This window comes from Rhinolophus sinicus, chromosome 13 (assembly GCF_057876585.1).
Source record: "Rhinolophus sinicus isolate RSI-liver-muscle chromosome 13, RSI-T2T, whole genome shotgun sequence".
Classification (NCBI taxonomy): domain Eukaryota; kingdom Metazoa; phylum Chordata; class Mammalia; order Chiroptera; family Rhinolophidae; genus Rhinolophus; species Rhinolophus sinicus.
The window spans coordinates 1,202,500-1,263,437 of record NC_142513.1 but is presented as its reverse complement, the minus strand read 5'-3'; the positions used below and the strand labels follow the sequence as shown (position 1 = coordinate 1,263,437).

General features: G+C 61.5%; 2 protein-coding genes and 1 long non-coding RNA gene across 5 annotated transcripts; 1 reads left to right on the top strand and 2 right to left on the bottom strand.

Annotated features, from left to right (window-relative positions):
- Positions 1 to 2,683: 2,683 nt before the first annotated feature.
- On the bottom strand, positions 2,684 to 5,874 carry LOC141568196 (uncharacterized). The gene is made up of 2 exons (XR_012491242.2): positions 5,741 to 5,874; positions 2,684 to 5,185 (listed from the first exon to the last, which is right to left on the bottom strand). It is a non-coding gene; the product is annotated as an uncharacterized LOC141568196 (long non-coding RNA).
- A 139-nt stretch (positions 5,875 to 6,013) lies between these two features.
- Positions 6,014 to 11,856, top strand: ADRM1 (ADRM1 26S proteasome ubiquitin receptor). 3 transcript variants are annotated; one of them, XM_074317673.2, is made up of 10 exons: positions 6,014 to 6,161; positions 7,027 to 7,240; positions 7,905 to 8,021; positions 9,389 to 9,512; positions 9,749 to 9,835; positions 10,387 to 10,468; positions 10,642 to 10,763; positions 11,096 to 11,253; positions 11,400 to 11,502; positions 11,630 to 11,856. In XM_074317673.2, the coding sequence occupies exons 2-10, from the start codon at positions 7,028 to 7,030 to the stop codon at positions 11,734 to 11,736; spliced, it is 1,113 nt and encodes a 370-aa protein (XP_074173774.2). In that variant the 5' UTR covers positions 6,014 to 6,161; position 7,027; the 3' UTR covers positions 11,737 to 11,856. The 3 variants fall into 3 exon arrangements, with proteins under 3 accessions (XP_074173774.2, XP_074173772.2, XP_074173773.2); XM_074317671.2 differs by having other exon boundaries at positions 6,015 to 6,161; positions 10,642 to 10,874; XM_074317672.2 differs by having other exon boundaries at positions 6,093 to 6,161; positions 6,659 to 7,240; positions 10,642 to 10,874.
- Positions 11,857 to 12,065: 209 nt separating this feature from the next.
- LAMA5 (laminin subunit alpha 5) lies at positions 12,066 to 60,039 on the bottom strand. Its single transcript, XM_074317667.2, has 80 exons — positions 59,311 to 60,039; positions 54,672 to 54,824; positions 46,354 to 46,471; positions 45,534 to 45,652; positions 45,251 to 45,421; positions 44,937 to 45,034; positions 41,818 to 41,933; positions 41,331 to 41,449; positions 41,118 to 41,208; positions 40,784 to 40,918; positions 40,642 to 40,698; positions 36,609 to 36,749; positions 36,383 to 36,520; positions 36,155 to 36,289; positions 35,947 to 36,081; positions 35,737 to 35,874; positions 35,201 to 35,253; positions 34,863 to 34,968; positions 34,678 to 34,730; positions 34,481 to 34,586; positions 33,900 to 33,999; positions 33,626 to 33,782; positions 33,338 to 33,476; positions 33,002 to 33,144; positions 32,814 to 32,920; positions 32,570 to 32,723; positions 31,992 to 32,152; positions 31,802 to 31,910; positions 30,293 to 30,390; positions 30,014 to 30,215; positions 29,728 to 29,854; positions 29,009 to 29,148; positions 28,366 to 28,481; positions 28,073 to 28,284; positions 27,502 to 27,706; positions 27,133 to 27,277; positions 26,812 to 26,952; positions 26,544 to 26,705; positions 26,287 to 26,388; positions 26,109 to 26,192; positions 25,234 to 25,464; positions 24,748 to 24,861; positions 24,408 to 24,535; positions 24,170 to 24,250; positions 23,844 to 24,058; positions 23,304 to 23,404; positions 22,959 to 23,139; positions 22,723 to 22,872; positions 22,227 to 22,378; positions 22,049 to 22,159; positions 21,740 to 21,851; positions 20,954 to 21,124; positions 20,583 to 20,779; positions 20,247 to 20,363; positions 19,949 to 20,103; positions 19,478 to 19,619; positions 19,272 to 19,374; positions 18,624 to 18,734; positions 17,631 to 17,810; positions 17,390 to 17,538; positions 17,141 to 17,311; positions 16,906 to 17,042; positions 16,663 to 16,816; positions 16,375 to 16,508; positions 16,140 to 16,302; positions 15,937 to 16,059; positions 15,708 to 15,856; positions 15,486 to 15,618; positions 15,264 to 15,407; positions 14,954 to 15,084; positions 14,719 to 14,880; positions 14,502 to 14,640; positions 14,270 to 14,415; positions 14,008 to 14,200; positions 13,770 to 13,934; positions 13,495 to 13,657; positions 13,239 to 13,372; positions 13,066 to 13,159; positions 12,758 to 12,877; positions 12,066 to 12,592 (listed from the first exon to the last, which is right to left on the bottom strand). The coding sequence occupies exons 1-80, from the start codon at positions 59,560 to 59,562 to the stop codon at positions 12,429 to 12,431; spliced, it is 11,058 nt and encodes a 3,685-aa protein (XP_074173768.2). The 5' UTR covers positions 59,563 to 60,039; the 3' UTR covers positions 12,066 to 12,428.
- Between the last annotated feature and the right edge of the window lie 899 nt (positions 60,040 to 60,938).

Below are 60,938 nucleotides of genomic sequence, written 5' to 3'. Positions count from 1 at the left end.
TGAAGTCGGGCTGGCTACGTGTCCATTGATTCAGTGCCAGTTTTGGAGAGTCAGTTGCAACTAGATGCTGACGTCTCGGAGCGTGCTTTATGTGGAGTGTAAGTGAATGTGAGGGGGCCCACTGGTGCCGACTGGATTTAAGAGGCACCCAGTGTCGCGGCAGGTGGTCTGTCCCAGGAGTGGTGCTGCCCTCCCAGGTGGGGTCAGGGGTCAGGGCTCCTCTCCAGTGTAGACCTGCTCATGAGAAGGTCACTGAGAAGCAGGCCCTGGACCCTCACAGGTGTCACAGCATATGTCACTCCAGGCCACGGCAAATGCCAGATCCCCCAAATCCTTGTCTCCGTCGTGATGGAAATGAGACGAAAGTGCTCAGATGCCCCTCGACTTCTCTGTAGACACACGTGCTCTGAGCGGGGAAGTGTGCCATCCCGGCTCTCCCCACGGATGGAAGTGGCTTGGGCAGGACCCCTCTGAGTGGTGCCATGGTTGTCCTGGTCATTCAGACTGTCCCCAAAGCTCGTGCTGCTTGTGCCTGAGGTAGGGTCGGCCTGCAGACCTGCCAGACACACGATCTAGTGCTGGGAAATGGATGTCAGACCCCCGGGCCAGCACTGGGGAAGGCAGGGCCAAGCACAGTCCCCATGGCCTCCAATGGCCCCGGCAGCCCCCTTGTGCCGAGGGACTCGGAGCTGTCCAGCTGGGGAGGCGCCTCGTTCACCGCCGTCATGCCATCTGCCTGCTAGGTTCTTACTGGATCACAAGGTCAGGGAATCGGAACAGGATGCCCAGATGCTCCCCATGAACCCGCCAGCCCTCTGGGCGGCCCCGGCAAGAAGCTTCCTCTCGGGATACCTGCTCTTTGGGAAAAGAGCTCCCAGCAGATGGTGCTTTACAAGTCTCACGTATGCATGAGGAACAGTGAAATGAAGACATAGTTAAAAATGCCAACAAGCTTCCAAAATTCAGAAGCACCGACAGCCCTATCCTTAGGGGGTGGAGGGGCGGCAAAGAGCTGTACTCTGCGTGGCACAGTTGGGCCTGGGGCAGAGGAATCAACAGAATGTTTTTACTGGTCCTGGTTTGTCCTGTCTCAACGGTTGGACTTTCAAACATTTCCCAGAGGACATTTCTCTGTCCACTGTGGGTATGAAAGCTGGGGCCCCTGATGGGCAAGTGTGTCACCAGACATACGGCACATGTCCTGGTGGTTCCCCCGATGTGTGTCATTTACGGGCCTCACTGCTCCTGCATTCTCAGGGTGAAGGTTCTGCAAAGTGAAGACTGTATTTGGCCATCTCTCTATCTTTTATTTTTTTAATGTTTATTGGGGTGACAATTGTTAGTAAAGTTATATAGATTTGGTACGAGCTTATTGGACAGTCAGTCTTTCACTGGACACACTGGTCCTTTGCCTCTGAGAACCACACTGTCCTGGTCACGTGTTTAATAAAGGGCTGCTTGGTCTCTGCAGAGGGTGACAACATACAGTCGGGTCCTCCCTCACTGTGCGTGTGTGTGGCTGGTCTTCACCACTGTTCATCCTGTCCGTGTAGCACGAAAATATCAGGCAAGAAAATACGTTAGTGACGGCTTGTTTTATACTATGTGACAGCTGTCAGTACCCATCTGTGTAAAGAGAGTCACCCAGGAGGACTGCTACAGACCTGTGAAGGTAAATGTTCACCGTCTCAGTTGGCTTCTTGGAAAGGACTGCAGGCCGCCTGCAGACGAGCCTCACGGCTGGTCAGAGGCTCGGACTGTGTGTTCTGTAGGATCGGCCAGCGCGTGGATTGTTTCAGAAAACTGTGGGTCATGGCAGAGAAGGCATTCAGGGACACTTGTGACATCACTGGGTGGGCACACTTAATGGACGGAGGGGTGCAGCTTCTCTGAGCACCGGAAGCTCTGAGTGACTGCCTCTCCTCTCCAGGGGATTGGAGCCTGTTGCTGGAAGCAACGAAATGCCTGGAACACAGTGTTAGTTTGACTCGAGGGTCCCTGCTGTCTGGCCACTGTCCTGGGTGCCCTGCAGCTGTGTGCTTTCCGAGGGTGAGCGGAGTGGAGGCAGTCAGCCCGACAGCCATGGTGGCTCCGGGCAGGGGACAGACGGTCCCCACGGTCAGAATGCTCTGGGCAGGTGCACAGATGCAGGGTGCCACCCATCCGATGACAGGACCACAGAGCACTCAGCTCTGCCGGAGCCCAGGCCTGGTGCGTGGCTGCCCAACCCCACGATTACCATCCAGTCCAACCTGCGGAGGAGGAAAAATAGGTGCAGGGAGGGGCGCTTGCAGGAGATTTCACAGCAGGTGACTGGAGGAAGCAGGATTCTACATGCAGTGACACCATTGTCTGCAGTTAACAAATTCATGACATCTTGTAACCACCACCGTATCAACATATATAGTCAAATGACAAGGTGTCAAGCTATTCAAGGGGAAAGAACTATCTTTTCAGCAAATGGTGGAAAACTGGACAACCACCTGCAGAAGAATGAAGCTGACCCGTACCTCACACCATATACAAAAACTAACTCGAAATGGATCAAGGAGCTAAATGCAGGACCTAGAACAATAAAACTCAGGAGAAAACGGCACAAGCTTCACAACATTGGATTTGGCAATGACTTTGTGGGTATGACAGCAAAGGCCCAGGCAACAGAAGAAAAAATAGACAAATTGGATTTTGTGAAAACTTAAAAATTTTTTGTACATCAGACACTATCAGAGTAAAAAGGCAAGCCACAGAGTGGGAGAAAATATTTGCAAATCACATATCTGATAACAGGTTAATACCCAGAATATATAGAGAACTAAAACTCAACAACAAAAAAACCAAAAACCTGATTCAAAAATGGGCAAAGGACTTGAATAGACATTTAACCAAAGAAGATTATGCAAATGGCCCACAAGCCCATGAAAAGATGCTCACCATCACTGATCACCAGGGAAATGCAAATCAAAGCTACAGTGAGATCCCACCTCACACCCATCAGGACGGCCGCTATCCAAAGAAACCACAAGCACCGACGAGGATGGGGAGAAATCAGCACTTTTTATACACTGTGGGTGGGAATGTAAAATGTTGCAGCTGCTGTGGAAAACAGTATGGTGGTTCCTCAAAAAATTAAAAATAGAACTACCACATGACCCAGCAGTTCCACCTCTCTCTATACATCCCCGAAAGAGTTGAAAGGGGGTCTCGAAGAGATATTTGTACACCCTTGTTCACAGCAGCAGGATTCGCAACAGCTAACGGTGGAAGCGACCTGCGTGTCCATGGATGGATGATGGATAAATACAGGGCGCCCATCCACACACTGGAGTATCTATCACTCAGCCTTTTAAGCAGGAAGGAAATCCTGACACACACTGCAACATGGATGGACCTTGAGGACACGATGCTCAGTGAAATAAGCCAGTCACAAAAGGACAAACCCTGTGTGATTCCACTTATATGAGTTCCCTAGAGTGAAAATCGTAGAGACAGAAAGTAGGTGGTGGGTGCTGGGCTCGGGGAGGGGTGCACAGGGAGCTGTGTTTAATGGGTGTAGCATTTGTTTTACCAAATGAAGAGTCTGGAAATGGATGGCGGTGATGTTTTCATAACATGAATGTATTTACTACCACTTAATTGAACTCTACACTTAAAAGTGGTTAAGATGGTAAACTTTATGTGATGTGTATTTTACCACAATAAAAAACTTGAAAAATTAATTATCAGTGGCTGCTGGGGTAAAGGAAGAGGGAAGGCGGGATAGGGGAAGCCGAGAGGACTTTGGGGGCAGTGGAAATGCTCTGAATGACACTATAATGACAACCCATGTCATTATACGTGTCCAGTCACACACAGTGTACGCAGTAACTCGAATGTTAGCTATGGACTTGGCTGATAGGACGTGTCACTGTAGGTTCATGGGTTGTCACAATGTGCCATCCCGTGGGGGTGCTGACAGTGGGCAGGCCGTACGTGTGTGTGGAGGGGTATGTGGCAACTCTTTGGACTCAGTATGAACCTAAAACTGCTCTAAAAAAGAAAGTCTAGCATTAAGAAAAGACAACAAAAACAACTGCAGAAACCACCTGCCAAACCCGCTTCCGAATGGCTGTGCCATTTTGTGTTCCCCCTGCACCAACACTGCCCAAGCACTGGGTCTTGTCAAGTTGTCTTTTCTTTGTAGCCATTCCAATACGTGTGCTCTAACTTGCGTTTCCCTTTTGAATAATGGTGTCCACCATCTTTTCCTGTGCATCGTGCACCATGCACACCCTCTTTTGTAAAATGTCTGGGCGTCTCTTTTGCCCACTTTCGGGCTGTGTCCTCAGGCACCTGCTGCCTTCCCTTCCCCCCGGCCGGCGGCCAGGCAGGACGAGCTGCTGTCAGCTTGTTTTGCTGGGGCAGGTGGTGAGCGGGCTGTGGCTGAGGTGTGGCAGGTCCCACGCGGGGCAGTGAGGGCTGGCAGGCCCACCCTCAGAGGCCTTATGGCAGCCACTGGGAAGCATTCAGATTCACACAGCCCAGGGGCGGGAGTGGGAGCACAGAGGGTCTCCACAATGCTTCTCTCCCATAGCGTGTTTCCTTATTAGGTGTTTCATGGAATGTATTGAGTCTATAAACCTTCCTTATTCTGAGCCATCCCAGGACACGGGCTCCCGGGGGTTAGGAGAGGACGTTATCTGTTTAGGACCCTTCTGAAGTCACCGCCTGGAGGGGAAGCGCTGACTTCAGGTTCTGGAAAGTTGGTTTCCCGCGGCCTCTGGTGGCAGCTTTTTAACTTTTCATGCCTTTAACAAGTGACACCTGCCGCTGGCCCTTCTCAGGGAGGCCCACTGGATTGTCCCAGTGTCCCTCCTGGTTGCACAGAGCAGGGCGGTGCCAGGGGCGGGGCTGTGGACCCAGCACTTCCCGCTACCCTCCCCCCTCTGCGCAGAAATGACCAAGGCCCCCCACAGAGCTTTGGTGTACGTGGGTTTGATCTACCAATATTTACCATATTAGAAATTAAGCTGAAGACATTTACAAATCTTTAACTAATTAAAAGTTAACAAATCCATTACTTATTAACATTTTAAATGCAAAACAGCTACATTTTCAAAAACAAAAATTCGTGAATCTTGAGATCATCAGACGGTGGGCACTGAAGTTGTGCTTGAGGCACCCAAGTTCTGCAGAAGTCAGACACATCCTGAAACCGGTGAATAAAAAATACTTTTCACTCTTACGCTTTTAGTAAGAAGGCTGAAAACCCATTTCATGGACGTAGTCGCCGAGCAGCACGGGGTGGCCCCAGGGCTCAGATGGCCTTGTCCTTGGGGAGGGCAGGAGCCAGTCCGGCCGCGCGGGCACAGGGCTCCCGGCACCAGGGCTGTGGGACTTCCGCGGTCACACATGGCCGCGTGGGTGCAGCAACGGGAGTGGGTGGCGTCCTCTTCTGCTCTTGGGCCAACCATCGGCCTTAATGGAGGACAAACTTCACTCGGGAAACTCCACGCGTAGACGGGGAGGAAGGGGGAGGCGCATGTCAGTCAGCGCTGCTATCGGGCGGGGCCGCCGTTCAAGGCCCCGCGTGTACGCCACACGCGCCGCCGCGCCGCCCGACTGGTCCCGCGGGCGCCGGGGCCCACGCACGGAGTCCCGCGGAGGAGCGCGAAGCCAGCCCAGCCCTGGCGTCCTAACATACCCTCCCCCCAACCCCGTGACTACTGCCCCCACGTCTCGGGACCCAGCGTGCCGCACTGACAGTGACCCTGAGAGACCCCGTCTCACGCCCTCCAGTGTCCCAGCCGGCCGGCCGGCCGAGGTCCAACGCCCACCTCTCGGCCCGCGCCTGCCCCGCCGACCCCGGCGCCGCCGCCAGGGGCCGCCGCCGCGCCCCTATGACACAGCAACAATAGGGGCCGCTCTGGCCCGCGCGCTGCCGGCTCACGCTTCCGCCGGAAGGGGTCCGCCGGCGTGGGGGCGGGCCACAGCAGGACGATGGACGGCCGCTCTCGCCAATCGCTCGCGGGCTAGTGTCGTCCCCGCGCGTGACGGGGCCCAATTGGCGGCGAGAGCGGCGGGCTGGGCGGGGCGAGCGGGGCTTCCGGCGGGGCCCGGCAGGCGCCGAGGAGGAAGACCGAACAGGACGGCAGCTCTCTCGTCCGAACCTCGGCGCGGGCCAGGTACGGGGGGCGCCGGGGGCGTGGACGGCAACGGAGGGAGGCGGGGGGCGGGGCCTGCGCCGTCAGCGGCCCCCGAGCCGGGCGCCGGGTTTGTGGAGGCGGAGGCCTGGGACTGAGGGGCCCGCGGGCTGAGTGCGCCTGGGGCCTGGGGGCCGGGGGCCGTGAGCGGGGCCGACGCTCTCGGGGGGCGGGGAGCGGGGGACCGTGCACGGGCGAGGGCTCGCGGGGACCGCGGAGGGGGCTGTCGGGGGCCGTCGGACTCTGGGGCCAGCCCGGGCCGCCGCCCCGCTGCGCGCTGCCTTGGCCCCTCCGCCCAGCGCGGAGCCAAGGGCGTTGGGCTGCGAGGGCTGCGGGTTGGGGGCGGGCCGTTCGCCCCACCGGACAGTCTGCGCTGTGTTTCCCCCAGGGGCGCAGTGTTTGTTTTCTCGGGGCGCAGACCTGCAGTTTAACGGGCCTGTGTCCAGCGGTAGATACTAGGTCAGCCTTGTCTCCCGCAGACGTGGTACAGGGGTTCCCGCCCGCGTCAAGTTTTTACATTCTTCGGACCCCAGACTAGGTGCAGAAAGGGGTGTTGCGGAGGGTCCCCAGCCTCAGGCAGTGATGTCGCCTAGACGCAGAGGTTACTCTCATTCTTTGAGAAACCTGAGAAGCTGCAGCGCTGGCCTCCTGGCACCGGGCTCCATTGGCTCGGCCGCTGTCAGGCTCTGTGGCCCTGCACGTGGCGTTGGGCAGCTTCCCCGTGCCCAGCACAGGGCCCGCGGGCGCAGAGGGGCGCTTTCACTCCGCGGGTGCCGGTGCCGCGTTTGAGTAAGAAGTTAGGACTTCCGTGCCGGTGACTGGGTGTGCGTGCTGCTCCCTCTTTCAGGATGACGACTTCAGGCGCGCTGTTTCCAAGCCTGGTGCCAGGCTCCCGTGGGTCCTCCAACAAGTATTTGGTGGAGTTTCGGGCAGGCAAAATGTCATTAAAAGGAACTACCGTCACCCCAGATAAAAGGAAAGGGCTGGTGTATATTCAGCAGACGGATGATTCCCTCATTCACTTCTGCTGGAAAGACAGGACATCGGGGAACGTGGAAGACGTAAGTGTCTCGTCCTGCACGGCCTCTGGTTGTCAGATCAGAGGGACCTGGGGCTGCGCTCACGACACTCTCTCTGGTTTACTGTTTGGAGGGCGTTGGTGGGGCCTGGGGCTTGTTGCTTTGCTGTCTCAGGAGCTGTTTTGTTTGCTTATGGGTCTTCCCAGTCTTGGTGATTAGATAGGTTTCTCCTGTCTGTATAAACTTTAAACTTTGAAGATTAGGTGCCTGGAATTGGAGAAGCTGTGTAAAAACCTTGATCTTTCTCACAGCCCTCCACAAAGCTTTCTCCGTGGTCGTCTTTTTCAGTGTTCTTTGTCCTTCTGTATCAGGTTTGAGAGCAGGTCAGAGTTGATTTTTTTAACTCATCTTGGAATGTTGTTCTCAAAATGTCTATTAAAAAATCCTTCAAGGGTCGAAAGCCTCCCTTCCCTGTTTAGCACTCAGCCCGGCTCCTGGCCGTCACGCCCTTCGTGGGGTGCCCCTGACCCTGGCTTATCTGCCCTGCAGATACTCTGCTGGTGAGGGCTTGGCTTGTTCTTCTGGTCTGTATCCTGTCCTCCCCACCCCACACATAGATGCAGGATCCTGCGTGTTTCCCTGGGAGGTTCTGGGGCTCAGCGATGCGTGTTTCCGGGATGCTGACTCTGACCTTCCTTTTCTGTAGGATTTGATCATCTTCCCTGATGACTGTGAGTTCAAGCGTGTGCCGCAGTGCCCCAGCGGGAGGGTCTACGTGCTCAAGTTCAAGGCAGGCTCCAAACGGCTCTTCTTCTGGATGCAGGTATGTAGGAGGTTTTATTGGCACTCAGTTTTTTCTCGCTGTTGTAAAACTAGGTTAGAAGCTTGCTCACTGGCTGGTAGAATTAGCTTTCACAAACTGGCTCATTGACCAGACATGCTTGCCATGGAACCTCAGAATTCCAGTGCATCACCTTGCATGGGGGTGTGTGTGAAGGGGGCCTCTTCCAGAGTCCCAGCACTTGTGTCTGGGCCCCAAGTGCCCTTTCAAGGTATGGTGTTTCCTGGCAGACACACAAGTGATTGTCAGGCTGGGCCCTGTCCTGATGCATCGATGGGCATATGGCCTCTGGTTTGCTTGTCGCCGTCATGAGGACCCCAGGGCAAAAGCCAGGGTGACCGTGTGTGACCCCCCTCCTCCCCAGTGGTGTGCTCTGGGGTCTCGGGGGCCAGCGCTCCAGGGCCGCCTGGCCCCGCAGCTGCCGGCAGTGTTCCTTCTCCCCTGGTAGCCATTGGTCCATCTCTGTTTCTTTCTGTTATGGGCAGTGTGCCAGGTGACTTCCGTGTGAGGAAATCCTCCGTGTTCCGTGTAGTTGTGGACTAGCTCGTGCAGTGAGTGTACGAGTGCGTTTGTAGTTTTGACAGACGTCACCTCGTTCCATCCCGGAGGTTGAGCCCCCAGCTCCCGAGAGCCCAGCAGGAAAGGTTTTCCTCGGGGTGGGCCTGGTGGTCTGTGGTGCGGCTGCTCACTTGTGCTGAAGTCGTGTGCAAGTGGCCGTGGACAATAAGGAATGTGTGGATGCGGCCATGTTCAGTAAAACTTTATTTGCAAACACAGATGAGGCCGTGGTTTGACAGCTGCTGGTGTAGAGCTTGTTTCTCCAGTTTTGCCAAGAAATGTTATCAGACTTCAGCACATACTGCCTTTGTTCTTCCCCGTTTTGCTCCTTTGCTGGCTCTTCCGTCTGTCCTGAGGGTGGGGACTGTGTCTGTGTCCCTGGCTCCCTGCAGGCCCATAGCACATGCGCAGTGACTGTTGGATAGATGAGTCTGGGGCACTGGCAGGGCGGCACTGCCTGATGACCCCCAACACACACGGGCTCGTTGCCCCCATTGACCTGAGAGCTGCGGGCCGTGCTGCTGCTTGGGCAGCCCTGTGATAAGAGGGTTGTTTCATTGTGCACGTGCTGGGAGGAGGGGTTGTGACCAGTGGCCTTGCAGGGTGTGCTGAGTACTCTTAATGCTTTTGTGTCCTGTCTGTCAAATGGGCGAGCGGGTGGGGGCTGGGTCCTCTCCCTGATGCTGGGTGACTGTGGACAGGTGACATCAAGTGTCTGAGCCTCAGGTGCCTCCTCTGAGCAGGGCCATGGTGGGCGGGCCGCTCACCTGCGGCTTGTGTCCTCCCGGCAGGAGCCCAAGACCGACCAGGACGAGGAGCATTGCCGCAAAGTCAACGAGTACCTGAACAACCCCCCGATGCCGGGCGCGCTGGGGGCCAGCGGGAGTGGCGGCCACGAGCTGTCTGCGCTGGGCGGTATGTCGCCTCCCGGGGTGCTGTGAGCGCCGTGTGGCTCTCAGCTGCCATGGCCCCGTGGTGCGGGCGGTGTTCAAGGTGGAAACGGAGCAGTTCAAGTTGGGAGGCCCTCGTACCCGTCCAGGACAGCCCCACGCCCACCCGACACAGTGGAGTGGGGTCTGAGTGCCAGCGGGGGGCTCCCGGAGGGCCAGGCTGGCGCGGGCAGCGTGGCCTGAGTGCCGTCTGTCTTCCAGGCGAGGGCGGCCTGCAGAGCCTGCTTGGGAGCATGAGTCACAGCCAGCTCATGCAGCTCATCGGACCCGCCGGCCTCGGAGGACTGGGTAACGCCCGCCCCCGGCCTCTGCCGGACAGACGGACGGCTGGCCTTCGCTGTGCTTGCCTCGTGTTCCACTGTTGCCTTTCCGCTCCTCCCTGGCTCTGAGTGGTGTCTGAGTGCTCCCTGGGGGGCGGGTGAAGCCTTCCAGGGCCCCCAGTGAGGACCCCGCTGTGTGCATCGCGCCCACTGCCGGTGGGGGTGGGGGTGGGGGTGGGGCTGAGGACGTGCGCTCAGGACTGTGCCTGTGTCCCCCCATGCCTGCTGCCCGTTGGATTTGGGGCGGGGGTGTATTTCTTGGACGGGGGAGAGTTTGCTGCATTGTACCTGATCTGCACTGCGGTCACCTGGAACCCAGGTGTCACGGGGGGAGGAATATAGGGCTCTGACTCAAAGCCATCAGCTTCCAGGGGCTGCGGTCAGAGCAGCCGCCATCCCTCGGTCCCCTGTGGCCACCGCCTTCCCCCGCTGTCCCTTGGCTGCAGTGCAGGGCGTTTCTGCTCCGTGGGCAGGGCGGGTGGGCGTGACGTCTGAGCTCAAGCCGCCTTCGTTTTGCAGGTGGGCTGGGGGCCCTGACAGGGCCGGGCCTGGCCAGCTTACTGGGGAGCGGAGGGCCTCCTGCGAGCAGCTCTTCGTCCAGGTGAGCCTCGCACCCTGCCCCCTCGCATAGGCAGGTGCCACCAGCTGTCCCTTCTGCCCGAGATGGTTCGGGTTCTCCGAGCACCTGGCAGTGCAGGGGCCTTCGGGGCAGGACCCACGTGCTGTGGCGCCTTTGGGTGTGTGGTTGTTCAAGTGCTGCCCTGCCCTTCCCAGCTCCCGGAGCCAGTCGGCAGCGGTCACCCCGTCCTCCACAACCTCTTCCGCCCGTGCCACCCCGGCCCCTTCTGCTCCAGCAGCTGCCTCGGCGACCAGCCCGAGCCCCGCGCCCAGTTCAGGTAATGGAACCAGCACGGCGGCCAGCCCAACCCAGCCCATCCAGCTGAGCGACCTCCAGAGCATTCTGGCCACCATGAACGTGCCGGCCGGGCCCGGAGGCGGCCAGCAAGGTAACGGTGCTCCTCGGCCCCAGGCTGGGGGGTGAAGGTGCCTGCTGCCCCTGCCCGCTGGCTCGCTGGTCTCCGAGGCATGGCCGCGCTGCCGCCTGCACGCGCTGCCTCTGCTCCCTCATCGCCTCGCCACACTCAGAACACCACGCCTCCGAGTGTCGCTCTCCTCGGTGTGTCCAGACTGGCCTCAAGCCGCTGATGGCTCTGTACTTGTGCCCTAGTTGACCTGGCCAGTGTTCTCACGCCTGAGATCATGGCACCCATCCTCGCCCACGCGGACGTGCAGGAGCGCCTGCTGCCCTACCTGCCCTCTGGGGAGTCGCTGCCGCAGACCGCGGAGGAGATCCAGGGCACACTGACCTCCCCGCAGTTCCAGCAGGTAGGCGTGAGGCCTGCTGCCTGCCATGTGCTTCTAGCCTGGCACCAAGAGTCCCCGTTACCCGCGCTGGCCTGGGCCCTGCCCAAGTGTGTGCGTCCCCCACAGCCCCGCGTGCTCGCTCACAGGAGACTGGCTCTTCCTTGCAGGCCTTGGGCATGTTCAGCGCGGCCCTGGCCTCGGGGCAGCTGGGCCCCCTCATGTGCCAGTTTGGCCTGCCCGCGGAGGCCGTGGAGGCTGCCAACAAGGGCGGTAAGTACGTGCTGCTGCTCCTGCGGCCACGGCGCTTTGTTCTCCTGGAGCTAAAGGGCAAAGCCGCCCTGGTGGGTAGCGCAGGGTTGGCCGTCCCCGCCGCCTCACGCTTCTGCATGCGTTTCAGACGTGGAGGCGTTTGCCAAAGCGATGCAGAACAGTGCTGGATCGGAGCAGAAGGAGGGCGACGGGAAGGACCAGAAGGACGAGGAGGAGGACATGAGCTTGGATTAAGTTATTTCTGTCTTTCGGGGGCGGGGTTCTCGGCTGTGCGATAGTGTAGCGCGTGTGTGGTCTGTCGCACACCTCACACCTCTGTTCCCACTCGCTCGTAAATAAAAGTCTTTTCTTTTATCTGCCAACTCTGGTTTTTCTGTGCCCAGGAGGCATTGCAATGGCCCCGTGCCCTTGTTGTCTGGACGGGAGCTGGCATGACAAGCGCCTCCGGCTCTGCAGTGTCACTCACGCTGGCGTTCTGAGAGCCCTGCCCCCTACGTGAGCCTCCACAGCCAGGCTTTCCCCATCGCTCGGCTGCTCTCTCTTCAAATTCAGTCAACACTCAGTTAAACAAGTTTCTTTTTAATTTTTGTTCTAAGCAGGGACCAGTGATTTACGGACTTCTCAAACTATTAAGAGTTGGGGAAAGGGATAAAAGGTATAAAAACCCCATTTCATAGTGTTTTACCCTTTAAATAAAAAGACAGACAGAACTTAGACCGTTTCCAGAAACAAGGTCACCTGTAGAACCTAGAGCCTAGGTAGATCGACGCAGACTTCACCTGCGGAGCCGGCTGAGGGTGGCAGCAAGCGGCAGAGGGCTTGGGGCTCTGAGAGGTGGGACCCTGTTTGCCTGGGGTGGCCGGCCATGGGGACTGGGGGCCCCTGAAGGCCCTCCTGCATGGCTAGGGTCCCGGGGGACAGCTGTGCTATGTAGCTGGGCAGCCGCTGGCCCCCACTACCCCTTGGACGCCTGCAGAGTGAGACATGGTGACGGGGGACCAGTTCACCACCAGATTCCTCATGCAGCCACGGTAGACTGGAGGCCAGGGGTGCCTCGGAGTGCGGGGTCCAGCACGTGTGTCCGTGGGTTCTGGGGTGTGGGGAGAAATGGAGGGAGACAGGCTGGAGCAGAGACTGGCTTCCAGCTGGTCCCCCCCCAGCCTTGGTCTCCCCAGCTGTGCCACCACAGGAGCGGGGGAGAGCAGGGTGACTCCAGTGCCTGGTCCCCGAGGGGCAGTGCTGAGGCCACACTCACCAGGCAGGCCCCCTAGGTGCAAAGGCACCGGGGTGTAGGCTGAGGCCGCCGGCACGGGGCCCAGGGTCTGGTTGCTCTGTGAGTCCACCTCCAGCCGGAGAACGTTGCCACCTTTGGTCACTGTAGGGCACAGGCTCTGGCTGGGCTGGGAGGGGCCGCACACCGCCCCCAGGGCTGGGGTTGTTTGCCACATGTTCCCCTGCCTGGGAGTCCCAAGTCCCTCCTAGGCTGTCTGCTCTGCAGAAGCGGGGTGGGGGGGAGGGTGTCAGGAGTGGGTGTCTGACCATGGCCGAGGGGCCCCAGCTCACCTGCCAGTTGGTGCCACTGACCATCACATAGCGCCCTGGACAGTGTTACCAGCGTGGAGAACTGGCCTGCACCATCGTCAGCCCACAGCAGGACCTGGGCGGGGTGCGTGGGCATCAGGAGGGCCCTGCCAACCCCGATCCTGCCCTGTGGTCACAGACCCCACCCAGCTTACCTGCTGCTCCAGCACCTGCAGCTGCAAATAGGGGGGCACCTGAGGCCTGCCCAGGTGCAAGACGAGGCCAGTGGCTGTCTGGGGCCGCACCTCCAGCTCTAGGCTCACATCGGGCAGCGTAGCCCCCAGGGTGTCTGCAGGGAAGGGGCTGTGAGGGGAGGAGGGCCCCCCCTGCCCCAGGCCCCTCCCTCCCTGGGTATCGCTCCCATCCCACCCAGCCTGAGGCACACTTGGGGAGTGGGGACAGCAGGCAGACCTAGAGTGACGGCTCCCCCACTGCCTGCAAAGAACAGGCCCTTCTCCAGGTGGCCTGACAAGCAGGGTGTGACCCCCACCACTCGAGTGGGGTCCCTCAGGGGCTGCCCGTCCAACCTCAGATTCTTCACACAACCGCCGAACCATGAGCTGCTGACAGCCACCTGTGGGTGCGCAGAAGGATGGACATAGGGTCAGGTGCCCAGGGGTGCTAAGGAGGGTAGACTGCGTCTGGCTGGGCTGGGGACAGGGTAGGGGAGGCTGGGCAGTTCTCACTGGGAGTTTGGGCCTGTGGCCGCTGACAGGGAGGCCCCCCACAAACAGAGTGTGGGCCTGGGGGCCCTCTGCCCCTTCGTGCAGCTGGCCAGGCTCCTTGTGACCCTGGACCTGGACCCCGTCTATCACCAACTGGATCCGAGTCTTCTCCCATCGCACGGACACCTGGGGGGGCGGGAAAGCACGTCAGGGTGGGGGCTCTCAGGGCCCCCCCATTTCCCTTCTCCTCGTCCCTTACCTTGTGCCACTGACCAGCCCGTGAACGCTGGTGGCTCTGGACACGGAACTGGGGCCCAGGGCCTTCCATCTGAGCGACAAAGTGTCGGTGACTCAGAAAGAGAGCCAGGGAGGGGCTGCCGGCTGCCAGGGGCACAGCGTAGACCACGAGTCCTCGGGGGGTGCGAGGGCGGACCAGCAGCGAGAGTTGGGACCTGTAATTCGAGTGGGGGCGTCAGCCTGGGTGGCCCCTCCACACACCCCCACACCTGGCCCAGCCTTACCAGTCCCCAGGAGGAGCCGGGACGCCTGCAAACTCCAGATAACTGGACAGGGGACCCCCAAATTGGTAGGCGTCTCCTATGGTCCTGAGGGGCCGGAGCAGCGTGCAGGCAGGGTCCTGGCTGGGCTGCCGGCTGCGCCGGGAGGCCTGTGGGTTCAGATGGGGATGCTGGGAGGCTTGGGGGCTGCCTTCTGCCCACCCTGCCTCCGTCAGCACACCACCCCGGTGCCCACCTTCCGAGCCACTGTGGGCCGCAGCCCTCGTGGTGCTGGCGGTGTCTGGGTGCCTGGGACTGGAGCACAGCCTGAGCTCACGCCGACGCTGCCCACATTCTGCTGAAGGTCAAACACGCGCTGTGGCCCTGGGGGGAGCCTGCAGAGGGACGTCAGCAATGGGAAGTGGGCGGGTGGGGCCACCCCCCACTCCCACTCCCACTCCCACTCTGCTCACCGCTGCACAAAAACGTTGCTGATGCAGCCGCTGAAGTTCTGGAGCGTGCTGGTCTCTGGCAGGCCCCCCAGGATGAGCTTGTCCGGCTGGGGCTGAGGCCTGGGGCGTGGCCCCCGGTGGGGCGTCATCTCCTGATACTGGTCGTCCACATAGAGCCAGACCCTGTGGGGAAGAGCAGCAGTTGCTTGCCCTGCCCCCACCCAGCTGCATGCCCCCTACCCAGTCCCTGCCTTACCCTGTGGCGTTGCTGTAGAAGGCGACATAGTGGGGGGTGCCATCGGCAAAGACCCCTTTGGTTTTCACCTCAGTCCCCATAAACCGGAGTATCACATGGCCCTGCTGCAGGAACACCTCGCAAGGCCCATCCTAGGGACAGTGGCCAGGTCAGTGGACCAAGCCAGGGGCCCAGACTCACTCCCTCCAGCCACTGGAGCCCCCACTGCTGCTCCAGGAGGTCGTGGGGCAGCAGGCAGTCAGACTCGGGGGTGGCTGGACAGAGGTCAGACGGGGGAGGCGCGATGGGGGACGGGGGTGGGCGGACGCACCGGGAACTCTTGGTGGTACAGCAGGCCGCTGTCCTGGGTGCTGCGGAAACCCAACCCGGAGTAGAGGTTGCCGTTGAGAGGCATGACGTCGGCGAGCGCCAGGAGCAGGAAGCCATGGCCGTGGAAAGTCATGGCCCGTTCCACCTACAGGGAGGACCACTTTGAGGGCCCCAGGCGCTGGCTGGGGAGCGGGTTGCTGGCTGGGGCGGCGCGCGGGCTCACCAGCAGGTCCGTGGTGCAGCCGGCGCTGATGCCCGTGGTGTTCAGCCGCTTGAGATCCACGTACTTGCCCAGAGCTTTGATGCCCTTGATACAGCCGCGCACTGAGCCTCCGGAGGGGAAGAGCCGCAGCAAACTGCGTGACAAGTGAGTGTGGGAGGGGACTGGCACAGGGGAGGGAGGATGGGCGTAGGGGGAAGTGTGCTCCGCCCTGCACATGCTCACCTGGAGGGCAGCTGGTCTACTGGCGCGCCACCCAGGTAGTAGGCATCGGCCCCATCCAGCACGTTCTCCTGCTCCACGCTGAACACGGTGACCCTCTCCACCCGCACCAGCACGCGCTTGCGGCTGCTTCCCAGCAGGAATACCTGGATCTGGACGGCCAGACACGGGGCTTCAGGGCCAGCTGGTCCCTGCCACCGGGCTCTGCCCGCCCTCCCAGCCCAGGCCTTACCGCCTTGCTGGCCGCGGTCAAGGGCGGTGGGGTGTGCAGTGGGACAGCCTCTTTCAGGCCCTCGCCAAAGTCGTAGAGGAGCTGCAGGCGACCGTCCAGTACCACCAGGCACAGGAACTGGCCCTGTGGAGTGGGTGGGGTCAGCATGGGGCGGGGCCTGCGTGGGGCGGGCCTGCGTGGGTGGGGCGGGGCGGCTGGCCTGCCTGGTGCTGCAGGAAGAAGATGATCCCACTGGAGGACACCAGCCGCAGCTCCTGGTCAAAGCGCTTGGTGGTGCTGATCTGACTCTCCACGGTGATACGAGCAAAGCCGGAACCATCCAGATAGGAGCCGTCTGTGAGCCACGGGTCTCCAGTCGACTTGGAGCTGCGGGTCAGAGGTCACGGGGTCAGCAGAGGGTGGGCCATGTCTGGGTGAGGGGCCCCAGGCTGTACATACCGGGCACAAGGCTTGTCCACGGCTGTGTTGAGCAGGAAGGTCTTCTCAAAGTTGTAGAGACTGACCACCGCCTCGTTGAGCGTGTCCATCTCAATGCAGCCCCGATAGCAGGAGAAGTTGAGGGGCTCCGGTGGCTGTGGGCACAGCACGTGATCAGGGCGCCGCCCCCGCCCCCAGACAGACCCAAAAGGAGGAGCTCAGTGCACTGGGACGGACTGAAGCCAGACACCCAGCAGGATTTGCTGGGATAAGAGCACGGGGTCGGCTGCAGGCCCAAGCCAGGCTCACCTTGAAGTTGCTGGGGTAGCCCCCGACGTAGAAGACAAAGTCATCGGGCTGCAGATTGAGCAGCCCCTCGGCCCCAGGGGCCACCGTGTCACCCTTGGTCTCGTGGACCATCTGCTTCTCCACTGTGACAGACATGTGGCCAAACTGGAGGGTCCTGAGGGCACAGGCAGAGGAGTTTGGAGTGGACATGCAGCCCTGCCTGGTGGTGGGGGAAGCATGGCAGGGCGGGGGCAGGCCTCCCACCTGTCGATGCTGACGGCTGCAAACTGCTCCCCTATGTCCTCATCGATGCTGAGGGTGGTATGGCCCGCCTTCCCCAGGCGGTACACCCAGTGTACCTTCTGGTTACGCAGAGCCACACCCATGTAGTCACCATTGGCCTGTGATGGCGGGAGACTCCGTGGGACAGGGACCCAGCATGGCCTGCTCACTCCAACCCGGTACCCGTCTCCACCCGGCCACCCAGCTCTCCCAGTACCTTGCGGCTGCCCATGTACAGCACAAACTGGTCCCCGGTGACCTGGTTGGACGCTGGCTTTGGGCTCTGCAGGTAGAACTTGAGAGCGGTGTAGGCAGCGAGGTCAGAGAGGTCCCGAGGCGCACGCAGCTGCACTCCCGAACGCCCGTTGAACTTCATGGGTACCTTAACCTGTGTGGAGGGTGCAGGGCCCCTCAGCATCCATCACGCCGTCTCCCAGACACCCCACAGCCCAGCACTCTGGCCCACCTGGCTGGCGGCTCCTCGGGCCTGGGCAATGAGCTCCCGCACACGGCTGATACTGGCAGACAGCGCCAGGCTGGCGTTGCGCCCCCCGCGGTTCTCCAGGAGGCTCAGCTTGGCCAGTAACTGTGGCAGTGTCTTCTCCAGGCTAGACACTGTGGGGACGGGCGACGGGAGTGAGCACCCTGAGCCTCGCCTGCCCCGCCCCTGGCCCACCCGCTGTTAGGCGCCCCGAGCGGCAGCCCACCTGAGCGGCCGGCGTCAAGCACTGCCTGGCCCAGGTCGTGGCTCTTTAGATCCCCGTACTGGCCCTGCCACTGCTCCAGAGTCTTCTGCATGTCCTGAAGCTGGGACTGCACGCGGGCGGCTGTGTTCTGTGCTTCCGTGGCCACGGCCTTGGCATGCGCGATCTTCTTGCTTGTCTCATCTGTGGTGGGCGGTGGGCAGGCTCAGTGGGAGTCGAACGCAGACCAACAAGTGCCCTCCAGTAGGACCAGCAACAGGGATGCTGACCCCCACGGATCTCGTGAGAACCTCAGAGCCGTGGAAACCCACCCTCCGTCCCTCTAGATGGCTTCGCCCATGCCAGCCTGTTGGGCCAGAGCAGGGTCACCCTGATGCCTCCCTGAGGCAGCTCAGCTTCATCTCCCCATAGCCACCATCATCTCTCCCAGGGCCCTGCCAGAGCCCCCACGGCCCCCACAGACATGCTTGGGGCGATGTTCTACTCTCGAGTGGGCCGCCACAGGGATGCCTGCAAACCTGGGTAAGATGCCTCGCTCCTCAGCTCCGAGCCCGCTGGGCTCCCCCGAGGCCTCCCCCTGCTCTCGGCTCCAGCCACACCAGCCCCCTTGCTCCCACGTCCACCTCTGTGCTGCCTACTGACTGCACCCCCCTCGACGCCCCTGTGACCCCAGCCCCCAGCCACTCCCCCAACCCGCCACCCTGCATTATTTCTCTCCGAAGCACTTCCTGTTCCTTCCAGTTTTCAACTGCTCCTTGGGGCTATTTTGTTTGCTGTTTGTCTCCTGACCAGAGGCAGGTCCCCAAGGCCAGAGCCACCCGTTATTGGATTCCCATCAGCTGCCCTGGCAGCCATTCTGGACGGCACAGTTGTGAATGTGTCCCCATCAGAGTCCTGCTGGACAGCACTGGCCGCAGCGATGCCTGCGCAGGGCGGGTGGCTGTTCCGCTCTAGGACGAGCAGTGAGGGTGGGGGTCGGGAGGGGGCCCCACCTACCTGTGTCCATGGCCAGCATGGCCTGCACCTCCTGGATTCGGGCTGCCAGCTGCTCCTTCTTGGCCCAGGCATCATGGAGCTGGGTCCCAGTGCTCTGGAGCGTGGCCCACACTGCGGGGGAGGTAGCCTCAGCACAGGGAGCCCCCGCCCCCAGTGTACCAGGAAGGACCAAGGCTGACATGCACACTGACAGATGGAGATGTCGACACGAGGGCCCTCGGCTGGGGGAGGCGCTGGAGCACCCCCGTCTTGGGGCCCCCTCCGATCCCACAGCAAAACGCAATCATCCCCATTTTATGGATGAAACCACTGAGGGCTCAGAAAAGCCAAGCCATTGTCCAGGGTTCTAGCAGCAGGGGGAATCCTCCACTCCCCGTCTTCACTTTCTCATCTGATAGCTCTCCAGCCAGGACACAAGGAAGACCCGTCAGCTAGTCCTGTGTCCTCTCAGACACCTCCACAATCCCACAGCCCCGTCACGGAGTCAGCGCTCCCAGGGATGGACATGCAGAGCCACTGGGGAGCAGGGTTCCCACACAAGGCAGCCGCCACCCTGACTCTCACCATAACAACCCACAAACCCCCACATGTGCCCAGAGCCTGAGGGTCCCCGCGAGCCTGGACCCCCAGACAGATGCTGGCACTCACCACGGCCCAGCCGCTGCTGCTCCCTGCGGAGGGCTCCGCCCAGGGCACTGCTGTTGGCCCGTAGCTCCCGGGCTCGGAGTGCCAGGCCCTGCTTCACCACCGTCTGAACACATGGGGACAGGACGCAGTTCATACCCACCCAGCAGGAACTGCGGGGGGCAAGGGCTCCTTTGGGGGTCAAGGACTGAGGGGAGGGTGGGCCTCACCGTCCATGTGTGGCCTGCCTGCTGCAGGGCTTGGTCCGCGGCGCCCTCGGCCGCCTGCACGGCTCGCAGGATGCTGCCATAGGCGTTGGCGGCCTCAATAGCCCTCTGGATGAAGCGGTCCTGATTGACGCCACGGATGATGCTGGGAGCAAGGTGGGGGGTCCGAGGGAATGAGGGGAGATCCAGAGGGCCTCAGCCCAGCACGCGGGGCCATCACAGCTACCTCCCACAGCACCGAGGGCCTCCTGCCGTCACAGCTGCCAGGCCAGCCTGGGCCAGGCTGGGCCCCCAACCTCTGCCCGTACCCTTCCACTGCCAGGCGTGCCTTTCCTGCTCCCGCCTGCCCTGGCCCTGTGGGGACGATGGCTTCTCCCTCTAGGACCTCCCAAACCAGTTGTGCTCCCTCAAAGCCTGGACTGCCCAGCAGGAACCTGGGCTGTGTCCCAAGGGCACCCTCTTCAGGCCCTGCACCTGGAGAGATTGCGTGCCAGCTGGTCCAGCCGCCATGCGTGTGCCTCTGCGGCCTCCACCAGGTCCACCTTGCTGCTTGCCGGGAAGAAGGCCCGCATCTTCTCCAGCAACGGCGTCTGGGCACCGTCCAGGCTGGCAGCGAGGTGCTCGTATTCCTGGGGGTGGGGGGATTAGCTAGGTGGGGCCCTCATCTGACCCCCTCCTCACTGGCCCAGGGCTGGGACCCCAGGGCCATGCTCTGCATGCAGACGAGCGTCCAGGCCGCCTGGTGTGCAGCCCTGGGAGGGGCGGTGCTCACCTCCTTGGCCCGGTCAATGTCGTGTAGAATCTTAGAGACCGAGGCCAGGGTGTCGCTGGCCACCTGCAGAGTGGCCCTCAGGGTGGCATTGTCCCGGGACAGCTCCTGCTTCCGATGCTGGAGGCAATGAGGGGTGAGGTGGGGTGATGGTAAGGAGGGGTGACGGGGTGAGAAGTGATGGGGTGAGGAGGGGTGACAGGGTGACGCGGGGTGACACGGTGAGGTGGGGTGACAGGATGAGGTGAGGCACAGGGTAAGCGGGAGAAGGGGAGGAAGAGAGGACAAGGGGAGGGGAGAAGCAGGGAGGGGCAGGCAGGGCAGGCGAGGGGCCCTCACCAGGGCCTCCTCCAGGCGCTCCTGGTTGCTGCTGTTCAGCTCCTCCGCCTCCCGCGTGGTGCTCACCGCCCGGTTCAGCGCCTCACGCAGGTCCATGAGGCCAGCCTCGTGCTGGGCCAGCTGGTCTCGGGTGCGGGCAGCTAGCGCCTGGTTCCCCTCCCAGCGGCTGGTCAGCTGCTCCTGCACACGGGCCAGCACTGGCCGAGACCCAGTGTGGGATGGTCACTTGGGCAGTGACTGCTGGTGCCCACCCGGCCCCCATCTGTCCCCACAAGTTGATGTGATGCCACTCCATGCAGACCTCAGCTCTGGGGCTCCTGGCTGTGTCCTTGCCCCGCCCTCTCCTGCCCTGCGGGGCCCACACCACTCACGTCTCTGGGCCTCGCCCAGCTCAGCGTCAGCCAATGCTCGCGGGGCCCCCAGGTCACGGGCCCGCATCTCCCTGAGCAGTCGGTCCACTTTGGCCAGTGTCCGGCGCAGCTGCTCGCCCGACGGGACCGAGGCATTAGCTGGTGACAGACGGTCTGTCTGGGACTTGAGCTCTGTGGGGTTTGAGGAGGGCTGTCAAGCCCAGAGCAGACCTTGGCCCCCTCCCAGGCCGACCCCTCCTGAGCTGCTTCAGCACCCCCGGCAGCCCCCAGAGCTCCTGGCTCAAGGCCATGGCTGTGCTCTGCCTCCAGGCCCAACTGACCGTCTGGCCCACAGCCCCCACCCCGACACCCCCGCTGCTCATCTGCCCAGCCAACAACCTTGGCGGCCTCGCCTGGCCAACCCCTCCTCCACTCCAGTGCTTAGCTGAAACTGTACTTCTTCCCAGACCCCTGGGCTGGGCCAGGTCCCCCCGCCTTCTTAGTGACACATTTCAGTTCATAATTAAGGTATTCACTAGCAAGCTTTCCCAGGGAGGCAGGATGCCCACGAGGAGGGCACTGCCCATCTTGCAGGGTCCACCCGCCCTCTCACTCTGGCCACACTGGCCACCTCTCCCACCTTCGAACTGCCCTGCTGTTTACTTGGCCAAGGCACCCTCTCCCGGTCGAAACCCCAAACCCTGCCAGCTCTTCAAGGCCAAGGCCCCTGGAGGCAGCCCCTGGCTCAGCCCAGAGCACCATTCTGCTCAACCCCTGCCCCACCCCCCCCTCTGGGCCAGCCCCTACCGCTTAGGGTTCGGTCCACAGCCTGAATGGCCACCAGCAGTGTCTGTGCCCGGCCCAGTGTGGCCTCTGTGCTGTCCAGCAGCCGGCCAGCCTGGGCTCGGGCCCTTGTGGCCTGTGGACACAGCATCCCATCAGCCCACAGTCTGTGCTGGCTTGGGGGGTGGGGGGATAAATAGGGAAAGGTTAGGGGGCTGGGGAGGGGCCCTTGGCCTGAGCAGAGGGTCAGGAGTGACAATGCATGGTTTGGGGTCCAGGAGCAGGGGCCTATGGGAGAAGTGCACTGAGGGGGAGGGGTCCCTGAGGTCCTACCTGGCTGTCCAGCCCCTGCATGTCCTGCCCAAGGCTTGCACTCTGTCGTTCCAGCCCTTCCAGCTGCTGTGTCGTCTCATGGCGGGGGCCTGGAGGGCTCCGGAGCTGGCTCTGTGGGGAGGGGAAGGTCAGAGCCTGCAACCTGGGCGGGGAGGCTAGGGGGCCGGCCGTGCAGTACCTTCAGGTCAGCGATGGAGGCATTCAGCCTGTGCAGCCGGGCCCAGGCCATGGAGCTGGTGTTGACGCCACGCAGCTGCTCGCGGATGGCGGGGAGGAGGGCGCCGACACGCTCCAGGTCGTCCAGGAGCAGGACCACACAGTGGTCACACACTGTGGGCAGGTTGGGTGGGTCAGCACAGGGTGTGGGGTTGGCATGGGCCAAGGAGGGAGTCATGGGGTTGGCACTGGAGTACTGAGCTGGGCTGAAGGTGACAAGGTTGGTAGGGGTCAGAGGTCAGCATGGGGTGGTCCGAAGGTCAATGTAAGGACAGGTGTGAGGTCCCTCAGAAAATTGAGAGGGAGAGTTGGGGCCACAGGACTCCAGAAGTCGAGGTTAATGTAGGGGTCACCAGGAGGTCAGTGTGGAGCAGGGACCGCACTCTTCTGGGGAAGGTGGGAGGGCTGGGGTGAGACAGGTGGGTCAGGAAGGGCAGGGGTGCAGAGGAGGGACACACCTTCACAGTGCACGCCTTGGCCCCCAGTCCCGCCAGGCACCAGCACCTGCTGCTGGTGGCTACAGGTGTCACAACGCTCCCCACTGAGCCCAGGGGGGCACGTGCAGCGGCCCGTGTGCAGGTCACAGTGGCCCCCCTGGCACTGGCAGCCTGGGGGAGAGGAAGGATGGGGTGAGTAGCCGGCTGAGGGCCCAGGGTACTCGCCACCCCATGGTGCCCCAACAGGCTGCACTCACGCCTGCAGCCCTGCTCGGGAAGACCCCAGTGGCCGGGGGCACACTCTCGGCACTGGGGCCCCGCAGCCCCTGGCCGGCAGTGGCATTGCCCAGTCTGGGGGTGGCACTTGGAGCTCTCAGCGGCCGGTCCACAGGCGCATGGTTGGCAACCCTTGCAGCCCTCAAAGCCGAAGTGTCCTTCCTGTGGCACAGGTGCAGTGTCATGGCTCTGCCCAGCCCTCAAGACCCAGCGTCCTCCAATCCATCAACCTTAAGGCTCCGCCCTTCCAGCCCTAAGGCCCCGCCCCTACACACCAAGTCCCTCCCCTGCAGCCCTGCGACCCCACCCGTCCCAGGCAGTCTTACCTGACAGCGGTCACAGCGGGGCCCTGTCACACCCGCCTTGCACAGGCAGTGCCCACTGTGGGGGTGGCAGGTCTCCGTCCCACATGGGGAGCAGTCACACCCTGCAGAAGGTGGGGCTGTGACAATAGCCCTCCCCCCCAGCCTCTTCCGGCTCCTACCAGGCCCTGAGTGAGCGCCTATTCCTCCTGGACCTCCACCAGCCCCAAAGGAAACCCTCAGCCCCTCATGTTTACCACCTCCCCCCCTCCATCCTGGTCAAGACAGCCTGCGTCTCCCACCCAGACCACACAGCTGTCCGCTCACGGCTCCACCCAGCCCACACTCAGCCAGAGGGGCCTGCAAGAGCCCTCCCAGGGATGCCCTCACTCAGTAGAGGACAGTCCCAAAGTGGCCTTCGGCCTGACGGTGGATGGGCCTGGCCATAAGCCCTGGGGGCCTGGCCAGGTCCACCTTCTCCCTGCAGGGCCCAGCATGGGACCCAGCCCCCAGCCTGCTCCTAGGGAACAGGCAGTGCCCATCGCACCCCTCCCTGCTGCCTACGGGTACAGTTGCCGGGCAGCAGGGCATTGCCGTGGAAGCCGGGGGCGCAGGTCTCGCAGCGGGGCCCGGTGGTGTGGCGCAGGCAGCCGCGGCAGGTGCCCGTCAGGGGGTCGCAGTCGCTGAACAGCAGGTTGGGGTCACCATTGCCACTGCAGTCGCAGGGCTGGCATGAGCTGCCCAGCACCAGTGGGTTCCCGAAGAAGCCAGGAGCACACCTGGGATGAGGGTGGGGTCGGTGACCTGTGCCAGCAGCCATGCTCAATCCCCCAGGGGCCCACGCACACGAGCTGCTGGCACTCACACCCGGCCCGCCCCACCCAGCTCACCGCTCGCAGGAGGCCCCGGCGTAGCCATGTTTGCAGAGACACTGGGCGCGGCCACCTCGTAAGACACAGCCCACGGCGAAGCTGCAAACACAGATGTGGTTGTCACACACCTGCGTGCCGTGTATGAGCATCCATGTACCCAGACAGGGCCAGACTCCAGGGTCGGGGGCCCCACCTCACGGGCCCGCCCCAGATGCCCTGGCCTCTGCAGAGGTCAGCGCTGACCCAACCAGCTTACTTGTTGGAAGGCACTGCGAGGGGGCAGGGGCAGCTGGCACAGGGGGCGGTGGGGTCCTCAGAGCCAGTGCGCATGAAGCCCGCCTGGCAGTGCTCACAGTGGTCACCCTCTGTGTTGTGCTGGCAGCCCTGGGGCAGAGGAGACAGGTCAGCACTGACCGTGCAGGTCCCGATTCCCACCGGCGGGGTCTAGTCAGCTCCCACCCCAACCACCATGGACGCTGCCCAGGGCACCTCACATCCCCGACCTCAGTGTAGCCGCAACTACTGACCCAAAGGCCTCTGGCCTTCCCGAGTGTGTGCCTTTGGTGGCTGCCCTCCCTCCATCAGGGCCTACTCACCACACAGATGCCCGAGCCAGGGAGGCAGCGGTCTGAGTGGCCATGGCACTGACAGGGGACACAGCGACCCAAAAAGAGACCTTTGATGTCCCGGTAATAGCCAGGGGCACATTCCTGGGGGGGACATCAGTGGTCAGGAAAGGAGGCAGATGTGCTCATAGGTCAGACTCAGAGGGTGGACAGACACACGGCGGGTGATGGAATGAGGGCTGTGGTCAGGTGGACGGCATCTGGGTGAACCGGTGGGCGAGGGGTGGACTGGGCAGTGAGTGGATAAAGGGCTGGACAGAGAGACTGGGTGACCATGGATTAGCAGACAGATGAGCAAGCGGCTGGCTGGGCCTGAAGCGGGAAGATAGGGCTGCTGGGAGGGTGACCCCGTGGTGAGAGACATGAACAGAGGTGGGGAAGGAGGGCAGCAGTGGCGGCTGGTGGGAGGACAGACGTGTGAGGGTGGGCAGACCGGTGCCCGCCCCACTGCCTTACCTGGCATGAGTCCCCGAGGTAGTTGGCCGGGCACATGCACAGCTCCACATTGCTGGCCGGAGGCCCCCTGCCCCCCTGGCCAGCCACCTCCAGCGCCACCTTGCGCAGGGAGACGGCCGAGGAGATCTTTGAGAAGAGCGCACGGATATGCAGCTGCTCCAGGCCGGCCAGCACCATCATGAGCTCCTCCCGCGACACACTGCTGTGCGTCTCCGTGTGCCGGAAGTTCCCCTGTGGGGCCACGACAGGGCCTCAGGGGGGCAGAACAGAGCCCAAGCCCAGGACAGACCCTCCCATCGGGGACAGGGGCACTCAGGTCACAGGGTGCAGGAGGGACCTGGGAAAACCTGCACCTGATCCCTACCTCACACCGTGGACAAAAATCAACTGCAGGTACAAGATTTCAAACACACACAGACAGTTTAACCTCTAGAGGAAAACACAGGTGAGTACTTCCTGCTCTTGGGGTACAGGTACTTTCTTAAACCAGACACAAAAACACTAACTGCAAATGAAAAACTGATAAATCTGAGTAGTGTAAACGTAAGAACTTCTGTTCGTCGGGAGAATCTTGGAGAAAGAAAGACGATGTCTGAACTGGGAGAAAAGGGCCACTTCTTCACAATCAGGCAAGGGGTCCGTGTGGAGAATAACACACAACTCGTCTGAAAGGAAAGACCACGAGCCAGAGGGAAATGGGACAAAGACACAAACAGGCAGCTCACAGAGAGAAGCACAGGGCTAGAAGCGTTGCCCTCACGGGCACTCGGAAAAGTGCAGCGAGGTGAGTTTGGGACGAGCCCCGTCTTTCTCCTAGACGTTCTCCATCATGGAGCGGGCACAGCAGCCCTGGGCCCCGGGCCAGCTCCACTTACCTCCACGAGCTGCAGCTGCCCGCGGTGCACGTGGCCAGGGCCCGGGTACGCCGGCTCCAGGAACATGATGCTCATTTGGTTGCCCTGGGGAGGCAAGCGTGTGCATGTAAGGGCTGCCCGCTGTCCTGGCTCAGCTGTGCCCGCCTGCCCACCCTGCCGCCACCCTCGCGTCAGCCACCTGCAGCACCACATCCGGCCTGCTCTCCGTGGGGATGAACACATCTCCCCGCTGGGTCTCTGAGTGCAGCTCGTAGCGGAGGGTCCCGCCGTAGGATGACACCTAGAGACCGGACCGAGGACTGTGACCTGGCCAGACCACATCCCCAGGCCCAGAATCACCAGCAGGGGTCTGGGGTGGGGCCTGTGTGCACTCATCGCGCCCCCACACCTCCCTGGACATGGGCGCCCTCCCTAGGCCCTGATGTGCCCGCTCACTCGGTCCCCCAGGTAGGAGGGGGGGGCCTGCCAGTACAGCTCAGTGACGGCCTCGGGCACGCGCCGCAGGTCCGCGTAGAGCAGCTCCGCCTCTGCCCGCAGCTCGTGGGGCACCGTCTGCCGGTCACTGCTCAGCAGTGTCCAGCCCTCCATGTCCACAAACTGCAGGGCACATCGGGGCATGGTGAGCGCCCCCAAATGGCATGTTCCAGACGCCGCTGGTTGGGGAGCAGTGTGTCCCCTCCCCAGGGCAGCCCTGCCTGCGCACCTGCTGGCGGATGTGTGTGGAGGTCCGGCAGCGCTCCGTGGCCCCGAAGCAGAAGCAGCGGGTGCAGCCCTTGGGGTTGGCGGCATCCAGGGAGAAGGTCCCAAGGCGGCACTGGTCACACCTGGGGCCCTGCACGTTCTCCTGGGGAGAGGAGGGCAGGGCAGGTCAGCCGGCTGGGTGTGGGCCCCCGCCCAACCCACCTTGGCTTGCTGTCATGCTCTTGCCAACTGGCCAACTGTCCCAAAAGCATGCAGAGGCTGACCTTCAGCTGATGGGGTAGGATGACAGGCAGGGTAGGGGCCGCTTGGCTCTAGCGCTCACCTTGCAGTAGCACTGGCCCGTGAGGGGGTCACACACGCCGGGTGCAGAGCCAGCCTGGTGGCAGTCGCAAGGGCGGCAGCGTGGGTACCCGTGGAAGCCAGGAGCACACACATCACAGCGGCGCCCGGCCACATTGGGTCTGCACCTGGTGGAGGGGTCAGGAGCTGGCTGGGCCTCCCCTCCAACTGGACCCCTCATGTTGAGTGAGACAGTAGGCAGTCCCCTGCCCCCAGAGCTGAAGGAGAGGGCATTGCTGAACCCGGGGAGCGATACGGGGCGAGTGTGGGCTCAGGACCCCCTGGCGGCAGAAATCCCACCCAGACCTCAGGAGCACCCAAGGCCGTGGTGGCAGGCGCTTCTGGCTCTCACTTGCACTGGCCGCTGTCCTCGTCACAGGTGGGGTCCGTGAGCTCCTGGACACCGGGCCGCGAGCAGTTACACTCCTCACAGCCAACCAGAGGGTGGCAGCCGAAGGTCTGGGGCTGGCAGATGATGCAGTCGGGCAGGACGGTGCGCGGCGGGCAGATGCACTGGCCCGTGAGCTCGTCACACAGGCGGCCACTACAGTCGCAGGCTGTGGGGAACGTGCACAGGGCTGCTGGAGCCCTCGGCCCCCCTCGGAGGCCCCGGACTACAGCCCTGGGAGCCAGGCCAGGGGCACCCTAACCCCAGCCTGCTTCTACCTAGCTCTGGGCCCAGAGCCGCAGGCAGCAACTTTGACGGGGGTGAGCCGCCCAGAATAGCCATCTAGTCCCTGGAACTTTCTGGACAACCCTGCAAGGCCTGGGCCACAGACAGGTGGTGGCTGGACTGGTCTGCCAGGCTCTAGAACGTTCTGACCACTGCCCACACTAACTGGTGGGTCCCCCTCCACCAGGAAGACCCCCTGGGTTCAGGCACCACCCTCCTCACTGGCAAGCTCGTGGACTGAGGTACTCACGCCTGCAGTTGGGGAAGCCCCAGTATCCAGTGGCGCAGCGGGAGCAGTCTCGGCCAATGACGTGGGCACGGCAGGGACACTGGCCCCCGAAGGGCTCGCATGTGGGGCTCGTGGCGCCTACTTCATGGCAGCCACAAGGCCGAGCCCCGTTGTTATAGAAGAGGGAGAGGGAGGTGGCAGCATCTCGGCAGAACTGGGACGAGCTGGTGGGGCTGGAGTGAGGGGCAGATGGTGAGGTGGGCTCCCTGCCCTGCCTCAGCCCTGCCCCCAGCCCTGCCCTGAGCCCAGCCCACCTGACATGGTAGCCGTGGGTGGCGCAGTGGCTGATGAAGTCATAGGACTTGTCAAGGGGCTCCTCCCGGAGGTAGCTGGCGCTGTAGGCATCCTCAGGGACCACCAGCACGTACTCCTAGGACACCAGGGCCGGGTCAGGGGAATGCCAGGGCTTGCCGGCAGGAGCACATTCCCAGGGGGGTCTCTGCGACTGGCCATGGTCTGACCGCGCAGCTAAAACAGTGGTAGCACCACACCCTGGCCCAGGGCACTGCAAGGCTGGCAGGTGCTGGGACCCCACCTGGACCACATAGAAGGGAGGCCGGCCGGCCTCCTCGTCCTCCTGGGAGCTCGGGGAGTGTGAGGAGGCAACGCCAATGAAGAGGCACCCAACCTCCGGTGCCCCTCCCCTCCCCTTCTGATGGGCATCTCCCTGTCCATCCCTCCAGGCCCCACCTCCTCCAGGACGGCAACTCTGACCAGCGGGGTCCCCGGGGGTTGGTGAACAACATCTCGGCTCCTGGCCCCTGGTATGGCTGGGCCGAGGCCGGCAGGGGACACACCCTGGCTGAGTGACTGATGGTGATGTGACAGATGTGAGGACGGCTAGTCCCTGAGCAACTTCAGAACGTCCACACGCAGGGACCCAGCCTCAGGACTCACCAGCCAGAGCCACCGGCCCTCGGGCACACGCACGGTCACTGTGAGCTCGCTGTCAGTCACGTCCAGGATGGTCTGGCCCTCACATACCACCAGGGTGCGACAGCCATAGCCGTGTGGGCAGAAGCTGGCGTTGGCATAGCCTGGAGGGGCAAAAACGGAAGGTCAGCCCCAACACGCCAACTACTGTGGCCCCATGGCCTTGTCCAGGGTCCAGGGCACTCCTAGGGTAAGCAGGGAGGAAGGGCTGGGCTGCGCTTGCTCACACCACATGAGTCAGCTGTGGTCGCCCATGAAGACCCACTAAGCGCAAGTCCCTGGGCTTGGCAGAGTTGGAACAAAACAGACACACGTGGTGGAACATGTGTGCCATCAGCCCGTGTCCCGCAGTGAACCCTCAATTCCCTGTGACAAGAGAACCCTACTTTGTAAAACAGACGCAAGGAGCAGAGTCTGGGAAGGGAGCCAGGAGGCTGGGGCTCCTGGCACTGGACACTCAGTCCTGGGGCACCTCGTTTGAAAACTGACAGCCCGATGGGGTGCGTGGACCTGTCACTCACAGCCAGGTAATGGGTGCTGTGCCAGGGGCCACGCGAGCCATGGAACCAGCATACCATCCGTCCACATGGTGTGATGCCCACACGATGGGGCTGTGTGAATGAGAGACCCCTGGGAGGCTCCTCACCAGGAGCTGTCCCCTACCGCCGGCCATAGCCACTCACCTTGCCAGACGCGGCCCCCGTTGATGAGGACTTCCACAGGAAAGGTGGGGTGGGCCGGCTGGTAGCTGTGCAGCAGGAAGGCATAGCGGCCCAGGGCAGGCACGTGGGTGTTGAAGACCACTGTGCCCTGCAAGGAGAGGCGGCCGTGAGCAGACAGGTGTGGGGACACTAGGGGGAGACCCGAACTGGTCCCACTGCTGCCTGGACCACCTGCCAAGGGTGGCTGGTTGGGGGGCCACAAGTCCCGCCCCAGCCCACACCCACAACCCCAGGGCCGGGGCCTCACCTGGGGGTGGCGCAACAGGGTGGGCTCCACATTGGGGTCCACAGCCGTGGAGGGCCGAGGCTGGGGCCCGGACGGGGGTGCGCCCGGGGTGAGCTCCTGAGAATGGCTGAGTGGGAGGCCGGGTGGCAGCGGCAGCACCTGACAGTCCCTCAGGACGATGGGCTGGGGCGGCTTCGGGAAGCGGGAGGGCAGGCAGGCGGCACTGAGGGAACGTGGGGTGAGTCTCTGATTCCTGGCCAGTGCACCCGCCAGCCACTCAGGCCCCTCCAGCCCTTCTACCTGCTGGGGTTGAAGGCACCATGGCTGCTGACACAGTGGACCCGGGGCTCCACGAACTCCGAGCTGAATGTCTCCACGGGCACCAGAGTGACACTGTGCTGTGGGCAGAGGGCCAGGCATGGAGGTGGAGGGGGAGCCCGTGCCCACCCCAGGGTCCGACCCGGGTCCTGGCCTTTGCACCTGCACAGCTCTGCTGCCCCCTCCTCTGGCTGCACAACCCCTAGCCCTGCACTGCAGTTTCTGAAGCCCAGGGTACCTCCCAGCTGTCCCGATGGCTGCCCCTCTCTACTGGCCCCCCATTGCCATCTGCAGTTATTCAGTCACATGTCAACCGCCTGTCCCCAGGTCCAGGGACAGGCAGGCACTCAGTAAACACAGGCTCATGAGCAGGCATTCTATCGTGCCATGTAAGTGTACAGGTGACAACTACGACAACAGACGAGACATCACAGCAGGTCTAGAAAAACCCTACAGCAAAGACAAGGAATGCTGCATGACCGCGGCAACACACAAATCCATCTTCCGCACAATGTCGGCAAAAGAGCAGCACAGAAGAGCTCTGCATGATTCCTTTCAGAAATTCCAGAACAGGAGGGTAAGGGGTGCTGTCAGTGTGGGGAGGTGGCTGGCCTAGGGGGCCCGCGGGGCAGGAAACACCTGGGCTGTGTGCCACAGCTGCTCTTCCACGTACACAGGCAAGTTTGCCCCGAGCTAGCCCACGACCACAGTGCAGGAAAAACCACAGGGAGCCCACATGGACCGACAAGGAGCGAGCTGTCGTCCACTTCCATGAGCAACATGGAGGACGCGCATGGACCCTGCAAAATGGGACTGGAAACCCTGACACCAGGGCTCGGGGTCAACCATTTGTGCTGCAAGTGTTGTAGCAGCATTTGAGGCTTTGATAAAAATTGTGTACATATCGCACTGATACATTTCACACTATAGACCGTATCGTACTCTGCAGAGCAAGCGCCGTCCATTTTGTCTGATATTGAATAAACATGGACGCTTGGTTCTGGGCACCAGAAAAACGGTTAAGACTGCACAGTGTTTAGTGGTTCTAATGACTTAATTCTCAGCCCCCTGTGACGTTGACAGGGAAGCAAATTACCATGATGCCACTGAACCTTAAGCCTCCGGACCCCTGGGGAGTGGACCCCTTCCTAACTCCAGTGACCCCTGTTCATACACAGGTGTGTTTTGGTAAATTATACCCAAAAAAGGGCTTTTGCTTTTCAGTCCTACTCCAATGCATCATACTTCCCCTTAGGTGGCCACGGGTGCTATTACTAAATAAATATACATTTTGTACCCACAGAAAAAGAAACCCCTACAGGAGAAGGGGTGCTGGAAGAAATGTGACTGGGCTTAAGCCAACAGTGGCACTGGTGACAGGTACCTGACACGTGACACTCTTCTCTGTACTCTTATGCCTGTTGACAACCTCCTGAAAGACCTGACCCACAGGGGTCCTGGGGCCCATGCAGGTGAGGGTCAGGGCCTTACCAGGAAGAAGCGTGCCTGCTCGGCCGTGAGCTGGACACTGGCCTCTGTGTCCAGGTGGAAGACTGCCAGGTGATGCTGGGCATCCAGGGCGGTGCCCCGGCACAGGGTGCTAGGGGACGGGCAGGAGCGGTCAGCGGCTGGCAGCCCTGGCCGCACCCTCCCGCCTGCCCCCGAGGCCCCTCCAACCCACCTGTACAGGCAGGGGTGCAGGGTGAGCGCCCCCTGCTGGGGAGCCTGCTGGGGGGTGTGCACGGCCACACCCAGCTCCTGACGGGCACCTTTATTGGCGTATTCCACGACCAGAGCATAGCGGCCTGGCTGTGGCAACGCCACCTGTAGCTGGATGTCCATCTGAGGGGACAGGGCAATCAGGAGCCTGCCCCAGCCCCCACCTGGAGAATAGGACCCCACCTGCGCCCTGGACACTGCAGCCACTCGGCCTTCTGACTGACCTCTGCCCTCTCCCAGCCTCCCTTGCCCACGTGAGGCCCGGCCTCATCACTGCTGAGCGCTCAGTGCCCTGAGGTCTAGCCCAAACCTGCTGCGTCCTCACAGTGAGTTGGAGGGCTGCGGTCGTTGATGCCCAGTTACAGATGAGGCCCTGGGCGTCCTGATTCCCAAGGTGAAACCCTGAGCCTTGCCCCAGTCACCCTTGCCCTGTACCTGTGTGCCATCACTGCAACATGGACCCATCCCCCAGGCCAAAGGCATGCCTCCCCCTAGGTCTTGACCCTGCCTGCCCCTCTGTGGGGTCCCAGGGACACGCACGTCACTGCCCTGGCAGGCGGCCAGTGGTGGGTGTGAGGGGCTGAGCTGCTCTGTGGGGCAGGGCCGAGGTAGGCTGTTGCCGTGGCGACACAGGGCCTTGGGTCCAGAGGCTGAGGGGAAGCCATCCAGGGGCAGGTGGGTGTAGAGGAGGCAGCTGGGAAGGGGGACAGTCTGTGGTCAGCATGGGGCGGGTGGCCTGAGCACAGTGTACGGTCAGGCCCCGCCCCAGCAGACCCATGCTCACTTGTCCCCAGCGCGCTGGGCAGTGGTCTGGAACGTGCAGGCCTCGGTCACCCGCAACTGTAGCACAGCCGCCTCGTAGTAAGCGCTGGGTAGCAGGACCACGTAGTCCTGGAGGGGACGGGTGGGTGGGCGGGAGGTTGGTGCTGTGCCCCTGCATGGGCCCCCCCACCCTGCTCAGCCCCACCTCACCAGGAGCACCCCTTCAGCCTCCACGAGCAGGGCCCAGGTGCCAGGGTTCAGCACGAAGGGCTCCCCAAAGCCCCTCTGGGGCACGGTGACGAAGGCAGGCTCCGTGCTGGGCGGGAAAGCCACCGGCTGGCTCTGCTCCGTGCCTAGGGGTGGGGGTGAAACTCTGCACACAGCCCATGGGCCACCCCCAGCTGTGCTCCCCAGAGCCAGCAGGCCAGGCCAGGCCTTCCCACCCACACATGGGCCCCAGGTGGGGCTTTGGCTGGGTGGGACGGAGGTGTGAGTGGATGCAGGGGGTGACGGGAGGGTGGGCGGGAGCGGCCCCAACACACTCACAGTTGGCACAGGTGGCAAACTTGCCCTCCTCCCGTACAGAGACACGCCCGCTCACGCTCGTGGGCCCGCGGTTAGCATAACGGAAGACGAGCCAGAAGAGGTCAGGAGAGGTCACGTTCAGCCTCGCCACGATCCTGGGCTGGTGGGGGGCAGCGTGGACAGTTAGGGTCACCCCTCCCTGGCCATTTCCAGCCCAGTTCTGTGACCTCAGGAGCTGGCCCACCCCACTCTGCCAGCCACACAGGGCACTTGAAGCCAAGCCCTGGGACCGGGCAGGGCCATGCCCACCTGGATGGGTGCCATTTGTGCATAGCCCCTCCAACTGAAGTTCTCAAACTCGAGGGGGTTGAAGCCAAAACGCACGGCATGGCCGTCAGGCGTGGTTGCTTCCTCCAGCTCCAGGCGCAGGTGATGTAGGTCAGGGAGGTAGTGGTTCCGTGCAGGCCTGGCCACAGCAGGGTGCTCAGGGGCAGGTCGCTGCCCTGACTAGCCCACCGGGGTCCCCAGGGAGACGCCTCCCCCAGCCCTCTGTCCCCAGCCCAGTTGGGGTGGGGGCACCCACTCGCTGCAGGTGGGGCCCTGGGTGTTGGGGCGGCACCGGCAGGCGCCTGTCCTTGGTTCACAGCCCTGGCCCAGCGCACCTCCAACATCGCACCGGCAGCCTGTAGCAGGAGGGCACGAGGTCAATGCCACCCAGCCCCCACCCCACCCTGGCGCACCTCCCATCCCCTCCAGCCCCCCCTGGCTCGGAACCCTACTCGATTCACAGACTGGCCCCTGGGGCTCGGTCCACCCTGACAGAACAGGGGATGAGGAGCTAACTCTTCTCCACCACGAGCGCTGCCTCGGGCTCTGGACCACGGAGGCCCTGGGTCCAGGCTCAGGGGCAAAGGCACTGGGATTGACTGGTGAGTCCTGCCAGGGGCGCAGGATGGAGAGGAGGACCGTGGGCAGAACCCGTGCTCCTCTCTCCCACACCCAGCCCGGGCCTGGCCAGGCATCCAGAAGCAGCTCAGTGAGTCCAATGTCTATCTGGGCCTTACCATGCCCAGGTCCTGCCTGGGGCCTTTGCCTCATCTGTCCCTCCTTGGGCCTTAGCCTCCCCCAGAACGTGGTCTGAGAGCCCAGTAAGTGGGCACTTACTGCGGCAGCCAAAGTAGTCGACCTGGTCCAGCCCGAAGAAGCCATCCTTGCAAGCTGCACAGGTCAGGCCACACACGTGGGGCTTGCAGAAGCACTGGCCGTTGCCCTGGGGGCCAAGGGAGAAGGTGGGACCAGGTGGGGGGGGGTCCCAATGCACCTGCACCCTAAGCCCCCAGCACGTCAGCCCTCAGACTCACCAGCTGGCACTCGGTAACTCCACCCAGTGTACCCCTGGGGTCACAGTTGCAGCCTGGGGAAGGGGCAGAGCAGGCCTGAGTTGGGGAGGGGACAAGAGGGCCTGGACTCCATGGGGCCAGCCCTCACCTCCCTGGCGCCCCAGGAGTCTCCCCCAGCCCCTAATACTGTCTCCAGGCAGACTTACGGGTGCAGCCCTCAGGGTTGCTAGGATTCAGCCCCCAGAACCCAGGTTTACAGCGATCACAGCTTGGCCCTTCCACATGAGCCCGGCATGTACAGGGGGTCTGTGCCTGGGAGAGAATGAGACTGAGGGTCAGAGTGGGTCCCTGCCCTCCTATCTATAAACTCTCAGCCCTGGAGCCCTGACTCTGTCCTTTCTGGCATGCCCCTAGAGTGGGGACAGAGGACTAGCCAAGGGAACAAATGGGCCCTGAGGTTGCCATGGTGACCAAGTGGCAGGGGAAGTGATGGTCTCACTGGAAGCGATGGCCTCAGCCCCACCAAGGGCTGACCTGGGCTCACCTCAGGAAGGACGCGATTGGCTGGGGCCAGCCCAGCAGGGTGGCAGGAGCCAGCTGTGGAGAGACACCCGGGCTGTGGTCATTCCTTGGTCACTGACCCTGATGGCCAAGAACTTCCCCAAGGCCTGGCCAGAACCCACGGTCCCATGGGAGCCAGATCACATTATCTCCCACATGCATAAACAGGCATGAAGATGTACGTGTCCGTGCTCTGGTCCCCACACCGCGAGGGCGTGTACCCTCCCTCACCACACAGCACATGGTTATGAAGTGAAATGAGCACACACAGCACGGGAACACGTGTGAACAAGCACTTTGTGTGGATAGCCACATGAGCACACAGACACAAAGCACGTGAGCGTGGACACTCACGAAGCACACGAATGCAAAGGCACAGCACACAGACACGGACATGAACGCATGCGTGAACCCCCGCACATGCATGAGCACATGGACGGTGGTGGGAACCCCGCATGGGAAGGTGTGCACTGCATGAGCCACAGACGGTACCCGGCACGCACACTGTGCCGGCCTCACCTTCGCAGTAGGGGAAGTTGTAGGTGCCGGGAACACACGTGTCACACCGCAGCCCCGTCACACGGGGCCGGCAGCTGCACTGCCCGCTGCGGGGGTCGCAGGCTGCATGCAGAGAACCCTCGGCAGAGCAGTGGCAGGCTGGGGGAGGAAGAGGGTGTGGGCACGTGGCGAGATACACTTGCCCTCCTGGCCTCCCACAAGGATACTCACGGGCACAGGCGGGGAAGCCGTGGAAGCCGGGGCTGCACTCCTGGCAGGTGGTGCCCGCATAGCCGGGGCGGCAGCGGCACAACCCGCCCGCCCCGCAGAGCTGGTCCAGGGCACCGTGGGGGTCACAGTTGCAGGCTGCAATGGGCACAGGTTCAGGCCATGGGCACCTGTGGGTGGCCCTCCTGCCCCTCCCCGGCCCTCTGCTCACCGCGGCAGTCAGGGTAGCCATGGTGGCCAGGGCGGCAGCGGTCACAATGAGGGCCATCAAACTCGGGCCGGCACGGGCAGCGGCCAGCCTCATCGCAGCCCTCGGGCAGCGTCCCTGCAGGGCTGCAGCCACACACTACAGAGTGGAGAGGCACACAGTGGCCCTGAGCCGGGCAGGCCAGGCCCCAGGCCCCACGCCCACCCAGGCCCATGGGGTGGCCCTGCTCACGCTGGCAGAGCGGGAAGTGGAAGAAGCCAGGAGCACAGCGGTCACACGCGGCGCCCTCAAAGCCTGCTCGGCAGGTGCACTGGCCGGAGTCACGCTCACAGGCAGCATCCAGCACTCCAGGGCTGGAACACTGGCAGGCTACAGGGAAGGATGCCCACGCCCGTCAGAAGGGGCCCGGCTCCCAGCATCCACAGAGAGACAGGGCTGGGGGTGGGGCTGCACTCACGCTGGCAGCCTGGCCCGAAGAACCCTGGCGCGCAGAGCTCGCAGTGGGTGCCCTGGAAGTTGGGTTTGCACACGCAGCGTCCCACCCGCGGGTCCTTTCGGCAGGCGTTGCCCTGGGTCCCAGCGGCGCTGCAGTCACAGTCTGGCAGGTGGGGGACAGGAAGGAGTCTCAGATGCCCGGCAGAGGTGGCCCTCCCCGCTGGAAAACCTCCCTTGTTCACAAACTCATTTGCTTACACTTGTACACTGCACGTGTACACAACTAAAAGACAATAAAAATCTCAACAAGGGAAAGCCGACATTTCAGGAAATACATGGTGTGTGATAAAATAAGGGCAACTATACACAGTGTACTGGTGGTTCGTGATATAAACAATTGTGGGCGTTAACACAGCCAGAGAATGTAAACACAAAATCATAAAATCATCACATGGCAAACAAAAAAGTATAGCCTTTATAAGTAATTCTGGGGTTGGAAAGAGGGAGCAAAAGCGCGCTAAATATCATCATTTATGCATAAATACAAGGTCATAAATACCATTTAGTTTTTGTTACTGACAGAAAATAACAGTTCAATATTTGTCAGAAAGGTAAGGGTTGCCACGGACCGGACCAGAAGACAGAAAGAGAACTTGCAAACGCTCCGAGAAGGGAACACAAACCAACCCACCAAAACCAAAACACATTTGGTTGCTCACTCCAGTGAAAGGCAGGAAAGGAAGAATTAAGGGAGGACAACTGACAGTGGCCACCATCCCTGTGCCAGGCCAAGCCTCCTTTCCTGAGATACAACCCAAAGGTGTCAGTTTGACTCTAAAAGGAAAATCCAGGCATGTCCTCTTGAAAGGACACACCTTGAACCGAAGACAGATGCAGAGCAGGTGAGGATGATGAAGAGTCAGCAAACCCAAGGCCACAAGCATTAATGGGGACAAAGGGGGATGTCCATTGAGAAAATGGACTCGCTCCCCAAGAGAGGTGGCAAGCCCAATGCTCTAGGAGCAGGAAAAATGTGATCTTGGGGTACAGAGAGCTAAACTATTACAATCGCGAGGAGAATTTGGCAAAACCTAGAGACAGACTGAATGCACTGTTCTCAGAATGTGACAAAAATTAAGTAAGAACGGAGTGGATTTAAACAGCATAATAACACGTGTGCTTTAATAGATGCCCACACAGAAACGTGTGCCCAACAGAGAACACACCGTCCTGTCAATCTAAAAGAGTGAAAAACAAAGATCTCAAATTCAAAAGACAAAAAGCAGAAATCAGGCTACCACATCTGACCCTGATGCAGTAAAACGAGAACTGAACCAACGAAAAATGAACAGAAAGGAAATCGAGAAGCCTTTCAACCAGGCTCACTAAGGAAAGCACCATGTTCAGTGTGGTCCGTATGAGGGAGGGCGTTCACAGAATTCATTGTACAATTCACAAATTGGAAGTGAAATTCTGCTTGCTTGGCAAAGGAAACCATCAATAAGACAAAAAGGCAACCTACTGAATTGGAAAAGATATTTTCAAATGATACATCTGATAAGGGGTTAATATCCAAGATACATAAAGAACTCATACATCTCAACATCCAAAAAAAAAATCCAATTAAAAAGTGGGCAGAGGACCTGAATAAACATTTCTCCAAAGAGGACACAGACGGCCAATAGACACATGAAAAGATTCTCAACGTCACATCATCAGAGAAATGCAAATCAAAACCACAGTGAGATACCACCTCACCTGTCAGAATGGCTGTTCTCTGAAAGACAAAAGATAAGTATTGGCGAGGATGGGGAGAAAAGGGGACCCCTGTGCACCGTTCGTGGGAATGTAAATTGGTTCAGTACTATGGAAAACAGTAAGGTGGGTCCTCAAAAAATTGAAAATAGAACTACAGTAGGAACCAGCAATCCCACTTGTGGGTATTTATCTGAAGAAAAAACCCACTAATTCAAAAAAATATTTGCACTCTTATGTTCATTGTATCGCTATTCATAATAGCCAAGATATGGAAACAGCCTAAGGGCACATAGATAGATGAACGGATAAAGAAGAGGTGGTACATATATTCAATGGAATATAACTCAGCCACGAAAAAGAATGAAATCTTACCATTTGCGACAACATGGATGGCCCTAGAAGATATAACGCTAAGTGAAATACTCATAAGTCAGACAGAGAAAGACAAATATGCTGTGATTTCACTTACGTGTGGCATCTATAGACAAAAAAAGCAAAATAAAACAAAACAGAAACTCATAGTAGATACAGAGGCCAAACTGGCGGTTGCCAGAGAGGAGGCAGGGGTTGAGCAGAAAAGGAAAAGGGGGTTCAGTTATAGATTAAGCCACGGGGATTAATTACTCTGTCCCCTGCGTACAGAGTAATAACAGTGTAATAACCTTGTATGGTGTCAGATGGTTACTAAACTTATCCGAGTGATCGGGTGATCGCTTTGCAAAGTATATAAATGTTGACTCACTGTGTCATACGCCTGAAACTAATATAATATTGTTATGTCAACTATAATTAAAAATAAATGTAACAAAAGACACAGAAGAAAAAAAGTAAATAAAGACACAGAAGACCTAGTTTCAAAAACAAGGAAAGTGAGTACTGGACCATCACAGGAATCACTGAGTAACCTCGGACCAGTGGGGAAAGAACGGATTGTCAGGAGTTACAGCAGGGACCAGCAAACTACGGCAGGGCCCCTCCACCCGATTTGTAAATAGTTCCATTGGCACAGGGCCCACTGTGACATGCAACGGCAGAGGTAAACGCCATGACAGACACCACACGGCCCTCCGTGTCCGAAACACTGGCTGTGTGGTCCTTTTCAGGAAACGACTGCCGGCCTGGTTTGCACCACGGACAAAAAACGAAACAAGTAAATGTAAAAAAGAAAAACTGTCAGAGAGCCAACAAGCACAACACTAGGTGGACTTAGGGACCGCCATCTAAATATGACTGAGTCAGAAACCACGAAGCAGAATGTCCCCAGATTCACCTAAAGTTTACAACACCGGCACACAAATAAAAGCACACTAAACAGTAAAGGGCAAATGACCTGTGGGGAGAAAAAAACACAAGCAGCGGGGAATGGGCAATAATTAACGTGGAGAGAACTCGCCCCAGTGAACAAGGAAAAAATGCAGCTGAAAACAATGAGCTCCAAACGCAATCTAATCGACGACATCACCGAGTATAAAACACACCATTATTTTATGTCCTGTTATGAAAGGAAGACACCTGCTGATTAGACAATGACACACCATCAACCCAAAGACGGTGCCAGTGCCAGAAACAGTCAGGAGGTGGAGTGCGTTGCCCAGTGGATGCAAATCAAGATGACAATAAACGTTGCTATGTCGTCAACACAATGAGCTGATTAACGTGTGTGAACGCTGCTACCGCCACCCAACGCTGGGAGCCTGTTTAATTTGGAGAGAGCAACTTGGCAGCCTACAGCCCAGAATGTCCCAGCGTGTGCGTGTCTAGCCTGGGCAGAACCTCGTTTGGGAAATTGTCCTTCAGAAAAAAATAAGTATTTATGGAAACCTTTAGCTGCAAGGATGTTTATTGGAGCATTATCTGAAAATAGAAAATTGGAAAGAACCTAAATTTCCAACAATCGAGAGTTGGTTAAATAAATGCTGCAGCTTTCTATAAAGCACAGAACCAGAAGTGACATGTTTACAGGGTTGCGGTGGGTGGAAAACGCAGTTATGAAACAGCACACAGCACATGTCAATGTTTGTGAAAGCCGGGTGTGTACGCAGAGAGAACGGTTCTGCAGTGGAGAGGGGTGACTTGTAGGTGGTGAGAGTCTGGATAAAGTTTTACTTCGACTTTATGCTGACTTGTATTTTTGAAGGTTTTCTCGTATGAACATGTATTATTTGCATGCAAATAAAAGAATCAAAATTGACGTGACAAAAATGAAATCCTCCCTCTCTGCTGGGCCTTCGTGTGGCCCCCTCCTGTGCCATTGCTCCCGTGGGACCCAGGGCAGTGAGGACCTCGGAGACACTTACTCACAATCTGTCCAGCTGGCAGTACCTGTTCCCCGGTGTCATTGTGGGAGGGCATCGCTGAGGGGAGGAAACATAGCATGTCAGCCAGGCAGGACAAAAGGGCCCCCTGGGCTTCCCCCACCCCCAAGGCGGGCACCCTCACGGTAGCAGTGCGGGAAGCCTGTGAAGCCCTCGGCACACGTGTCACACCACTCCCCCGTGAAATTCGGCCGGCAGTAGCAGCGGCCAGTCAGGTCCTCACATGTCCCGTCTGTGAAGTCCGACTCGCAGTTGCAGCCTGGGTGGGGACCAGGGGCCAGGAAGTCATGAGACCCTGAGCCCAGGGCTATGAGACCAACCTGGGCAGTAGGATGAGAGCCATGGCCAGGACTCCCAGACCGGCGAGGGCCTGCGGCACGCAGGGAGCTGGAGACCCTGGGACACCCTGCCCGGGCCATCCCTGTCCCCAGGATGCCCCCCAGGGGGACCCCACTCACGGCGGCAGGCATGGGGTGAGTCCAGGGGTGTGTCTGGGGCGCGATAGAAGCCGGGCAGGCAGCGCTCACAGTTGATGCCGGTGGTGTGGTGCTGGGGTGGGACAGAGCACGGAGTCACGGGCACTCCCACCCCAGCATGGCGGCCCCACCCTCCCCGAGTGCCTGGTGTCCCTGATCCCCATGGCAGGCCTGGCCTGGCTGCACTCGGCCCACCTGGCAGTCGATGCACACCCCGCCGCCCTGGTAGACGCTGTCCTGGTTCTGGCTGGCGTTGCTCCGGTCCACCTCGGGGTCGTAATAGCAGTCATGTGCGTGGCCATGGCAGTTGCAGGCTGGAGAGAGGGGCACTCAGCTGTTGGCAGCCCGGCTAGGACCTCTGCACCACATCCCACCAACCACGGATGATCCCAGATGTGGCTCGGGTGGCAGAACATGCTGTGTTGCCCGAGTGTGCCTACAGCACACGTGTGCATGTGTGAGCACATGTGTGCATCTGCGAACACACAAGCATTTTGTGTGCACACGCGTGTGAGCACCGTGTACATGTGCGCCATGCCAGTGTGCATTGTGCGTGTATGCCCGTGTTGTGTGTGCACGTGTGAACGTGTGCACGTGCCTGTTGTGCAAGCATGAGCACAGGCATATGAATACATGTGTGAATGGATCTGTGAGCACCGTGTGTGCATGTGGGGCCACTCACACTGACACTCGTTGGCACTGTCAGACGTCGCCGGCCTCCATGGCTGCTGGTTGAAGCCGGGGCAGCAGCGGTCACAGGAGCCCCCGCACGTGTTGTGCTGGCAGGCACACTGCAGCCTGTCGGGACACAGGGCACAGGAGGGGCTCAGACCCACCGTGGACCCAGGGGGACACAAGGAAGCAGAGGCAACAGGGGCTGTACAAGGCCTTTGTGGAGGGTGGGAGCTACAGCAGGGGTTTGTGTTGGTGGGTGGTGCCTGGGGCAGGGCACTGAGTGGTCAGTGCGATGGCCTCTGCATGTAGATCAGCCTAGGGCCCTGGGCCCTGGGGCTATGCCATCCCCTCCAGGGCCAGGACCCAAGGCCAAGCCCATGGCGTCCTGGGCTAGCCCCGAGGGCCAGGTCTCGCTCAGCAGGCAGCCCTGAGCTCAGCCAGACGCCCCCACGCATCCAGGGCACCTCCCCGGGCAGGTGGCCAAGAGCTGCTTCCTCTTCCAGCCAGGGGTGGACACCACTCAAGAGGGCTGGAATCCTGCCTGCTATCCTGGAGAACAGCGCCTGTTGGCTCAGTGGGCAAGGGACAGCTGGTCTCAGCTGGGAACTGAGGCTGCAGCCACCTACTGCACAGGCACCCATGCCAAAGCCCCACCCCCAGCACAGACCACAGCTCAGTCGAGGTGGGGGCAGGAAGCAGCCCCCGGCCGGGTTGTGTGCTCCTGGGTCCCAGGCCAGCACCACGGCTGCAGTGCTATGTGAGACCCTGCAAGCCAGTCCACGAAGGTGAGACCCAGAGCTCAGATCACGCAGCTTTCGCTCTGTCCCCATGAGGGTATGTAGGGCCTTGGGAGTCAATACTGCTGTCCCTCAGCGTCCAGGGACATCTGGAGGACCTCAGTGGATGAGGCAGTGGGAATAACCTGCCACAGAGAGGCAATCACATCCCATCTGTCTTGACTCTGGAGCCAGGGGCCTCTAGCTGCTGTTTGATTTTTCAGTAATCTACACAGTCAGGGCACATTTAAACCAAGAAATTAACATAAAAAGTGGTGCTAGGCTGGTGACACCCTGGGGTGTTTGGCAAAGGGCCTCGCAAAGCCACTCCATGGGGCTTGTTCCCGCTCCAGGGACTCGGGCATAACAGAGCAGCATGGCTCCCGACGTGACTAACAGCATGACTCGACCCCAAGAATTTCACAGAGCAATCGGGTAGAAAATGTAAAGTAAGAATGTTTAAAGGTTATAACCGAAGGAATCTAAAACATCATAAAAAATGCAATGCTATGAAAAATAGGCAGATGTGAGAAAAGAAACCATCAGAACATCCATAAATGAAAAATAAAATTATTGAATTGAAGCCGCAATGGGTGGGCTACACAGCAGGTCAGACGCAGTGGGACTGACTCTGAACTGAAGAACTCTCCAGGAGGGAGCTGGGAAGGCAGCGGGGTGGGGATACGTCCCAGAAGTCCTGAGACAGAAGGAACCATACTGGGATTCCAGAAAGAGAAAAGACAGAATAGGGGAGAGCTAACGGCCAAGAAGGGTCTTGAATGAACAGAGATTCGTATTCTCAGATTCAAAAAGTGTGAGGAAATCTGCAGAGCACCAAGACGATCATAGACACATCCAGAAGAGGCAGAGGGACGACAGCGGACTCTCCCAAGCATCCAGAGACGCCAAAAGACAGTGAGCGGACGTCTCGGGAGTATTGAGACATGGCCTTCAACCAGGGGTTCTACAGTCAGCTACAGCTTCACCCCAGAGTGAGGGCGTGACAGGCATTTTCAGACATGACTAACAAACAGACTCTCATGGAAAGAACAACGAAAGGGGGCACTGCAGGAAAGAGAGTCCCCAGGGATGCTGTGAGAGCCCGGGAAGAAGCGAAAATGAGGACCGGGAAGACGTGGGCGGCCCCATGGGCTGTGCCTGGATGAGCACCCTCAGGCCCATCGCTCAGTCTATGCCTGTTAAACAGGGTTCCACTACAGTAACGCAGAACTGGAAAAGACATGTCTGGCACTGCCAACTGGCACAGACTGAATGGTTGTGTCCCCCCAAAAAGTCCCATGTGGAACCTAAGCCCCCGGGATGGTATTTGGAGGTGGGGCCTCTGGGAGGTGAGGAGGGCATAGGGGGAGCCCTCATTAATAGTGTCCTTATTAGGCAACCCCAGCAAGCAGCTTGCCCTTCCGCCCCGTGTGAGCACACAGCAGGGAGATGCTGGCTACGAACCACGAAGTGACCAGCCAGCATCCAGAGCCAGGCGCAAACTGCTATCAGCCGCCCTCTGTGTTTTGTTACAGCGTCCAGAGGTGACTGAGACCAACGCATGACTTCTAAGTCAAGGGGAAGGGGACAGCGAGTGAGGGGTCCAGCACAGAGCTGGGCAGGGCGTCAGCAAAGCGATGCAGGTGGCAGGCAGGGTGTGGGCAGGGCTGGAGGTGACAGAGGCAAAGGGGCGGAGCCTCCCTGGAGGAGAGGCCGTGGTGCCAGGAGCTGGGTGCAGGGACGACAGGGCCTAAGTATGTGACGGGCGCTGGTGTCTGTGGTTCTGGGGACGATGCACAGTTCACGCACCCCTGCTGCCCGGCAGGGTGAGCTGAGCTCAGCCCACGTGCAGGTACAGGTGAGTGAGGGTGGAAGTCGCCGCCCCAGCAGGGGAAGGCAGACCTGCCTGTCCTCAGACACCAGCCAGTACAGCAGGCTCTGCTCCCAGCCCTCATGAGTTGCTACTGGGCACTTCATTTCCCAGAGTAATTAGCGGTGCTGTCCCAGGGCCACCCTGAGGCTGGACAGACCAGGGGTGTCCAGAGGGCCTGTGGGAGGGGAGCAGCGGGCCTGAGTCCTCCAGCTAGGGTGACCGCACCCCTCCCTTCTCCAGACCCATCCGCCCCAGTGAGGAGGTTTGGGGCTCTCCTCTTAGTGTGGCTTTGACTGCGAGATCGGAGGTGAGCTCTGCTGCCCCTGCACCTTTCTGTGCATATGGAGAAACAGGTCACAGGGTGGTGGCTCGTGCAGATCACCAGGGGCCGGGGACACGGCAGGCAATGGAACCACGTGTCCTCCCCTGGGATTGGGGAGCAGATGAGGGGGTTGGGCAGGGAGCTGCAGGTCTCACCTGAAGGGGTCTGTGGGGTCCTTGGCGTCGCAGACGTCCGCGTGGCCGTGGCAGACACAGCGACCACCGACGCTGATGTCCTTGATGCTGTAATAGTACTGCAGCCGCCAGCCGTGAGCACGCGCCGCCACGCAGCCCCGCCGCCCCGCCCCCTCTCTGCTGCCCACGCCGCCACGCAGCCCTGCCGCCCCGCCCCCTCTCTGCTGCCCGCGCCGCCACGCAGCCCCGCCCCCTCTGCTGCCACGCCGCCCCGCTGCCTGCCTGCACCCCTCCACCCCCTGCCCCCATGGGACCCTTCACACTGGCGTGCTCACCCGGCGGGTGACGGTGGGGTCCCGCAGCGCCTTGCCCATGAGGTGGCCCAGCAGCGTGTTTGTGCGCAGGAAGCGCAGGCGGATGTTGGTGGCTTTGGTGAAGTCGCGCAGCAGGGGTGAGTAGGAGAAGTTCATGGCCCCCGGACGCCTGTTCACTAGGGACACCACAATCTGCAGACAGCAGGGTCAGGGTCAGGGTCAGGGTCAGGGTCAGGGTCAGGGTCGGGCTGGCACCGCCCACCACAGCACACGGGCTTGGACCCCCTCCGTGCCGTCCGCCCACCTCGCCGTTCTCCAGGGGCACAATCCGGGAGTACTCTGTGGTGCAGATGACATCGTCATCCCGCGTGATGCGCTCCAGTGTCCGTGGCCCAAATCGCTCAAGGCAGTCCCTCTTGGAGGCTGCAAGAGACAGGCCAGGAGGTGAGGGTGCAGAACCCCAGGCCCGCTGCGTGTCTAGACCCCCAGAGCCACATGGCCTCAGCCCTGAGATGGGAGCACAGCCCTGCCTCGATGGGTCACCCGCCACCCCGAAGAGAGAGTGGCACTCGGGAACCTCTGGAGGGCCTGGCGGGGGCCCATGCCTGAGCCCGGTGGTTCTGAACGGCCCACATCACACTGGCTGCCTCTCTGCTGAGAACAAGGCCCCTGACGGCCCTCATCCCAGGCTGGGAGGCTGTTCTCCACTGCCCTTTAGGCAACTACCTGCCCCCACTCTCGGGCGTGCAGTACTGGGGGCCAGGTGACCCAGGCCCACCCAATCAGAGCTACCCCACGCACATGACTGGGCCGGGTGGCACGTGACATGGCCAGTCAGGGAGCATGGGTGTGGAGCTCCGTGCTCGCGCCATTGGGCAGCTCAGTGGGCCACCTTTGTCACTCACAAGCTGCCAGAGCAGGAAGCCAGTCCAGAGGGAGCCAAGAGACTGCATGGGGACTGTGGGTTCCGTGTCAGGGACAGGAACCGCTCCCCCCACCTGCCTTTGGGGACGCACACCCAGTCCTGACCCAGGCAGAAGCTAGGCATGAGGGAGCACGGTAATGACAGCCCACCCCAGGGGACACCCGCCTCCCCCGCCAGCCCCTGGCTCTGGGAGACTCACAGGCAAAGAACTGCCACGGCTGGTAGGTGTGGCCGAAGTCCATGGACCGCTCCAGCACCCAGAGGTCCGGCCGAGGGGCGTTAGCGAACTTGATGAGCACGTAGGCCACGTGGAAAACCTGCAGGTGGTGTGGGTGTTGACGCCCTGAGGGTCCCCCCGCCCTGCCCTTGATAGGCTCCCTTCTCCCCAGTGGACATCTGTGGGTGTGCCTGCGAGGGCCTCCTGGCTCAGGGAGCAGCCCCTGGCCTGGCTGACCGGCCAGTGGCCACTGAGGCCCTCCCCAGGACACCACCATTTCTGAGGGCTCCCCTCCTGGGTCTGGGGGTGCGTTGGCCCAGGGCCCAGACCCGCTTGCCTCCCCATCCCTGCCCCAGGCCCGTGGGCCACACTGGCCCCTGGGCTCTGAGGCTGAGACAGGCCTGGTGGTGCCAGGACACACGGGGCAGCTCGTCACAGGGCCCAGGCAGTGCCCCAGCTCCCAAATGAGCCTGGTCTCCTCACGGAGCTGGCAGGTGACCCCTACTCCTGCGATTGGGCCCCTGGTCATCCCACATCATACTCAGAGCCAATTTAGAACCTGCCTTTCCACTGGCTGACCAACCCCCAGCCACCGAGGCCCCAGGGGCAGGTGGCCTGGAGCAGCCAGGGCCCAGCCCCTGCCATTGTCACAAGGCCCCAGAGGTGGAGACAGACTGGAAAATGGGGAGCCGGGCTCTCGCTGCCAAAGACAACCCTCATTCAGCTCCCTAGGGGTGAAGCATGAGGCGAGGGGGGTCCCCACATCAGCACCTGGAGCCCATGACCCCAGGTCACAGCTCCCAGGAAGGGTATTGGGTCCACTGGGAATAGCCCTGGGCTCAGGCAGAATCACCTGCCCAGCTGGTGGCCTCGATGGCCAGGCTGGGCCACCCAGACCCCCGAGAGGGTGGGCACATGAGCAGGCTGCACCCTCACACCCCTGACATGTGCATCACTGTGCCCCCCACACACATGGAGGTGCCCACACCAGGCTCGGCCTCCCACGGGGAAGGACTGTGGTTCCTGGGTCTCTCAGCTCTGAGGACCAGTGAGCCCCTCCCCCTCGACCCCAAAGCCAAGGGAAGAACAAAGCAGACGGGCATTGTCCAGGCTGGGCTCGGCTCCAAGGAGACTGAGCAGGGTGAGCGGGGGGACACAGACACCCCCAGTCTGCATTCAGGAGTGGGAGGCCCCAGACACAGGCAGAGAACGTGGCTGGTGAACATGCTACATGTGGGGGGATGTCCACCCCCCTACTCAGGGCACGCTCACAGGGGTACCACACCAGGTAGGCTTGGAACTGTCCACTGACCTCGAGGGTGGCGTCACATTCCAGGCCACCCACTGCACCCTCAGTGGAGCCCTGCCTAGCCCAGGGAAGCAGGTCCCCTTCTGCTGTCCACTGTTCTGGATTTTTGCCCCAGACGAGCGGAGGCAGAGCAAGGCTCCCTGCCTGAGGTCCAGTCACCCCTCAGCCTGAGGCTGCTGTGGTGACCCCATAGAGGGATGGTGGGGCCCTCGTGGCCCAGCCCTCAGGAGGCACAGGCTGCTAAGAATGCCGGCAGGGGCACGGTCCCAGGATCCTGGACACGCCTGTTGAGTCCTGCCCTTCCTGGAAGGCCGCCTGCATCAAGCCAAGTGGCCTTTCCCTGGGGTGGGGGGGCACAACCTATTTACCCACTGCCCGGCTCTGCGGTCATCTTCCCCTGGGCCTGTCCAGTCAGGGGAGGGAGACGAGCCCCCGGGGGACGTACCCTGCACACAGGCATTCTGGGGAGCCCTGGCGGACTTTGGATGGCCCCTGTGCCAGGAGGGGTCTTCGTGAGAAAGCGGGTCAGGGTGGGGTCCGGAGGTCTGGGTGTGTGTGAGTCACAGACACAGGCTGGGGCGGGGTGGGGGGGGCATGCAGCACAGGCAGGAGATCCCGCAGGAGATGAAAGGCTCCCACCCAGCCCCTGGGACCCACCCCCGCCTTTCCCTTGAGTGAGGCCACCAGGCTGCACCCTCCGCTGGCCAGCTTTGTCCCTCCCCCGGGTCAGGTCGGCGGGCCGATTGCATTTTTCCCAGCTGAGAGCACTTGCACAAATATTGATTCGAAGACTGATCGGGCAGAACAAGGGCGGCACGGAAACTCCTACCCCATGCCTGGCACCCGGGGATGTGCCTAAGGACCCCAGCTCCTGTCCGTCTGACCACCTGGTCATCTGTCCCCAGGCCCTGGCCCAGGCTGGAGGGGAGGCAAGGCATGCCCGCAGCGCACCCCCTCTGTTCCCACACTGGGCATGACCCGGGAGGGAGGCAGACCTCTGGTCTCCCTGGACACGGCCCCCTCAGCACCCCACACCCCACACCCCCGCCAGGCCCACTGCTGACCTTTCCCGCTGCTACAGTTCTCTGCAGAAGGAAAAAACGTCTTTTAAAGCAAAAGCCAAACAAAAGCCTCCTGAGTTATTTTTAACAATCTGGCTATTTTGGGGCAGGCATGCCTCCAGGATAGCAGCCAGACCTCTCGGCCACCGCACCCCAGCCCCCACCCCCAGCCTGTCTGTGGAGGGCCAGGGTCACCCAGGAGGGCATCTGTCTCCGGACCACTGCCTGACGGGGTAGGGGTGGGGGTGCTGGGGCCTGAGCAAGAGGCACCAGGGGCTGTGTGGCCTTGGGAAGTCACCTCCCCTCTCTGGGCAGCAGAAAGACAAACGGGAGCAGTGGAAAGACAAACACAGCAGAGGTGCAAAGCCCAGGAGTCAGGCAGGGCACAGGGCCTTTCAAGATGGTGTGACGGCTTTGAGAGCCTTGTATGGGACGTCGCCACCTGTCCCTGGAGCGGGACAAGCAGAAGCTAGCAGCCACCTAGCAGGGATGCTGCAGAGAGTACCTGACACTACACCACACTCTGGTGTCCGGAGGCAGAGGTGAGGGGAGGGGAGTGCGCAGGGGCAGGGCTGACACCACAGGGAGGGCTAGGAAAAGTGCTGCAGGCCCCAGCAGGGCCTCTGCACCCCTTGGGAGGAGCTGGGGGAGAGGGTGACAGCTAGCCACAGCCTCCTGGGCTCAGGCACCTATGTCACCAGGGCAGGGCCCTGGCTGGAACCCCGGGAGTGTAAGATGGTCAGGGTCGGGAGACCCAGGCTGGCCCCTTGTGCCTGTCCTGGGAGAGGAGGGCCCAGCCCCCACTGCCTGAATCACCAGGCAGTACATGACTCAGCCTGGCTCTGCAGGAAGCAGGGCCCGTGGGCCAGGGTCCTGGGCAGAGGCCGGCTGGAGGCAGGAAGCCCCTCCTAGAGCCAGCGTCCGGGCCAGAATGAACACTGGGGCACCCAGACCTGGACCCCCGCCCCCAGACTGCTGGGGAGCCTCCACGGCTATGCGCTGAACCCACCTGACCTAGCCCCGGTTTGCTCTCTCCCCAGTGTGCCCACCCTCTCAGCAGAGACCCCATCTGGAAACCCTGATAAGGATAAACGCCACAGCAGGGGCCAGCAGGGGCCCGGACAGGGCAGGGCAGGCGTGTTTGCTCAGGCCCCCAACTGGGTAAATAAGCATGGCTGTCCACACACCAGGTCAGGGAGCCCAAAACCAGGCCACTCATGGACCAGCTCCAGGAGAGATGGGGAGTGGAAAAGCCACTGCTGGAAAGACAAGTGAAACATGGCAATGCAGAGGACAGGCGAGGCCCCAGGGACCCAGCTCTGCTGGGCGGTACCCAATGCACAGGTGTGCAGAACAGGGATGGGAGACGTTCAGGGAATGGGTGGGGGTAGAGGGGCCCCTGATGGGTGGGCAGGAGCTCACCAGGTAGAGTGGAGGGCAAATGCCTGGCATGGCCCAGCACCTGGATGGAGGGGAATCTGGGGGCGGTTCAGAGACCCTCAGCCACCCAAAGGCTGTCTTGGGCCCCTGCCTTGAAGGCGCGTTTTCAGGCCCAGGCCCAGCCCACAGGTCCCTGCTCCCATCCCATACTCCCTGCAGCCTGGCCCAGGTCAGGCCAGATGGTCAGCCACAGGAAGTAGAGTTTATCCCAAGGGACCCCAAAACCCAAACAGTTTAGTCTCCGGTGAGCAGTACTGCTGGAGGTCAACACTGGGGGCTTGTTGAAAAACAGATGGAAAACAGGAGTCTTTGGGAGCCAACAGGGTCTGGGGGGACCAGTGTGAGATGGCAGGGGCTTCTGTGTGTGCCCAGAGTGAGCAGAGACAAGCAGTCCAGAGGGCGAGTGTGGCAGCAGCAGGACACCCAGGCCGGGGACAAACGGCCCCATGTCCTCCAAGCAAAGGACAAGCAGAGGCAGGATTTCGTTGATTCTCACGAGGAGATGAGGGGCCAGAGCAGGGGGTGCCTCAGGCTGGCCACCCACAACCGCCCCCACTCTCCTCCCTCAGGGAGCCCAGCTCAAGGGGCCATGTCCGGTCCAGCCTCCACACCTGTCCCGGCCGCTGGGCTCTGTAACCAGAGCCTGGCCAGCCCCAGCCATACTTCCTACCACTCCCCTGGAATAACCTCATTGACCCTGCTGGGGCACCGGCCACATGGCTGAGCGCCCAGCCAGGCCGGGAAGTCAGGCCAGCAGGCACGCCTGGACCAGGAGGCTTGCCCTGGGAGCCCTGAGCTGGCCAGCCTCTGAAGGCATGCCACCCGGAACTGGGGGGGCCGACCAAAGCAGCCCATGTGTCGGGGGCCCTTGCCAAGATTCAAAGACCCATGGGCACATGCTCTCACCCCACCACGTACAGAGGGGAAACTGAGGCACGGAGGCCAGGTGGCCAGCTGCGGCCAAGCCCTGGGTCTCCTCCAGACACCAGTATAGGGTCTCAGTGTCTGCACGCGTGCGCTCAGTTCCCCAGGTGCCAGCGAGTACTCTCACCCTCCAATATGGCAGCCTCACGGGAGCTCTGCTTCTTGGCATGCTACCCCCTGCGCCACCCCACTGTGCCCCAGGGAGGGCACACACCACTCACCTGGCATTTCTAGTCCCCAAACAACACTGTTGGCATCACCGCCAAGCACCCCAGCCTCCAGCCCGAGGCCAGCCTCAGTACCCCCCTGCACCTGCACCCCTACACCCCACCTGGCCTCCAGCCCTGGGCAGACCTGCCCCACCACAGGGCACCAGCACTCCTTACCTGAAGCCAGATCTGGGGAATGTGGGCTGTAGGTGCAGGCAAGGGGTGGGGCTCCCCCACGGCCAGGGCTCCAGGGAAACATGTCCGGAGAGGGAGCCCCAACTCACCTGCCCAGGTCCTTAAGACAACTGGGCTGAGTGGGGACAGGGCCTGGGACCTCATGGCAGAGCCCCTGGTGGCAGCCGCAGGGCACTCGGCTCAGGACCTGCCTTGCCCTGGGTCCAGAGAAGGGGGAGCCTGAGGCAGCCAGAGGCCCAAAGTGGGGGAAAGGAGACAAGCTAGAACCTCTGGTCCCTGGGGGAACCCCAGGCAGGTCACCGCTGGGACATGGGAAACTGCCCCACCGGCCCCAGCCGTGGAGCCTTCCTGACCCTGAGGCCAGACCGAGCAATGCTCAGACCAGTGGCCGGTCCTCTCAGATCTGAGGTTTCTGGCTGAGGGCCACACAACAAGCAGGCAGGGCACCAAAGTCCAGGCCCCCCATGCCCTCCCCAGCCAGGACTTGGCTCCTGGAGCCTCAGTTTCTCCATGTACAACACGAGGAGGAAGAGGGTCGAACACCCCCACCATGGGAAAGGCGTGACCCCTGGAGAAGGGGCAGGTTAACTGGCCCCACGAGGCTCCTCTGCCCCAACAGGCAGACACCGAGGGGCCCAGCCTCCAGCCCTGGGCCACACACCAGGCAAGAGATGGGAGCTGTGCTGCAGCCCACAGACCCCTTGCCAGCCTTTCCAGGGGCAGGAAGCCTCCTGATGCCCAGTGTCAGCTGCCCCCGCCCCGTTTCCAGGGCATCCGCTCTAGATCCCAGAACAAAGGCTGCTGGCAGCCTGTCATGGGGAGTGCCCAGGCCTGCTGCCCACTCAGCCCCATTTCCTGATGGAAGCCCCAGCCCCATGCCTCGACCAGAGCCTCCCAGGATGCCCTAAGTGGGGGAACCCCAGTCAGGGGTCGGGATCCCGGGCTCTGCCCCTGGGCTGGGCCCTCCCACCTTGTCTGTCCCTGATCTGCACTGGGAGCTGTGCTGCCCTGGGGACATCCTGTCACCAGACCCAGGGTCACTGTGAGGGCCAGCTGGACACACTCCAGGTCCAGTCCTCCAAAATGCCTCCCCCCAAGGCTCTGGCCTGGCCGCCTCCACTGGTCCCCCAGAGCCCTCACTTCCTACCCCATGTGGGTCCCTTCTGCCCCAGACTGGTGATGGCAGGACCCAGTCTCCGACCCCAACCCCAGCAAGTGGGGACACCCCGAAGGGACCCAGTCACGGCTCTGGCTCTGGCTCCGGGGGGAGGGGCAATGAGCTCCCTTTCCCAGGTTTCTCCTGGAGAAACACCATGGCTCAGAGGCCCGCTCAGCCGTGGAGCTGGGAACGGGGCCCACTGGCCGCCCAGCTCCAAAGCACACAGGTGGGCCGTCGCTGTGCTCCCCTACCCCCACCCCGACAGGGCTGCCAGCCCCCCGGCCCAAACTGAGTCAGGGGCTTTAGTATGTTCATGGGCGGTTAGGGAAAGGGGGCTGGGGAGGGAGAAACAGGTGATGGAAAGAGGGTGGGTGAGTGGGTGGAAAAAAGGGAGGGAGGGTGGGGGGAGGGAGAAGGAAGCATGTCTAGATGGAGGAGCAGGTCATCTCCCTCCACACAGACCTGGAAATGGTCCTCTGCCCTTCGTGTCATTTTATAGTTGGGGAAACGGAGGCATAGAGAGGCAAGGTGTGCACCCAGACCTGGCCTGGGACCAGTCTACAAAGCAAATGAGGGCCTGCGGCCCCATCTCAGGCAGGGTTCACAGGTATGGAGACAGCAGCTTGGGGCGCAGGGCCCAGTAGGGCGGGGGGCCCTGTGAGCTCCTCAGCCACCACTGCACTGAGGCTGGGCGGGACAGGCATTGCCCACCTGCTCTGAGGCCACTCAGTGGTTGCCATGGAAACTGGGCCACTGTGCCCCCAGCTAGGGCCGTCACCCCTCCCCCAGCCTGGCCAGACCTGTCCCTCCAGGAGGAGGGGGAGAGGGAGGGGCAAGAAGAACTCACCAGCTCAGCACAAGTTCCCTCTGACCAGGGGTGGGGGCCACTCCGCTTCCCTACCTACCCTCCCACATGGCTGTGAGGGCCCTCCCAGGCTCCCAGAACAGGACGTGGGCCAGGTAACCCTTCCAGCCCTGGGACCTGTAGGCAGGGAGCTCAGGACCACAGGGCTCTCCCCAGCTCCACCTCCCCCACTTTGGTGACATAACAGCCAATCCAGTCCGACCCCTGAAATTCCAGGCCCCTGGTTAGGACTTGAACCCACTCCCCTCACTGTCCACCGCCCACTGGACCAGGCCTGCAGGCCTCCAGGCTGGGGGTGAAGGTACCGCGACGCTGCACCCCAAAACTGCCGGGGACCTGCCCTTCCAGCAGGCGCTCAGAGACACTTGACCACCTGTCCTCTAACACCCTGGGCATTACAGCGGGAGGAGGCCCAGCGAGAAGCACAGGAGACTGGGCTTGGGCCTCTGGGTCTGCAGCCCAGGACTCCTGCCCGGCCCCTGGGAACAGGGTGGGGTCTGGCAAGATGGACCTTGCAACCCGGACCCCAGACAGGCCCAGCCTCATTCACCTGCTCCTAACCGATCCCAGGAGGCAATGGGATTGCCAGTCCATTTCACAGGCCAGGACGCCAAGGCCAGGCCCCTGGGCAGTCACACGGGGAGCAGGATGCACACATCCCGGGTCTGACCCAGCCCGGGTCCACCAAGGGGGGCTCCCTGTCACTGGGAAATGCCTGGCCCCACCCTCCCGTATGCACCTAACCCCTGGGTGGATCCCAGCACAGGTATCCCAGGAATGTCCATGTTCACCAGCCTCCTCCACATTCCTGAGGCCCCTCCCACACCCTCAGCCAGAGCCTGGTTCCCTGCAGAGGATTCCTTAGAGTAAACACCAAGGACCAGCACTCCCACGGGCCTCCTGCTGGACCCTCAGCACCCCGCACCCTAACTCTCATGGTTCCGTAGGTCAGCCCTCATTTTCCCTGTGTGCCGCGGGGGGTGGACACAACACACACAACACACACGAGGTGCCCACCCACTGCCATGCCTGTCTGTGCCCAAGCTCCAAGCTACTCAGGGTAGGCACCTCACCTCCGGGTCCATGCCCCAGGGGAATCCTAGGGCCGGAAATGCAGAGGCGAAAAAAGGGGCTTTACCTGGCCCAGGTCCAGGGTGACGTTGACCTCATTGTACTCCAAGCCGCGGGACAGTGGCGGGCTCTGCCACCAGCGCTCTGTGCCGTCGATGGCGTTGCTCACGGGGTGTGCCCTGTTGCTGTTTGCAGCCGTGCAGATGTCACAGTATTGGCCCTGTGGGGACAGAGTGGTCAGATGGCCGAGAAGGGCTTGGATCCCTTCCCTCTCTAGTCACCCTCCCATCCCCAATCTTCAGACCCTCGTCTATCATTCACTTATTTTCTTGGCAAACCTACTACATTCTTGACTCAGGGAATATGATTCATATGACAGGTGATCACATCCGTTATGGAAGAAGCAAGAGTGAGGAAGAAGAGGGGCACTTCTGTAGGTGGGAAAATCAAGGTGGGCCTCTCTGAGGAGGTGGCATCTGAGGTACAAACTGTAAGGGGGGGGTGCTCCAGACAGAGTGGCTGCCGGTACAAAGGTCTTGAGGCAAGAAGAACCATGCAGTAAAGACAGAGAGCAGGGGAAAAGGGACAAGTTAAGGGACAAATCACATGCCCCCTACGAACAGACAGCTGGGATCATTTGGAGGCAAGGGGGCAGGAAGATCAGGAGAGCCAGACCCCTGTTTCCCCTCCAACAGCCCATTTGCCACAACACCCCTGCCAAGCTCTCACCCAGAGCCATCTGGATTAGGGTCTCCAGAGAAACGAAACTAAGCCATTCCGGTGGCCTGTGGGGACTGGCCCCACAGTGGAGGCATGTGGGCTGCCAGCAGGCAAGGCCTGGACCTCCTGGCTCTGCCACTTCCGAGCCCTGGGACCTGACCAAGTCACGGCAGCCACTGAGCCTCAGTGTCCCCATCCAAAGAGTGGGGATAATGCTGCCACCTGCCCTGGCCACACCAGGATTAATGATCCCACCCCGGGCCAGGCAGCTGCTTCTGTCACAGTCCAGACACCTGCCAAGGGCCTGTCCTCTGGGGGCACAGAGGGCTCCCAGCAGCATCCTGGCCTGCTGGGGAGGAGCAGGTGCTGGGAGCCTGTGGTGGGGTGGGGGCAGGGCTGGGCCCTGGCAGCTGGCAGAGTGGAGGCCCAACCCCCCAGCCCCGAGGAAACCAGACCTGCCATCCCTCTGCACACAAAGGCAGCCCTCCGGGACTTGGCACTGATTGAAGCCGAGAGGCCTTGTCTGGGAAAGGCAGCCACCCCACCCCTCCCCGTCTCCCAGGAGGCCAGACCTGTCCTAGAAGTTGGAGGTGGGGGCGTGGGATGCCCTGCTCCAAGCCCCAGCCCGCACATATGCACAGTGCCCCACACCTCCTAGGTTATGTCTGCTCCAGGCTTCCACTGTGTACCCGGGGCGGGGGTGGGGGGGTGAGACCAACAGGCAGCAGCAGGCCCCCAGACCCCTGGTGCTGGGTGCTTTGGGTGGCCCCATCTCAGACCTTGTTCCTGCCTGGGGCGTTTGCACCCTGACCTCTTGCCCTCCATCTCAGCTCAGATGTCACCTCCTCTGCAGCATCCTACCCAGCTCTGCACCACCCAAAACGCTGCCCTGACACCCTGCTGACATCACCTTACTTTATTTATTCTACCTGCAGACCTGGGATTGTCTGGCTAGTAATGATTTTGTATTTACTGCCTCCGTGGGGGCTGAGAGCTCAGAGGTGGGGGCTACACCTGCTTTGGGTCCTGAGCTCACTACCCAGAGCTGCCACACCCAGGGGCTAGAGCAATGGAGGACACCCAGAGAAGTGGCACAACCTGTGCGGCCGTATCACCAAGCTCAGATGGTGACACCTAAAGGGCAACCTGGGGCTATGGCTCCCAGGCCTGCGGGGGCTCTCGGGGCAAGCAGAAGAGGGGTTCAAGGGTGTCACCGAAAGCACCATGCACATGGCTGCAGGCCATTGGGGGCCTGGCGGGGTGGGCTGGTCAGGAGGAGGGGGTGGGCAGGGCCATCTGGCTGGGGTGGTGTGCCTTCCAGATGAGGGTGACTGTGGTCAAGACCTCCCCTCCCCCCCAGGCCTCTGAGCACTGTGCTGGGGCTGGGTCAAGGGGGCCCAGCGAAGGCTCTGCTCAGGCCCACCCAGAGAGTCAGGGAGAAGTAATTCCAGTGGTCCTCACATGGCCACAGCGGGGGGGGGGGGGGGGGCGGGGGGGCCAGTGCCTCCCTGCTGGCATTTCTGGCTCGGGCTCGTGTGCTGTAGAGGGTCGTGCTGGGAACAGAGCTAGGAAATAGGGAGCAGCGATAAGAACTTCCCCTCCTAGTGAGTCACCAGCCCTAACTTCCCCTAGGGGTGAGGCCAGCCCGGAATTCCTCCCATGCCCACCTGAGGCTGCGCAGGGCCAGACCGGAGTTGCCCTCTACCTGCTCCAGTGCACAGACCACCACGCCCAGCAGGCCTCTCCCAGGCCCCAGTTGGGATGCCCCCCGCCAGCTTCTGTCCCACCTCCTCCAGGGGTCCCCTAGGAGCTGCCGGACTGCAGCCTTGGGTCCCATGTCCTCCATGACTCATCCCCCCATGCTGGCACAAGACTGGGCTCTCAAGATGGAGAGAAGGTGGGCTTCACCTCCCTGGCACCTCCTGTACCCTGCCACCACCACTCGCCACCACACGGGGCCTGCAGACAAGTCTCTATCAGCAATCCAGTCAGAGACCAGGGCACTGAGCAGACCCCGGTCCCAGAGGAGAGGGCACAGGTGCCAGCCAGTCCAGGGACTTGTCCGAGGACACACCGGTGCCCATCCGGCTGCTGGTCTGTCTCCCATCCCCTGCCCCGGCAGCCTCGTGGCTGAGGGCCTCAGGCTTCCAAGGGGAAGTTTTTGCCTCTCTTGCTAGATTGAGGGCTGGGTGAGCAGGGCAGACACTTTTCATTCAGGGCCAGTTCCGTGGCACATAACACCAGGCTGCCATGGTTGTGAAGAAGTCACTATGTGACAGATGGCTTCCCGGGCTCCAACTCCTGGTGAAGCAGGCCCTCACGAGGTGCCCGTTTCATAGACGAGGAACCCGAGGTCTGGGAGGAAAACCTGGAAGCTAAGGAGAGGCAGAAGAGAGGGGCTTTGATCCCTGGCCACAGGCTGCCAGGCTGCTCCTGGGGGCAATAGGAGGGGCAACAAAACCTCCCCATCCCCCACAGGGACCCTCGCAGCTGCCCCTCCTCAAGAGCCTGCAGAGTGCGCTGCGGTTCAGAGGTGACCTGGAGCCTGGGCTGCCCTAATGGCTGAATCTCAGCTGAGCAGCAAGAGGGGCCGCGGGGGCTGGCCAAGCCCCTGAGGCAGTTTTGGAGACCCCCACACAAGCTCCTTCCCTAGACTCGGCCCCTGTAACATCAACCAGATGTGCCAAGGGCCCCAGCAGGGGCCCAAGTTTCCACCGAGATCCTGGTCTGGCTGTGGGGCTTCCAGCAGGTATCTGTGCATTTCCAGGCCTCAGTTTTCCCATCTGAAATGTGGGCTTGAGACCCCCCATCGCAGCTGTGCTGGTCTTAGTTTAGAGGAGAGCATGCAGGGGAGTCCAGGAGCCCGACGAGGCAACACTTCTGTCCCAGGAGCTCTCTGCCACACCAGGAACCCTGTCAGCAACTGCCTCCACTGGGGGCCAAGGGCGGTTGGAAGGCAGTCATTGAAGGGGCCCAGTGAATGGACTCTCCAGCTACCTTGGTCCCTCCCCCAACTTCTTACTGCCTGTGACCTCCTCCCTGGAGGAAGTGGCTCAGTTTACATCAGCCCTGAGGCCCCCAGATTCTCCTTAAGATTTGGCAGGGGTGGGAAGATAGGCCTAGCATGGGGTGTCAGGGAGCCCTGGAGCAGACCCTACCACCGCCTGGGCCAAGGCTAACCCCAGGAGGCTGAAGAGCCTCACCACATCGGGAGGTCTCAAAGCCCTGCTTCCCTGGTGAGGTGTCCATGTGTAGGGCCACCTAACCCGTCCCCCACCTACAGGCTCAGGCTGGGGCAGGGATGCCCCCCAGCGGGTCTTCAGGGGTTGAAACCCTATCTCCCCCAGGGAGACTGCAGCCCACGCACTGCACCACCTGTGGCGCACAGACGCTGCCCCCGAGTGTGCGCCCACTTAGCACCCCCAGTTAAAACTTCCGCTGTTTGCCGCCCTCCCCCACCTTGAGGGTCCCACCCAGTCCCTAGATCCCCAGTGGGGACAGCTTCAACTCTTTGCTGTCGGCAGTGAAAGCCTCTTGTCTGATCCCTGCCTCCCATCCGTCCCATCCCGACCACAGCAGGTTCCAGCCTGTCCCGAGGGAAGGAGGAGCGGTCCACCCCCTCCCCGCAGGCAGCAGGCGGAGGCCACTAAGCCCCGCCTAGCCGGGATCCCGGGACTTGGGGCCGCCAGGGACTGGGCGCCAGCGCCCCTCCGCGCGCCACCGCCGCCCCGGGTCCCCAAAGAGACGCGCAGTTCTCTGGCGAGCCTGAATGGCCGAGTTGGGGCTCCCTTCCGTCCCCCGAATATGGAACCAGAGAGTCGGGGAGGGACGGGAAGGTTTTGGTCCAGCCCCGGGCGATCCCCGCCAAGTCGGGCTGGAGTTGCGGAGTCCAAGGCCGACCCGCCGCTGCGCGGGGTTCCTCGGGACGCTGTTGCCCGCCCCACCCCGTCCCGCCCACAGCGACCCTGCCCCCAGTAGGCGCTCACCTGGATGGTCTGGTTGGGGTCCCCGCCAGCCACGGGGCCCCCCACCAGCTTGCAATAGAGGTCCTCGGTGGGGCGCGGGGCGCCGCGCGCCGGGGTCTCCTCGCCGCAGGTGGCCGAGGCGGTGATGCGGGCGCCCTCCGCCAGGTTGAAGTAAGGCGGGTGCAGACTGAAGCCGCTGCCCGCCGCCGCCCGCGCCGCACCCAGCAGAGCCAGCCCGGCCAGCAGCAGCAGCATGGGGCCCGACCTCCCCATCTCGAAGCTCCCGGCTGCGCACTCCGCGACGGGGCACTGCACACGGCGGGAGCCCGGCGGGGTGTGAGCGCGGGGCAGGCCGGCTCGCTCCGCCCGCGGACGTCAGGCCCCGCCCCAGCCCGCCTGGGCGCCCGAGCCCCGCTCCCCAGGGAGGGGGGGAGGGGCGGCCTTAACCCTTCGGACCCTGGCCGGGCAGCCTCCCGGAAGGGGCACCTGCTGGCCCTTCGCCAGGCCGTGAGACTGCGGTATTGCCCAGGCCCCCCAGGGCGTGGGTCGGTCCCCGGCAGCACTCCCCGCGCCCCTCCCGCCGACGCCCCGGGTCGCCAGCGCGTCCGCCCGACTCGTCCCTGCCTAGAGGCTCTGCTCTTTGTTTCCCTAACTTCGGGCACCTCTCGGCGGCCGAGCGCCCCCGGCGGCCTGGGCGCAGGCACCGCGGCCGGAGTCCGGCACGCTAGCCCGAGGTCCAGCCGGGCATCTGTCCATCGACGCCCCAGCGGGTCCCCACCCGCGCTCCCAGAACCGCACACTGTCCTGAGCGACCGCTGCCGGGAAACGGCCAGACGCTTGGCTCCCCCCTGCGCAGCCTCACCACCCTCCCCAGGCCGGTTTTCAGTTTTATTCCCCTCATACTGCCTCCATATCTGCCCCATCTTGCAGGTTTGCGAGACGGTGCACTCTGCCAGCTGTGAGTGGCAGTGGGCGGGGCAGGGAATCAATCTGCAGAGGGACAGGGAAACCCGACTGGGGACCTCATGCTTCCCTGGGGCGGCCAGGCCAGATTCAGCCCACCCACCCCCCTCCTGCCTGCCCCGTTTTGGTTTAAAAATACTCTAAAACAGGGAAATGGATCAAGAGGGACTGGACTGGGTGCCCAGGCTTGGGGTCCCCTGTGGTCAAGGGAGGGTGCTCAGAGCCCTGTGCGAGCCAGAAATACTCTGAAGGAGAACATCTATTAAGCACCTGCTGTCGATGGGGAGGGACCAGGTGTGAACCCACCCTTGTGCCAGGGGGTGCCTTGCTTGGGGTCCCCACCAAAGACCTCTACTGCAAGCTGGTGGGGCACTGTGGACCCCAACTCTGTGTGCCAGGCTGACCCCTCCTGCTCAGGGCCACTCCCTTGCACAAGGCAGGCCCTGGAGGACGCCCTGGGAAATGGGACAGGACCTAGAGGCCTGAGCTCTGGGGTTATGTCCCAGCTGTTCTGAGTTTGGGAGGCTCTCGGCCCAAATCGGCCTCAGGGAAGCCCCGAGGGGGTGGGGATAAAGCCACAGCTGCCGGGCTGGCCGCTCCCCCTATTCTTTGAGCCAGGCCAGCTGGGTGTCTGTCCCACATGGGACCCCCTGGACAGTCCTGAGGCAGCCGAGTGAGAGCGTCCG

Coding starts and splice junctions, on each gene's coding strand:
- ADRM1 (XM_074317671.2), top strand. CDS start 7,028: ATGACGACTTCAGGCGCGCTGTTTCCAAGCCTGGTGCCAGGCTCCCGT. Junction 10,469..10,641: donor GCGAGCAGCTCTTCGTCCAG/GTGAGCCTCGCA, acceptor TGCCCTTCCCAG/CTCCCGGAGCCAGTCGGCAG. Junction 11,254..11,399: donor CCTCCCCGCAGTTCCAGCAG/GTAGGCGTGAGG, acceptor TCTTCCTTGCAG/GCCTTGGGCATGTTCAGCGC.
- LAMA5 (XM_074317667.2), bottom strand. CDS start 59,562: ATGGGGAGGTCGGGCCCCATGCTGCTGCTGCTGGCCGGGCTGGCTCTG. Junction 23,405..23,843: donor GCTGCCCGGCAACTGTACCC/GTAGGCAGCAGG, acceptor CACCTTCTGCAG/GGTGTGACTGCTCCCCATGT. Junction 18,735..19,271: donor GCAGCAGCGGCTGGGCCGTG/GTGAGTGCCAGC, acceptor CCTCCCCCGCAG/TGTGGGCCACGCTCCAGAGC.